Genomic DNA, 72,089 nt, shown 5'->3' on the forward strand with positions numbered 1-72,089 from the left:
CTTGACAACATTATGTGAAAACTAGTACCCATGCATGCATTGTCATAATGTCTTGTCTCGATGCAGGCATATATTTAGGGAGACACCCAACTCCTGAGTACTCTCACCCTATGAAATGCATAAAAAGAACAAACACTCTCAAAGCTACCATGTTATTCTAACTATGGTGCTTTCAATGATGGAGTAGTGGTTATGCACCCGAAGTTCCAATCTTTGCGGAGCCATGTCACGTATACTCATACATGGTGGTTTTAGCCATCCCTCTTGTCATTTCGAACAATATCTGAGCAGTATGTGTCTTATTATTGTTGGCATAGGATACTCATTGCTTAACATATTATGTCTTTGCATCTTACTACATACTGTAATCATCATCTCCCCATCATTGTTATTAGCACCAATAATTGCACCCTCCCCTTCTCAAAAATTCATATATGCTTCCGGACGTCTGCTATGTACCGAACGTCCGTAAAATCCTCTCTGTTGCCCTCATACCAGACGTCCAGTGAGACCGGACTTCCGTTAATTTCTTCCCTGTCCCGTCCCGTCATATGTCCGATGTTTTTGGTCGTCCGCTATCTGGCGCTCTGGTCATTTTTCTTAGGTCCCGGACGTCCATCCCACACCGGTCATCCGGTCAATTCCTGGCCCACGTATATATAGCGGAGTGTGTGATTGAGCAGTTCCTAAATCTAAATCCACTCGTTCCTCATCCCTTATCTACCGCCGCCGCTCACTCTCCTCGCTGGGGGTGCGCGCCGGCCGTGCTCCTCGCCGTCTTTGCGCGGGTGGGGTCGTCCCGGCCGCCGTCGGGGGCTCCGTTCGTCCTCGTATCGTCCCGACCACCATCGGGGCCCCGCTCGTCCCCGTCGCATCTCCTCCTCGTTCGTTCATCCTCCCGAGGTAGAACCTCCTCTTATTCTCCCTCATCCATCGAACTTCTTCGATCTATGACGGTGGATAAGTGATTTGGGTCTTCCTTCTCCTCTAGGTCAAGATGCCAAAGACCAAGCACTCGCGCGCAAGCAGGTCACCATGGGTCATCTCGTCTGTCTCGTCGTGGTGGCTCCGATGATTCATAGGAGCGGGCTCGTCCTCAGAAGCGTGCCGCCCTTCCTCACAGCTCGGCTAGCGACTCCTCATCAGAGGAATCTGATTATGAGGACGAGCTGGAAGATTTGGAGCAGCCCGAGTTCATTGCTATTCGCACCTCCGCACCCAAGCCGGGAACACGTCGGCCTACCTTCTAGCCTCCTCCTCCTCCTCCTCCTCCGGTACAACCTCAAGGTGATGCCTGTCGCATCTCTCTTGAACCTCCACTTCCTCTCGGCCGCAAAATTAAACGGTTCAATGAGGTTCCCATTGCTTCCTATCTTAAGCTTCATCGTGACATTGATCAATTCTCTGTTGTGCGCAACTCACAAGATGCTCGCTTTCACACTAATGTCCAGGCAAACATTTTTACCACCATCATCATTCCTAAGGGTCTATCTCTCCATGTTTGCATTGACTTGGAGCATATTCGTGCTCATCTGGTGAAATATCCGGGGGCTATTGAGCTCATTGAGTCATCTAATCTTGCTGCTCCATTTGCATTTCAACATGATTTTAACCAAGCTTCAATTCATCAATTCTATGCCACATGTTACTTTGGTCCAAATAACACTGTCACTTGGATGACCTCCGACACCGTGCTCACGGCGTCTTATTCTCAGTTTGTTGCTGCCCTTGGGTTTCCTGACACCAGTTTCAAAATCCATAAGGATGACCCCAACCATAGGCCCAAGGGCATTGATGTATGTTTGGATCTTCTCAAACCGATAGAAGACATGACTAATGAGGAGAAACAAAAGGGTCTGAACCAAGTCTCCATTTGACGCTCACCTTTCTACATCATCTATCAGTGTGTCATTCGCACCATTTATCCCAAGATGGGTGACAAGGGGTCTTGCAAGAGATACTGCATTGATCTCATGCATCGCCTCTATCCATCTCCAAAGGGGAAGATAAATGTTCCTCATTTTCTGTGGCATGAGACATGTCTCGCTTGTTTTCAGCACAAGCGAGCCTTTCCTCATGCCCCCTTTCTTCGGGCTTTTATTGAGAGTGTTTGCTCCATTTCCCATTGCCCGCACTCACTTGCATGAGCGGTGGGTCATTCCACCTCACATGGTGGATGATTGGGTCCCCAAGGACTCTTCTGCTCCTACTCATCGCACTGCAGCTAGTGTTCCTCCTCCAAGTGCTCATTCTACTCCTTCCGGTTCTGCATCCTTTGGCCGCATTGCTCACTTTCTTAGGAAGGCTCACTCTGCCATGATGAAGGTGTTTACCTTTCATTGCTCCCAAAATCACGACTTGTCACTCGCATGGTCACTTCCAATAATGCTCTGAAGGCTCGTCTGAGAGACTCCGGAGTTTACGATGTGAGTGACGATGAACGTCTCCCTGACGAACCACCTTCTGACTTTGGTTCTCCCTCAGGTCTTGAGTGGGCTGACTTCTTTGACGAGGCTGGTGGCAGTGGTGCTCATGATGATGATGATGCTCTTTGATGATGTTATGACCCCTTTTTTGGGTATTTGATGCCAAGGGGGAGTAGGCACTTATTTATGTGATGCTATGATATTAGCTTGTATCGAACTCATGTTATGTATGTTATCGACTTATGTTCTATGCTATGAGTGATGAACCTATATGGAGCCTATTATGGTTTTATGTTATCTTGTTATCTTTTTTATGAGATTTGTTTGTGATGGTATAAAATTGAGGGGGAGCTCTCCTCATGCTTATTTTATGTATGCACATGTTTTGGGGGAGCTCCACAACAAATATTTTTGATATTCAAAGTTTTTTATTTTTATTAAGAAGTTGTAACGCCCTCGATGCGGCTATATCTCCCACGTGTCGAAGCACGACTTAGAGGCATAACCGCATTGAAAGCAATGTCGCAAGTGAGGCAATCTTCACACAACCCATGTAATATATAAGGAAAAGAGATACATAGTTGGCTTACAATCGCCACTTCACACAATTACATGAATAAAGCATTACAACATCCAAATACAATCAAGGTCCGGCTATGGAACCAAAATGAAAGAAGAACCCCGAATGCGACAAAGGTCCCCGATCGACCCCAACTGGGCTCCACTACTGATCAACTAGAACGAAACAACACAAAGGACAAGATCTTCATCGAGCTCCTCCTGAGCTTGGTTGCGTCATCCGCACGGACTCGTCGGCACCTGCAAGATGGTTTTGGAAGTATCTGTGAGCCACGGGGACTCAGCAATCTCGCACCCTCGCGATCAAGACTATTTAAGCTTATGGGTAAGGTAAAAGGTAGGAGGTGGAGCTGCAGCAAGCGACTAGCATATATAGTGGCTAACATACGCAAAAGAGAGCGAGAAGAGAAGGCAAAGCACGGTCGATAAAAGTATGATCACGAAGTAATCCTGGACTACCTACGTCAAGCATAACTCCAACAACCGTGTTCACTTCCTGGACTCCGCCGGAAAGAGACCATCACGGTTACAAACGCGGTTGATTCATTTTAATTAAGGTCAACTTCAGGTTTTCTACAACCGGACATTAACAAATTCCCATCTGCCCATAACCGCGGGCACGGCTTTTGAAAGTTCAAATCCCTGCAGGGGTGTCCCAACTTAGCCCATCACAAGCTCTCACGGTCAACGAAGGAATAGACCTCCTCCTGAGACGTTCCGATCAGACTCGGTATCCCAGTACAACAAGACATTTCGATAGGGTAAAACTAAACCAACAACACCGCCCGATGCGCCGACATCCTGATGGGAGCTGCACATATCTCGTTCTTAGGGCAACACCGGATAGGTCAAGCTACGAGTAAAACCAGCCCTCAAGTTTCCCCGAGGTGGCCCCGCAGGCTGCCCATTTCGGACCAACACTTAGAAAAGCACTGGCCCGGGGGGGTTAAAATAAAGATGACCCTCGAGAGAGCGACTCCCAAGGGAAAAGTAGGTGGTGGTGAGGAAAATGGTAAAACCAAGGTTGGGCATTGCTGGAGGAGCTTTACTTAAGGCGAATTGTCAAGGGGTTCCCATTATTACCCAACCGCGTAAGGAACGCAAAATCCGGGAACATAACACCGATATGACGGAAACTAGGGCGGCAAGAGTGGAACAAAACACCAGGCATAAGGCCAAGCCTTCCACCCTTTACCAAGTATATAGATGCATTAATTAAATAAGATATTTAGTGATATCCCAACAAAATATCCATGTTCCAAACATGGAACAAGCTCCAAGAGGGGCTGAGCAAAGCGGTAACATAGCAAAGAGGGGCTGAGCAACTAACAACGGAAATCTTCACCTGCAACTAACAACGCTATAAGAGGGGCTGAGCAAAGCGGTAACATAGCCAAAAAACGGTTTGCTAGGACAAGGTGGGTTAGAGGCTTGGTTCAACAATATAGGAGGCATGATAAGCAAGTGGTAGGTATCGCAGCATAGGCATAGCAAAAGAGCGAGCAACTAAGCAAGCAAAGATAGAAGTGATTTCGAGGGTATGATCATCTTGCCTGAAATCCCGCAAGGAAGAAGAACGAGTCCATGAAGAAGACAAATGGACGTAGACGAACGGGTCCTCACAAAAACGACATTACCGGAACCAACCCGAAGAAGCAAACACCGGAAAGAAGCACACAACATAGTAAACAACCAACATATGAACATGGTATGATATGCGGGATGCGGGATGCGATGCATATGCATGATTGGACAAGGAATGCATAAACCTGGCCTCAACTTGGAAATCCAAGATTTCCACTGGAAAGGTGAGGTGATTTCGGTTGAAATCGATATAAAGATCATCGGAATCGGAGTTACGGTTTGGAAATGGCAAGCGATTCAAATATGACACCGGTCTGCGATTTACAACAAGTAACCATCTAAATGCAATGAGATGAACATGCTACAGCACTCAAACATGGCAACAAAATACATGGCAGGGAAGCATTCAAGATGCTTAACAAAAGACTAGCACTGAGCTACGGCCAATTCATCCACTAACAGGTTCAAACAAGCATGGCAAAAGAGCAAACGGTAAACAGATTTCAGACTTAGTGAAATTAACACTAGCCTAGAATTTCAGATCAGATAGCACTCTTCGGAGCAACAAAACTACATGCTACAGGACCTGAACATGACAAAGAAGAACATGGCATGGAGCTACTCAACAAGCTTAACAAAAGTCCCTTAGTGACCTTGAGCCAAAAGGGATCCAAAAATATACTAACAAGCACACGAACATAGCAAAAACATAATCAGTTTTCAGACTTAGTGAAAACTGACACATGCTGAAACATAACTCAAGTAGGCATGTTTACGAGCTCGATGCACTCACTACAGTGCAAGTCATGGCAATACAAGCATACATCCATTAAGAAGGCACAAAATGCAAGCTAGACATGGCAAGAACAAAGGCATATCATGCACGGATCAACTACAACCACATCGGCAAAATCGCAAACAAGTTGACGATCTGCCCAGATTCACAACGAAGCAAAAGTAGAGCTCGATTGACTCAAGCTAGGGTGCTCCATATATGCAAACAAAGACATGGATGGATAGAGCACTACAAGGTTAACAAAACATCCTTACTGATCATCCTCAAAAGAGGCACGAATCTCTAGGAAACAACATGAACATATGGCATCATGAACTAAACAATCCCAGGACTTAGTGAAATTACTAAGTCCCAGAAAACAGAATTACCGGGTGCCTCACTTTGCAAGCTTGCACTAGTCACCACACACATCACAAAAATACATGGGTTGCACCTCTGGAAAGATAACAAAACCCTTAACAAAACATATGTAGAGCTCATGGTCATATCATGCACACAATAATCATGGCAAAAATGACAAAAGTCTAACATGGAGTAGCAGATCTGACAATTAACTCAAGTAGCCCTCTTCTAACAGCATTTCGGGCATCAAGATGACCTCAAATGAAAATGATGCAATGGAATGACATGATGTACTCTCTGAGACGAACATTTTGATATGCTATATGCCCAAATCAGAGTTACGGATGCGGAGATATGGCATAATGAACATGGGCATATGAAACATGGCAATCTCGGGGACTTAGTAGAATTTTTACCCCGCGAGAAAGTCAACTGGACGAGATGATCCCGGGACAGAGGGATCCGGGCGGCGCGGGGCTGCGTTTGGATGAGATCCCGGTGGATCTCGTCCCGATCCACCGGATCTCACCGGAGCGGACGACGGCGGCCGGAGGGAGGTCGCCGGCGAGCTCGGCGGGCGTCGGATCCGGCGGGGCTCGGGCCTCCCGCGGCCGGATCTCGCGTGGCGGCGGAGGGCGCGGCGAGGGAGGCGGAGCAACGGCGGCGGCGCGCTGTGCAGAGGCCGGCGAGGCGAAGTGGCGGCGATCGGCGGGCGGTGGGGCGGGCGCCGGCGATAGAGACGCGCGGCGGTGGAGATCGGCGCACGGCTGCGGAGGCAGGCGGGCGGCTCGGGCCCGTTGCGGCCCGGGGCGGGCCTCTCGCGGGCCGGGCAGGCCGCGTCGGCGGAGAGAGAGAGGAGGCCGGTGGGGTGACAAGTGGCGGCGTCCGGTTGGTTGGCGGCGGCGGCGGGGTGATGTGGCGCGACGCCACTGGCCGGAGCGAGGTGGAGGGCGGACATGTCCGTCGGTGGAAGAAACGTCCGGGCGTGAGGTGGAAGAGGACTAGGGTTTGTACCGCGAATATTTCGGAGGGGATCACATATATATAGGTAGAGGGAGCTAGGAGAGTCCAAATGAGGTGCAGTTTTCGGCCACGCGATCGTGATCGAACGACCGAGATGGTGGAGGAGGTTTAGGTGGGTTTTGGGCCAAATTGGAGGGGTGTTGGGCTGCAACACACACGAGGCCTTCTCGGTCCCTCGGTTAACCGTTGGAGCATCAAACGAAGTCCAAATGATACGAAACTTGACAGGCGGTCTACCAGTAGTAAACCAAGGCCGCATGACAAGTCTCGGTCCAATCCGGAAATGTTTAATCCCCAGACATGAAAGAAAGGTAGAAATGACCACCGGAGGAGAACGGAACGCTGGAATGCAAAACGGACAACGGGGAAAATGCTCGGATGCATGAGACGAACACGTATGCAAATGAAATGCACATGATGACATGATATGCAATGCATGACACGCAAGCAATGACAAGGCAAACAACAATGAATAAGTGGACGACACCTGGCACATCGGTCACGGGGCGTTACAGAAGTGCATGTATGTTGTCATCAACTACCTAAAAGGGGGAGATCGAAAGTGCAATCATGCCCTTAATCGTATTTTGATGTTGATGACAACATGCATTTTGGGACTAATCATGTTTATCAACTAAATCTCAGGATTATGTCTCAAGGGCCATGTGTGGATCATGACTATGGACAAATATCACTCATGAGCAGAGATACAAGACAAAGACAAAGCTTCGGCTCCTTTTCGATTCGTTCTTGAGTATAGGGATCCCGCACTATGAAGAGGGGATCGTTGGATTTCGTGAAAGAACTTGCTCAAACCCACAAAATATCCTCGCACATCATCTCTGTGCCATCTCAAGTTCTTCCTCTACGTGTGCACAATTTCTGGTATGGTTCTAAGCTGGTAGGTTCAGATATCATCGGACGTCCGACGTTCTACGGACATCCGACACCTCACAGCCAACCGGGCATCTGGCTCTTTTCGGATGTTTGGTGCCTCCTCACAGAAGCTAAATTAGCGGAAATCCAGTCTCACCAGACAACCGGTCTCCGGACGTGTGCTCCTCTCCGGATTTCCGGTTCTGCCTCAACAGAACGTTAATTAGCGGATTTCCGACCACACCAGACGTCCGGGCTCCGGACGGCCGGTGCCTTCCGGACGTCCGCTGGCTGTGTGTCTCATGCCTCGTCTGTGGACTAGTAGGTGTTCCAGCAAGCAAACGACCGGCCGCCCGTCCGGATGTCCGGACCAATCTGAGTCGCCGGTCGTCCGGTGCCCACCGGACGTCCGTCAGCCCCTGTGCACTATGTGGCTCAACGGTCTGTTTTGCACTCACACTATATATAGCCCTTCTCCTGTTGGGGATCGTAGCAGAAATTTAAAATTTTCTACGCATCACCAAGATCAATCTATGGAGTAATCTAGCAACGAGGGGAAGGGGAGTGCATCTACATACCCTTGTAGATCGCTAAGCGAAAGCGTTGCAAGAACGCGGATGAAGGAGTCGTACTCGCAGCGATTCAGATCGCGGTTGATTCCGATCTAGCGCCGAACGGATGGCGCCTCCGCGTTCAACACACGTACAGCCCGGGGACGTCTCCTCCTTCTTGATCCAGCAAGGGGAGAGGAGAAGTTGAGGGAGAACTCCAAGCTCTACGGAGGAGGAGGAGGAAGAGTTGGAGGAGGGAGGGCTGCGCCAGGGAAGAGGTCACGACTGCCCTCCCACCCCTCCACTATATATAGGGGCAAGGGAAGAGGGGGAGGCGCCCTAGGGTTTCCCCTAGGGGCGGCGGCTAGGTAGATTGGATCTCCCTAGGGAAAATCCTAGGGAGACTTGCCCCCCAAGCCAAGCAGGTGGAGGCTCCCCAACCCCCAAGTAATTTGGGGAAGGGTGTGGGGGGCGCACCACCCCTTAGTGGGCTGGTTTGCCCCTTCCCCTTTGGCCCATGAGGCCCTCCCACACTTGTCGAGGCTCCCGAAACACCTTTCGGTCATGCTGGCCATAACCTGATACCCCCGGAACACTTTCGGACTCCAATACCCTTCATCCAATATACCGATCTTCACCTCCGGACCATTCCGGAGCTCCTCATCATGTCCGGGATCTCATCCGGGACTCCGAACAACCTTCGGTAACCACATACTATTTCCCATAACAACTCTAGCGTCACCGAACCTTAAGTGCGTAGACCCTACGGGTTCGGGAACCATGCAGACATGACCGAGACAACTCTCCGGCCAATAACCAACGGCGGGATCTAGATACCCATGCAGACATGACCCATTGACTTTCTAGCATGTATAATAAACAATTATCATGAACAAGGAAATATAAAATAACCAATTTATTATTGCCTCTAGGGCATATTTCCAACAGTCTCCCACTTGCACTAGAGTCAATAATCTAGTTCACATCGCCATGTGATTAACACTCACAGGTCACATCGCCATGTGAGCTACATCCAAGAGTCTACTAGACTCGATGATCTAGTTCACATCACTATGTGATAAACACTCAAACAGTTCTGGGTTTGATCATGTTATGCTTGTGAGAGAGGTTGTAGTCAACGGGTCTTGCCATATTCAGATCCCTATGTATTTCGCAGAACTTTATATCGTAGATGCTGCTACCACGTTCCACTTGAGCTATTCCAAATTGTTGATCCATTATACGTATCCGGTATCTCTACTCAGAGCTATCCGGATAGGTATTAAGCTTGCATCGACGTAACTCTTTACGTCGAACTCTTTATCACCTCCATAACCGAGAAACATTTCCTTATTCCTCTAAGGACAATTTTGACCGCTATCTGGTGATCCAGTCCTAGATCACCTTTGTACCCTCTTGCCAGACATGTGGCAAGGCACACATCAGGTGCGGTACTCAGCATGGCATAACGTATAGAGCCTATGACAAGAGCATAGGGGACGACCTTCGTCCTTCCTCTTTCTTCTGCCGTGGTCAAGCTTTGAGTCTTACTCAACTTCACACCTTACAACTCAGGTAAGAACCCCTTCTTTGACTGATCTATTTTGAACTCCTTCAAAAACATGTCAAGGTGTGCGTTCTTTGAAAGTATCATCAGGCGTTTTGATCTATCTCTATAGATCTTGATGCCCAATATGTAAGCAGCTTTATCCAGGTCTTCCTTTGAAAAATATTCTTCAAACAACCGTTTATGCTTTCCAGAAATTCTACATTATTCCGGATCAACAATATGTCATCCACATATACTTATCAGAAATTTTGTAGTGCTCCCACTCACTTTCTTATAAATACAAGTTTCTAGCAAACATTGTATAAACCTGAAAGCATTGATCACTCCATCAAAGCATATATTCTGACTCCGAGATGCTTGCTCTAGTCCATAGAAGGATCGCTGGAGCCAGCATACCTTTTAGCATCCTTAGGATCGACAAAACCTTTTATTGTATCACATACAACTTTTCTTACGAAAACTGGTAAGAAAACTTGTTTGATATCCATCTGTAAGATTTCATAATCGAAAAATACAGCTAATGCTAACATGATTCCGACGGACTTAAGCATCGCTACGGGTGAGAAATTCTCATCGTAGTCAACTCCTTGAACTTGTGAAAAGATTCTTTCCCACAAGTCGAGCTTCATAGACGGTAACATTACCGCCCACGTCCGTCTTCTTCTTAAAGATCCATTTATCTCAATGGATTGCCGATCATCGGGCAAGTCCACCAAAGTCCATACTTTGTTTTGATATATGGACCCTATCTCGGATTTCATGGCTTCTAACCATTTGTCGAAATACGGGCCCACCATCGCTTCTCCATAGTTCGTAGGTTCATTGTTGTCCAACAACATGATATTTAAGACATGATTACCGTACCACTTAGGAGTAGTACATATCCTTGTCGACCTACGAGGTTCGATAGCAACTTGATTCAAAGCTTCATGATCACTATCATTAACTTCCTATTCAAAAAACGTAGGCGCCACAGAAAACATCTTTCTGTGTTGCATCACTCTCTGGTTGAAGTAAAGGTTCGACAACCTCATCAAGTTCTATCTTCCTCCCACTCAATTCTTTCGAGAGAAACTCCTTCTCGAGAAAGGACCCGTTCTTAGCGACAAACAATTTGCCCTCGGATCTGAGATAGAAGGTATACCCAAATGTCACCTTTGGGTATCCTATGAAGATGTGTTTGTCCGCTTTGGGTTCGAGCTTCTCCGGCTGAAGCCTTAAGCATCGCAGCCCCAAACATTAAGAAACGACAACTTTGGTTTCTTACCAAACCAATGTTCATACGGCGTCATCTCAACGGACTTAGATGGTGTCCTATCTAACGCATATCCTCAAAATGAAAAATGGTAGATCAGTAAGAGACATCATAGATCGCACCATATCTCATAAGGTTCGATTACGACGTCCGAACACACCATTTATCTGTGGTGTTCCAGGTGGCTTCAACTGTGAAACAATTCCACAATGTCTTAAGTGTTTGCCAAACTCATAACTCAGAAATTCTCATCGATCAGATCATAGGAATTTGATCTTCTTGTTATGATGGTTCTTAACTTCACTCTGAAATCGCTTGAACTTTTCAAACGTTTCAGACTTGTGCTTCATTAAGTAAATATACCTATATCTACCCAAATCATCAGTGAAGATGAGAAAATAGCGATATCCACTGCACGCTTCAATTCTCATTGGATCACACGCATCAGCATGCATGATTTCCAACAAGTCATTTTCCCGTTTCATTGTACCTGAAAACGGGGTCTTAGTCATCCTGCCCATGAGGCATGGCTCGCATGTGTCAAGTGATTCAAAATCAAGTGACTCCAAACATCCATCTATATGGAGTTTCTTCATGCATCTTACGCCAATATGACCTGAGCGGCAGTGCCACAAAAAGGTGGTACTATCATTATTAACTCTACATCTTTTGGCATGAACATGTGTATTACCATGACCGAGATTCAATAAACCATTCACATAGGGTGCATGACCATGAAAGGTATTATTCATGTAAACAGAATAACCATTATTCTCTAACTTAAATGAATAACCGTATTGCAATGAACATGATCTAATCATACTCATGCTCAACGTAGACACCTGATAACATTTATCTAGGTTCAATACTAATCCCGAAGGTTGATGGACCGTGCGATGGTGATCTCATCAACTTTGGAAACACTTCCAACACACATCGTTGTTGGAAATATGCCCTAGAGGCAATAATAAATTAGTTATTATTATATTTCCTAGTTCATGATGATCGTTTATTATCCATGCTAGAAGTGTATTGATAGGAAACTCAGATACATGTGTGGATACATAGACAACACCATGTCCCTAGTAAGCCTCTAGTTGACTAGCTCGTTGATCAATAGATGGTTACGGTTTCCTGACGATGGACATTGGACGTCGTTGATAACGGGATCACATCATTAGGAGAATGATGTGATGGACAAGACCCAATCCTAAGCCTAGCACAAGATCATGTAGTTCGTTTGCTAAAGCTTTTCTAATGTCAAGCATCATTTCCTTAGACCATGAGATTGTGCAACTCCCGGATACCGTAGGAGTGCTTTGGGTGTGCCAAACGTCACAACGTAACTGGGTGGCTATAAAGGTACACTACAGGTATCTCCGAAAGTGTCTGTTGGGTTGGCACGAATCGAGACTGGGATTTGTCACTCCGTGTAAACGGAGAGGTATCTCTGGGCCCACTCGGTAGGACATCATCATAATGTGCACAATGTGACCAAGGAGTTGATCATGGGATGATGTGTTACGGAACGAGTAAAGAGACTTGCCGGTAACGAGATTGAACAAGGTATTGGGATACCGACGATCGAATCTCGGGCAAGTACAATACCGCTAGACAAAGGGAATTGAATACGGGATTGATCGAATCCTCGACATCGTGGTTCATCCGATGAGATCATCGTGGAACATGTGGGAACCAACATGGGTATCCAGATCCCGCTGTTGGTTATTGACCGGAGAACGTCTCGGTCATGTCTGCATGGTTCCCGAACCCGTAGGGTCTACACACTTAAGGTTCGATGACGCTAGGGTTATAAAGGAAGTTTGTATGTGGTTACCGAATGTTGTTCGGAGTCCCGGATGAGATACCGGACATCACGAGGAGTTCCGAAATGGTCCGGAGGTAAAGATTTATATATGGGAAGTCCTGTTTTGGTCGCCGGAAAAGTTTCGGGGTTTATTGGTAACGTACCGGGACCACCGGGAGGGTCCCGGGGGTCCACCAAGTGGGGCCACCAGCCCCGGAGGTCTGCATGGGCCAAGTGTGGGAGATGACTAGCCCTAGGTGGGCTGGTGCGCCCCCCCCCCACCAAGGCCCAAGGCGCAAGGGACAGGGAAGGGGGGCAAACCCTAGGGCAGATGGGCCCTAAGGCCCACCCCAGGTGCGCCTCCCCTCTCTCCCCCCTTGGCCGCCCCCCCTTAGATGGGATCTAGGCTGGCCGCCGCCCCTAGGGGTGGAAACCTAGTTGGGGGCGCAGCCCCGCCCCTCCCCCTATATATACTTGAGGTTTGGGCTGCCCAACACAGACGAGTTCCTCTCCTTCTTGGCGCAGCCCAACCCCTCTCCCTCCTCGTCTCTTGCGATGCTTGGCGAAGCCCTGCTGGAGTACCACGCTCCTCCACCACCACCACGCCGTTGTGTTGCTGCTGGATGGAGTCTTTCTCAACCTCTCCCTCTCTCCTTACTGGATCAAGGCATGGGAGACGTCACCGGGTTCTACGTGTGTTGAACGCGGAGGTGCCGTCCGTTCGGCACTAGGATCTCCGGTGATTTGGATCACGATGAGTACGACTCCTTCAACCCCGTTCTCTTGAACGCTTCCGCATAGCGATCTACAAGGGTATGTAGATGCACTCTCCTTCCCCTCGTTGCTGGTTTCTCCATAGATAGATCTTGGTGACATGTAGGAAAATTTTGAATTTCTGCTACGTTCCCCAACAGTGGCATCATGAGCTAGGTCTATTGCGTACATTCTATGCACGAGTAGAACACAAAGTAGTTGTGGGCATTGATTTTGTTCATTATGCTTACCGTTACTAGTCCAATCTTGATTCAGCGGCATTGTGGGATGAAGCGGCCCGGACCGACCTTACACGTACTCTTACGTGAGACTGGTTCCACCGACTGACATGCACTAGTTGCATAAGGTGGCTAGCGGGTGTCTGTCTCTCCCACTTTATTCAGATCGGATTTGATGAAAAGGGTCCTTATGAAGGGTAAATAGCAATTAGCATATCACGTTGTGGTTTTTGCGTAGGTAAGAAACGTTCTTGCTAGAAACCCATAGCAGCCACGTAAAACATGCAAACAACAATTAGAGGACGTCTAACTTGTTTTTGCAGGGTATGCTATGTGATGTGATATGGCCAAGAAGAATGTGATGAATGATATGTGATGTATGAGATTGATCATGTTCTTGTAATAGGAATCATGACTTGCATGTCGATGAGTATGACAACCGGCAGGAGCCATAGGAGTTGTCTTTATTTTTTGTATGACCTGCGTGTCATTGAACAACGCCATGTAATTACTTTACTTTATTGCTAACCGGTAGCCATAGTAGTAGAAGTAATAGTTGGCGAGCAACTTCATGGAGACACGATGATGGAGATCATGGTGTCATGCCGGTGACAAGATGATCATGGAGCCCCAAGATGGAGATCAAAGGAGCTATATGATATTGGCCATATCATGTCACTATTATTTGATTGCATGTGATGTTTATCATGTTTATGCATCTTATTTGCTTAGAACAACGGTAGTAAATAAGATGATCCCTCATTAAAATTTCAAGAAAAGTGTTCCCCCTAACTGTGCACCGTTGCGACAGTTTGTTGTTTCGAAGCACCACGTGATGATCGGGTGTGATAGATTCTAACGTTCACATACAACGGGTGTAAGACAGATTTACACACGCGAAACACTTAGGTTGACTTGACGAGCCTAGCATGTACAGACATGGCCTCGTAACACAAGAGACCGAAAGGTCGAGCATGAGTCGTATGGTAGATACGATCAACAACAAGATGTTCACCGATGATGACTAGTCCGTCTCACGTGATGATCGGACACGGCCTAGTTGACTCGGATCATGTAATCACTTAGATGACTAGAGGGATGTCTATCTGAGTGGGAGTTCATAAGATGAACTTAATTATCCTGAACATAGTCAAAAAGATCTTTGCAAATTATGTCGTAAGCTCACGCTTTAGTTCTACTGTTTAGATATGTTCCTAGAGAAAATATAGTTGAAAGTTGACAGTAGCAATTATGCGGATGACTAGAGGGATGTCTATCTGAGTGGGAGTTCATAAGATGAACTTAATTATCCTGAACATAGTCAAAAAGATCTTTGCAAATTATGTCGTAAGCTCGCGCTTTAGTTCTACTGTTTAGATATGTTCCTAGAGAAAATATAGTTGAAAGTTGATGGTAGCAATTATGCGGACAGTAGAAAGCTTATGTCCTTAATGCACCGCTCAGTGTGCTGAACCCCAAACGTCGTTTGTGGATGTTACGAACATCGGACATACACGTTTAGATAACTACATGATAGTTCAGTTAAACGGTTTAGAGTTGAGGCGCCAAAGACGTTTTTCGAAACGTCGCGGAACATATGAGATGTTTCGAGGGCTGAAATTGGGATTTCAGGCTCGTGCCCACGTCAAGAGGTATAAGACCTCCGACGATTTTCTTAGCCTACAAACTAAGGAGAAAAGCTCAATTGTTGAGCTTGTGCTCAGATTGTCTGAGTACAACAATCATTTGAATCGAGTGGGAGTTGATCTTCCAGATGAGATATTGATGTTTCTCCGAAGTCATTACCACCAAGCTGCTAGAGCTTCGTGATGAACTATAATGTATCAGGGACATATATGATGATCCTTGAGATATTCGCGATGTTTGACACCACAAAAGTAGAAATCAAGAAGGAGCATCAATTGTTGATGGTTGGTGAAACCACTAGTTTCAAGAAGGTCAAGGGCAAGAAGGGATACTTCATGAAACGGCAAATCAGCTGCTGCTCTAGTGAAGAAACCCAAGGTTGAACCCAAACCCGAGACTAAGTGCTTCTGTAATAAGGGGAACAGCCACTGGAGCAGAATTACCCTAGATACTTGGTAGATGAGAAGGCTGTCGATAGAAGTATATTGGATATACATTATGTTAATGTGTACTTTACTAGTACTCCTAGTAGCACCAGGGTATTAGATACCGGTTCGGTTGCTAAGTGTTAGTAACTCGAAATAAAAGCTACGGAATAAACGGAGACTAGCTAAAGGTGAGATGACGATATGTGTTGGAAGTATTTCCAAGGTTGATCAAATATCGTACGCTCCCTCTACCATCAAGATTGGTGTTTGCGTTGAGCATAGACATGATTGGATTATGTCTATCGCAATACGGTTATTCATTTAAGGAGAATAATGGTTACTCTGTTTATTTGAGTAATACCTTCAATGGTCTTGCACCTAAAATGAATGGTTTATTGAATCTCGATCGTAGTGATACACATGTTCATGCCAAAAGATATAAGATAGTAATGATAGTACCACCTACTTGTGGCACAGCCACGTAAGTCATATCGGTATAAAACGCATGAAGAAGCTCCATGTTGATGGATCTTTGGACTCACTCGTTTTTTGAAAAGTTTGAGACATGCGAACCATGTCTATTGGTGTATATGCATGAAGAAACTCCATGCAAATGGACCGTTTGGACTCACTTGATTTTGAATCACTTGAGACATGCAAATCATACCACATGGGCAAGATGACTGAAAGCCTCGTTTTCAGTAAAATGGAACTAGAAAGCAACTTGTTGGAAGTAATACATTTTGATGTGTGCAGTCCAATGAGTGCTGGGGCGTGTAGTGGATATCGTTATGTTCTTACTTCACAGATGATTTGAGTAGATGTTGAGTACATTTACTTGATGAATCACGAGTCTGAATTATTGAAAGGTTCAAGTAATTTCAGGGTGAAGTTGAAAGATCGTCGTGACAAGAGGATAAAATATCTATGATATGATCATAGAGATGAATATCTGAATTACGAGTTTGGCACAGAATTAAGACATTGTGGAAATTGTTTCACAACTAATACAGCCTGGAACACCATAGTGTGATGGTGTGTCCGAACATCATAATTGCACCCTATTGGATATGATGCATACCATGATGTCTCTTATCGAATTACCACGATAGTTTATGGGTTAGGCATTAGAGACAACCGCATTCACTTTAAATAGGGCACCACGTAATTCCGATGAGATGACACCGTATGAACTATGGTTTAGAGAAACCTAAGCTATCATTTCTTAAAAGTTTGGGGCTGCGACGCTTATGTGAAAAAAGTTTCAGGCTGATAAGCTCGAACCCAAAGCGGATAAATGCATCTTCATAGGACACCCAAAACAGTTGGGTATACCTCCTATCTCAGATCCGAAAGCAATAAGGGATTGTTTCTAGAATCGGGTCCTTTCTCGAGGAAAAGTTTCTCTCGAAAGAATTGAGTGGGAGGATGGTGGAGACTTGATGAGGTTATTGAACCGTCTCTTCAACTAGTGTGTGGCAGGGCACAGGGAGTTGTTCCTGTGGCACCTAAACCAATTGAAGTGGAAGCTTATGATAGTGATCATGAAACTTCAGATCAAGTCACTACCAAACCTCGTGGGATGACAAGGATGCGTACTACTTCAGAGTGGTACGTAATCCTGTCTTGGAAGTCATGTTGCTAGACAACAATGAACCTACGAGCTATGGAGAAGCGATGGTGGGCCTGGATTCCAAAATGGCTCGAGGCCATATAATCCGAGAGAGGATCCATGTATGAAAACAAAGTGTAGACTTTGGTAGAACGGCTCGATGGTCGTAAGTCTATTGAGTACATATGGATTTTAAAAGGAAGACGGACAATGATGGTAAGTATCACCATTAAGAAAGCTCGACTTGTCGTTAAGATTTTTTTCGACAAGTTCAAGGAGTTGACTATGATGAGACTTTCTCACTCATAGCGATGCTAAGAGTCTGTTGGAATTATATTAGCGATTACTGCATTATTTATGAAATCTTGCAGATAGGATGTCAAAACATTGTTTCCTCGACGATTTTCTTGAGGAAAGGTTGTATGTGATACAACCGGAAGGTTTTGTCAATCCTGAAAGATGCTAATAAGTATGCAAAGCTCCAGCAATCCTTCTAAGGACTGGAGTAAGCATCTCGGAGTTGGAATGTATGCTTTGATGAGATGATCAAAGATTTTGGGTGAATACAAAGTTTATGAGAAACTTGTATTTCCAAAGAAGTGAGTGGGAGCACTATAGAATTTCTGATGAGTATATGTTGTTGACATATTGTTGATCAGAAATGACGTAGAATTTCTAGAAAGCATATAGGGTTATTTGGAAAGTGTTTTTCAATGGAAAGTCTGGATTAAGCTACTTGAACATTGAGCATCAAGATCTATAAGGATAGATCAAAACGCTTAATGGTACTTTCAAATGAGCCCATACCTTGACATGATCTTGAAGGTGTTCAAGATGGATCAGCCAAAGAAGGAGTTCTTGCGTGAGTTGTAAGGTATGAAGTTAAGACTTAAAGCTCGACCACGGCAGAAGAAAGAGAAAGGACGAATGTCGTCCCCTATGCTTTTGTCATAGGCTCTATACGGTATGCCATGCTGAGTACCACACCTGATGTGTGCCTTGCCACATATTTGGCAAGAGGGTACAAAGGTGATCCAGGAGTGGATCACTAGATAGCGGTCAAAATTATCCTTGGAGTAATAAGGACATGTTTCTCAATTATGGAGGTGATAAAGAGTTCGGCGTAAAGGGTTACATCGATGCAAGCTTTAACACCTATCTGAATGACTCTGAGTAGCAAACCGGATACGTATAGTGGAGCTACCATTTGGAATAGCTCCAAGTGGAACGTGGACGCAGCATTTATAATATGACCAAGAGATTTGCAAAGTCCATACGGATCTGATTGTTGCAGACCCGTTGACTAAAACCTCTCTCACAAGCAAAACATGATCAAACCCAGAACTCATTGAGTCTTAATCACATGATGATGTGAACTAGTTTAGTGACACTAGTAAACTCTTTGGATGTTGGTCACATGGCGATGTGACCTGTGAGTGTTAATCACATGGCGATGTGAACTAGATTATTGACTCTAGTGCAAGTGGGAGACTGTTGGAAATATGCCCTAGAGGCAATAATAAATTAGTTATTATTATATTTCCTAGTTCATGATGATCGTTTATTATCCATGCTAGAATTGTATTGATAGGAAACTCAGATACATGTGTGGATACATAGACAACACCATGTCCCTAGTAAGCCTCTAGTTGACTAGCTCGTTGATCAATAGATGGTTACGGTTTCCTGACATGGACATTGGATGTCGTTGATAACGGGAGCACATCATTGGGAGAATGATGTGATGGACAAGACCCAATCCTAAGCCTAGCACAAAGATCGTGTAGTTCGTATGCTAAAGCTTTTCTAATGTCAAGTATCATTTCCTTAGACCATGAGATTGTGCAACTCCCGGATACCGTAGGAATACTTCGGGTGTGCCAAACGTCACAACGTAACTGGGTGGCTATAAAGGTACACTACAGGTATCTCCGAAAGTGTCTGTTGGGTTGGCACGAATCGAGACTGGGATTTGTCACTCCGTGTAAACGGAGAGGTATCTCTGGGCCCACTCGGTAGGACATCATCATAATGTGCACAATGTGATCAAGGAGTTGATCACGGGATGATGTGTTACGGAACGAGTAAAGAGACTTGCCGGTAACGAGATTGAATAAGGTATCGGGATACCGACGATCGAATCTCGGGCAAGTACAATACCGCTAGACAAAGGGAATTGAATACGGGATTGATCGAATCCTCGACATCGTGGTTCATCCGGCGAGATCATCGTGGAACATGTGGGAACCAACATGGGTATCCAGATCCCGCTGTTGGTTATTGACCGGAGAACGTCTCGGTCATGTCTGCATGGTTCCCGAACCCGTAGGGTCTACACACTTAAGGTTTGATGACGCTAGGGTTATAAAGGAAGTTTGTATGTGGTTGCCGAATGTTGTTCGGAGTCCCGGATGAGATCCCGGACGTCACGAGGAGTTCCGGAATGGTCCGGAGGTAAAGATTTATATATGGGAAGTCCTGTTTTGGTCGCCGAAAAAGTTTCGAGGTTTATTGGTAACGTACCGGGACCACCGGGAGGGTCCCGGGGGTCCACCAAGTGGGGCCACTAGCCCCGGAGGTCTGCATGGGCCAAGTGTGGGAGGGGACCAGCCCCAGGTGGGCTGGTGCGCCCCCCACCAAGGCCCAAGGCGCAAGGGAGAGGGAAGGGGGGCAAACCCTAGGGCAGATGGGCCCTAAGGCCCACCCCAGGTGCGCCTCCCCTCTCTCCCCCCTTGGCCGCCCCCCTTAGATGGGATCTAGGCTGTCCGCCACCCCTAGGGGTGGAAACCTAGTTGGGGGCGCAGCCCCTCCCCTCCCCCTATATATATATATACTTGAGGTTTGGGCTGCCCAACACAGACGAGTTCCTCTCCTTCTTGGCGCAGCCCTACCCCTCTCCCTCCTCGTCTCTTGCGATGCTTGGCGAAGCCCTGCTGGAGTACCACGCTCCTCCACCACCACCACACCGTTGTGCTGCTGCTGGATGGAGTCTTCCTCAACCTCTCCCTCTCTCCTTGCTGGATCAAGGCATGGGAGACGTCACCGGGCTGTACGTGTGTTGAACGCGGAGGTGCCGTCCGTTCGGCACTAGGATCTCCGGTGATTTGGATCATGACGAGTACGACTCCTTCAACCCCGTTCTCTTGAATGCTTCCGCATAGCGATCTACAAGGGTATGTAGATGCACTCTCCTTCCCCTCGTTGCTGGTTTCTCCATAGATAGATCTTGGTGACACGTAGGAAAATTTTGAATTTCTGCTACGTTCCCCAACAGTGGCATCATGAGCTAGGTCTATTGCGTACATTCTATGCACGAGTAGAACACAAAGTAGTTGTGGGCATTGATTTTGTTCATTATGCTTACCGTTACTAGTCCAATCTTGATTCAGCGGCATTGCGGGATGAAGCGGCCCGGACCGACCTTACACGTACTCTTACATGAGACTGGTTCCACCGACTGACATGCACTAGTTGCATAAGGTGGCTAGCGGGTGTCTGTCTCTCCCACTTCAGTCGGATCGGATTCGATGAAAAGGGTCCTTATGAAGGGTAAATAGCAATTGGCATATCACGTTGTGGTTTTTGCGTAGGTAAGAAACGTTCTTGCTAGAAACCCATAGCAGCCACGTAAAACATGCAAACAACAATTAGAGGATGTCTAACTTGTTTTTGCAGGGTATGCTATGTGATGTGATATGGCCAAGAAGAATGTGATGAATGATATGTGATGTATGAGATTGATCATGTTCTTGTAATAGGAATCACGACTTGCATGTCGATGAGTATGACAACCGGCAGGAGCCATAGGAGTTGTCTTTATTTTTTGTATGACCTGCGTGTCATTGAACAACGCCATGTAATTACTTTACGTTATTGCTAACCGGTAGCCATAGTAGTAGAAGTAATAGTTGGCGAGCAACTTCATGGAGACACGATGATCGAGATCATGATGATGGAGATCATGGTGTCATGCCGGTGACAAGATGATCATGGAGCCCCAAGATGGAGATCAAAGGAGCTATATGATATTGGCCATATCATGTCACTATTATTTGATTCCATGTGATGTTTATCATGTTTATGCATCTTATTTTCTTAGAACAACGGTAGTAAATAAGATGATCCCTCATTAAAATTTCAAGAAAAGTGTTCCCCCTAACTGTGCACCGTTGCGACAGTTTGTTGTTTCGAAGCACCACGTGATGATCGAGTGTGATAGATTCTAACGTTCAAATACAACGGGTGTAAGACAGATTTACACACGCGAAACACTTAGGTTGACTTGACGAGCCTAGCATGTACAGACATGGCCTCGTAACACAAGAGACCGAAAGGTCGAGCATGAGTCGTATGGTAGATACGATCAACATGAAGATGTTCACCGATGATGACTAGTCCGTCTCACGTGATGATCGGACACGGCCTAGTTGACTCGGATCATGTAATCACTTAGATGACTAGAGGGATGTCTATCTGAGTGGGAGTTCATAAGATGAACTTAATTATCCTGAACATAGTCAAAAAGATCTTTGCAAATTATGTCGTAAGCTCGCGCTTTAGTTCTACTGTTTAGATATGTTCCTAGAGAAAATATAGTTGAAAGTTGATGGTAGCAATTATGCGGACAGTAGAAAGCTTATGTCCTTAATGCACCGCTCAGTGTGCTGAACCCCAAACGTCGTTTGTGGATGTTACGAACATCGGACATACACGTTTAGATAACTACATGATAGTTCAGTTAAACGGTTTAGAGTTGAGGCGCCAAAGACGTTTTTCGAAACGTCGCGGAACATATGAGATGTTTCGAGGGCTGAAATTGGGATTTCAGGCTCGTGCCCACGTCAAGAGGTATAAGACCTCCGACGATTTTCTTAGCCTACAAACTAAGGAGAAAAGCTCAATTGTTGAGCTTGTGCTCAGATTGTCTGAGTACAACAATCATTTGAATCGAGTGGGAGTTGATCTTCCAGATGAGATATTGATGTTTCTCCGAAGTCATTACCACCAAGCTGCTAGAGCTTCGTGATGAACTATAATGTATCAGGGACATATATGATGATCCTTGAGATATTCGCGATGTTTGACACCACAAAAGTAGAAATCAAGAAGGAGCATCAATTGTTGATGGTTGGTGAAACCACTAGTTTCAAGAAGGTCAAGGGCAAGAAGGGATACTTCATGAAACGGCAAATCAGCTGCTGCTCTAGTGAAGAAACCCAAGGTTGAACCCAAACCCGAGACTAAGTGCTTCTGTAATAAGGGGAACAGCCACTGGAGCAGAATTACCCTAGATACTTGGTAGATGAGAAGGCTGTCGATAGAAGTATATTGGATATACATTATGTTAATGTGTACTTTACTAGTACTCCTAGTAGCACCAGGGTATTAGATACCGGTTCGGTTGCTAAGTGTTAGTAACTCGAAATAAAAGCTACGGAATAAACGGAGACTAGCTAAAGGTGAGATGACGATATGTGTTGGAAGTATTTCCAAGGTTGATCAAATATCGTACGCTCCCTCTACCATCAAGATTGGTGTTTGCGTTGAGCATAGACATGATTGGATTATGTCTATCGCAATACGGTTATTCATTTAAGGAGAATAATGGTTACTCTGTTTATTTGAGTAATACCTTCAATGGTCTTGCACCTAAAATGAATGGTTTATTGAATCTCGATCGTAGTGATACACATGTTCATACCAAAAGATATAAGATAGTAATGATAGTACCACCTACTTGTGGCACAGCCACGTAAGTCATATCGGTATAAAACGCATGAAGAAGTTCCATGTTGATGGATCTTTGGACTCACTCATTTTTTGAAAAGTTTGAGACATGCGAACCATGTCTATTGGTGTATATGCATGAAGAAACTCCATGCAAATGGACCGTTTGGACTCACTTGATTTTGAATCACTTGAGACATGCAAATCATACCACATGGGCAAGATGACTGAAAGCCTCGTTTTCAGTAAAATGGAACTAGAAAGCAACTTGTTGGAAGTAATACATTTTGATATGTGCAGTCCAATGAGTGCTGGGGCGTGTAGTGGATATCGTTATGTTCTTACTTCACAGATGATTTGAGTAGATGTTGAGTACATTTACTTGATGAATCACGAGTCTGAATTATTGAAAGGTTCAAGTAATTTCAGGGTGAAGTTGAAAGATCGTCGTGACAAGAGGATAAAATATCTATGATATGATCATAGAGATGAATATCTGAATTACGAGTTTGGCACAGAATTAAGACATTGTGGAAATTGTTTCACAACTAATACAGCCTGGAACACCATAGTGTGATGGTGTGTCCGAACATCATAATTGCACCCTATTGGATATGATGCATACCATGATGTCTCTTATCGAATTACCACGATAGTTTATGGGTTAGGCATTAGAGACAACCGCATTCACTTTAAATAGGGCACCACGTAATTCCAATGAGATGACACCGTATGAACTATGGTTTAGAGAAACCTAAGCTGTCATTTCTTAAAAGTTTGGGGCTGCGACGCTTATGTGAAAAAAGTTTCAGGCTGATAAGCTCGAACCCAAAGCGGATAAATGCATCTTCATAGGACACCCAAAACAGTTGGGTATACCTCCTGTCTCAGATCCGAAAGCAATAAGGGATTGTTTCTAGAATCGGGTCCTTTCTCGAGGAAAAGTTTCTCTCGAAAGAATTGAGTGGGAGGATGGTGGAGACTTGATGAGGTTATTGAACCGTCTCTTGAACTAGTGTGTGGCAGGGCACAGGGAGTTGTTCCTGTGGCACCTAAACCAATTGAAGTGGAAGCTTATGATAGTGATCATGAAACTTTAGATCAAGTCACTACCAAACCTCGTGGGATGACAAGGATGCGTACTACTTCAGAGTGGTACGTAATCCTGTCTTGGAAGTCATGTTGCTAGACAACAATGAACCTACGAGCTATGGAGAAGCGATGGTGGGCCTGGATTCCAAAATGGCTCGAGGCCATATAATCCGAGAGAGGATCCATGTATGAAAACAAAGTGTAGACTTTGGTAGAACGGCTTGATGGTCGTAAGTCTATTGAGTACATATGGATTTTAAAAGGAAGACGGACAATGATGGTAAGTATCACCATTAAGAAAGCTCGACTTGTCGTTAAGATTTTTTTCGACAAGTTCAAGGAGTTGACTATGATGAGACTTTCTCACTCATAGCGATGCTAAGAGTCTGTTGGAATTATATTAGCGATTACTGCATTATTTATGAAATCTTGCAGATAGGATGTCAAAACATTGTTTCCTCGACGATTTTCTTGAGGAAAGGTTGTATGTGATACAACCGGAAGGTTTTGTCAATCCTGAAAGATGCTAATAAGTATGCAAAGCTCCAGCAATCCTTCTAAGGACTGGAGTAAGCATCTCGGAGTTGGAATGTATGCTTTGATGAGATGATCAAAGATTTTGGGTAAATACAAAGTTTATGAGAAACTTGTATTTCCAAAGAAGTGAGTGGGAGCACTATAGAATTTCTGATGAGTATATGTTGTTGACATATTGTTGACCAGAAATGACGTAGAATTTCTGGAAAGCATATAGGGTTATTTGGAAAGTGTTTTTCAATGGAAAGCCTGGATTAAGCTACTTGAACATTGAGCATCAAGATCTATAAGGATAGATCAAAACGCTTAATGGTACTTTCAAATGAGCACATACCTTGACATGATCTTGAAGGTGTTCAAGATGGATCAGCGAAAGAATGAGTTCTTGCCTGAGTTTTAAGGTATGAAGTTAAGACTTAAAGCTCGACCACGGCAGAAGAAAGAGAAAGGACGAATGTCGTCCCCTATGCTTTTGTCATAGGCTCTATACGGTATGCCATGCTGAGTACCACACCTGATGTGTGCCTTGCCACATATTTGGCAAGAGGGTACACAGGTGATCCAGGAGTGGATCACTAGATAGCGGTCAAAATTATCCTTGGAGTAATAAGGACATGTTTCTCAATTATGGAGGTGATAAAGAGTTCGGCGTAAAGGGTTACATCGATGCAAGCTTTACACCTATCCGAATGACTCTGAATAGCAAACCGGAGACGTATAGTGGAGCTACCATTTGGAATAGCTCCAAGTGGAGCGTGGAAGCAGGATTTATAATATGACCTAGAGATTTGCAAAGTCCATACGGATCTGATTGTTGCAGACCCGTTGACTAAAACCTCTCTCACAAGCAAAACATGATCAAACCCCAGAACTCATTGAGTCTTAATCACATGATGATGTTGTTGGGTAACGTTGCAGAAAACAAAATTTTCCTATGGTTTCACCAAGATCCATCTATGAGTTCATCTAGCAACGAGTGATTAGATGCATCTACGTACCTTGTAGATCGTGAGCGGAAGCGTTCAAAGAACGGGGATGATGTAGTCGAACACGACGTGATCCAAATCACCGGAGATCCTAGCACCAAACGGACGGCACCTCCGCGTTCAACACACGTACGGAACAGCCACGTCTCCTCCTTCTTTATCCAGCAAGGGGAGAGGAGAGGTTGAGGGAGATGGCACCAGCAGCAGCACGACGGCGTGGTGTTGATGGAGCTGCAGTACTCCGGCAGGGCTTCGCCAAGCGCTATGGAGGAGGAGGAGGTGTTGGAGAGGGAGAAGGAGGCAACCAAAAGCGTGGATGAAAATCCCTCCTTCCCCCACTATATATAGGAGGGCCAAGGGGGGGCGCCGGCCCTAAGAGATCCAATCTCCTAGGGGGGTGCGGCCAAGGGGGAGGAATCCCTCCTCCCCAAGGCACCTAGGAGGTGCCTTCCCCTCCTAGGACTCTTCCTCCCTTGAAACCCTAGGTGCATGGGCCTCTTGGGGCTGGTGCCCTTGGCCCGTGTAGGCCAAGGCGCACCCCCTACAGCCCATGTGGCCCCCCGGGACAGGTGGCCCCACCCGGTGGACCCCCGGGACCCTTCCGGTGGTCCCGGTACAATACCGATAACCCCGAAACTTGTCCCGATGCCCGAAACAGGACTTCCCATATATAAATCTTTACCTCCGGACCATTCCGGAACTCCTCATGATGTCCGGGATCTCATCCGGGACTCCGAACAACATTCGGGTTATTGCATATACATATCCCTACAACCCTAGCATGACCGAACCTTAAGTGTGTAGACCCTACGGGTTCGGGAGACATGTAGACATGACCGAGATCGCTCTCCGGTCAATAACCAACAGCGGGATCTGGATACCCATGTTGGCTCCCACATGCTCCAGGATGATCTCATCGGATGAACCACGATGTCGAGGATTCAAGCAACCCCGTATACAATTCCCTTTGTCAATCGGTATGTTACTTGCCCAAGATCCGATCGTCGGTATCCCAATACCTCGTTCAACCTCGTTACCGGCAAGTCACTTTACTCGTACCGTAATGCATGATCCCATGACCAGACACTTGGTCACTCTGAGCTCATTATGATGATGCATTACTGAGTGGGCCCAGTGATACCTCTCCGTCATGCGGAGTGACAAATCCCAGTCTTGATCCATGTCAACCCAACAGACACTTTCGGAGATACCCGTAGTATACCTTTATAGTCACCCAGTTACGTTGTGACGTTTGGTATACCCAAAGCACTCCTACGGTATCCGGGAGTTACACGATCTCATGGTCTAAGGAAAAGATACTTGACATTGGAAAACTCTAGCAAACGAACTATACGATCTCATGCTATGTTTAGGATTGGGTCTTGTCCATCACATCATTCTCCTAATGTTGTGATCTCGTTATCAATGACATCCAATGTCCATAGTCAGGAAACCATGACTATCTGTTGATCAACGAGCTAGTCAACTAGAGGCTTACTAGGGACATGTTGGTGTCTATTATTCACACATGTATTACGATTTCCGGATAATAAAATTATAGCATGAATAAAGACAATTATCATGAACAAGGAAATATAATAATAATGCTTTTATTATTGCCTCTAGGGCATATTCCAACAGTCTCCCACTTGCACTAGAGTCAATAATCTAGTTACATTGTGATGAATCGAACACCCATGGAATTCTGGTGCTGATCATGTTTTGCTCTAGGGAGAGGTTTAGTCAACGGATCCGCCACATTCAGGTCCGTATGTACTTTACAAATCTATATGTCTCCATCTTGAACATTTTCACGAATGGAGTTGAAGCGACGCTTGATGTGCCTTGTCTTCTTGTGAAACCTGGGCTCCTTGGCAAGAGCAATAGCTCCAGTGTTGTCACAGAAGAGCTTGATCGGCCCCGACGCATTGGGTATGACTCCTAGGTCGGTGATGAACTCCTTCACCCATATTGCTTCATGTGCTGCCTCCGAGGCTGCCATGTACTCCGCTTCACATGTAGATCCCGCCACGACGCTCTGTTGCAACTGCACCAGCTTACTGCCCCACCATTCAAAATATACACGTATCCGGTCTGTGACTTAGCATCCAGATCTGTGTCGAAGCTAGCGTCGACGTAACCCTTTACGACGAGCTCTTCGTCACCTCCATAAACGAGAAACATTTCCTTAGTCCTTTTCAGGTACTTCAGGATATTCTTGACCGCTGTCCAGTGTTCCTTGCCGGGATTACTTTGGTACCTTCCTACCAAACTTACGGCAAGGTTTACATCAGGTCTGGTACACAGCATGGCATACATAATAGACCCTATGGCCGAGGCATAGGGGATGACACTCATCTCTTCTATATCTTCTGCCGTGGTCGGACATTGAGCTGAGCTCAATTTCACACCTTGTAACATAGGTAAGAACCCCTTCTTAGAATGATCCATATTGAACTTCTTCAATATCTTATCAAGGTATGTGCTTTGTGAAAGACCTATGAGGCGTCTCGATCTATCTCTATAGATCTTGATGCCTAATATATAAGCAGCTTCTCCAAGGTCCTTCATTGAAAAACTTTTATTCAAGTAGGCCTTAATGCTGTCCAAGAGTTCTATATCATTTCCCATCAAAAGTATGTCATCTACATATAATATGAGAAATGCTACAGAGCTCCCACTCACTTTCTTGTAAACGCAGGCTTCTCCATAAGTCTGCGTAAACCCAAACGCTTTGATCATCTCATCAAAGCGAATGTTCCAACTCTGAGATGCTTGCACCAGCCCATAAATCGAGCGTTGGAGCTTGCACACCTTGTCAGCATTCTTAGGATCGACAAAACCTTCCGGCTGCATCATATACAATTCTTCCTTAAGGAAACCATTAAGGAATGCCGTTTTGACGTCCATTTGCCATATTTCATAATCATAGAATGCGGCAATCGCTAACATGATTCGGACGGACTTCAGCTTCGCTACCGGTGAGAAAGTCTCATCGTAGTCAACCCCTTGAACTTGTCGATAACCCTTAGCGACAAGCCGAGCTTTATAGATGGTCACATTACCATCCGCGTCTGTCTTCTTCTTAAAGATCCATTTATTTTCTATGGCTCGCCGCTCAACGGGCAAGTCAGTCAAAGTCCATACTTCGTTTTCATACATGGATCCTATCTCGGATTTCATGACTTCTAGCCATTTTTCGGAATCCGGGCCCGCCATCGCTTCTCCATAGTTCGAAGGTTCACCGTTGTCTAACAACATGATTTCCAAGACAGGGTTGCCATACCACTCTGGTGCGGAACGTGTCCTTGTGGACCTTCGAATTTCAGTAGGAGCTTGATCAGAAGTATCTTGATCATCATCATTAACCTCCTCTCTAGTCGGTGCAGGCACCTCAGGAACATTTTCTTGAGTTGCGCCATTTTCCGGTTCAAGAGGTAATACTTCATCAAGTTCTACTTTCCTTCCACTTACTTCTTTCGAGAGAAACTCTTTCTCTAGAAAGGACCCATTCTTGGCAACAAAGATCTTGCCTTCGGATCTGAGGTAGAAGGTATACCCAGTAGTTTCTTTAGGGTATCCTATGAAGACGCATTTTTCCGACTTGGGTTCGAGCTTTTCAGGTTGAAGTTTCCTGACATAAGCATCGCATCCCCAAACTTTCAGAAACGACAACTTAGGTTTCTTACCAAACCATAATTCAAACGGTGTCGTCTCAACGGATTTCGACGGAGCCCTATTTAAAGTGAATGCGGCAGTCTCTAAAGCATACCCCCAAAAGGATAGCGGTAAATCGGCAAGAGACATCATAGATCGCACCATATCTAATAGAGTGCGATTACGACGTTCGGACACACCATTACGCTGAGGTGTTCCAGGCGGCGTGAGTTGTGAAACTATTCCACATTTTCTTAAGTGTGTGCCAAACTCGTGACTCAAGTATTCTCCTCCTCGATCTGATCGTAGGAACTTGATTTTCCTGTCACGTTGATTCTCAACCTCACTCTGAAATTCCTTGAACTTTTCAAAGGTTTCAGACTTGTGTTTCATTAAGTAGACATACCCATATCTACTCAAGTCATCAGTGAGGGTGAGAACATAACAATAGCCACCGCGAGCCTCAACACTCATTGGACCACACACATCAGTATGTATGATTTCCAATAAGTTGGTTGCACGCTCCATTGTTCCTGAGAACGGAGTCTTGGTCATTTTACCCATGAGGCATGGTTCGCACGTGTCAAATGATTCATAATCAAGAGACTCTAAAAGTCCATCTGCATGGAGCTTCTTCATGCGTTTGACACCTATGTGACCAAGGCGGCAGTGCCACAAGTATGTGGGACTATCATTATCAACCTTACATCTTTTGGTACTCACACTATGAATATGTGTAGCAATACGCTCGAGATTCATTAAGAATAAACCATTTACCATAGGAGCATGACCATAAAACATATCTCTCATATAAATGGAACAACCATTATTCTCAGATTTAAATGAGTAGCCATCTCGAATTAAACGAGATCCCGATACAATGTTCATGCTCAAAGCTGGCACTAAATAACAATTATTGAGGTTTAAAACTAATCCCGTAGGTAAATGTAGAGGCAGCGTGCCAACGGCGATCACATCGACCTTGGAACCATTCCCGACGCGCATTGTCACCTCGTCCTTCGCCAGTCTCCGCTTATTCCGCAGCTCCTGCTTTGAGTTACAAATGTGAGCAACTGCACCGGTATCAAATACCCAGGAGCTACTACGAGTGCTGGTAAGGTGCACATCAATTACATGTATATCACATATACCTTTTGTTTTGCCGGCCTTCTTGTCTGCTAAGTATTTGGGGCAGTTCCGCTTCCAATGACCACTTTCCTTGCAATAAAAGCACTCAGTCTCAGGCTTGGGTCCATTCTTTGGCTTCTTCCCAGCAGCTTGCTTGCCGGGCGCGGCAACTCCCTTGCCGTCCTTCTTGGAGTTCTTTTTACCCTTGCCCTTCTTGAACTTAGTGGTTTTATTGACCATCAACACTTGATGTTCCTTCTTGACTTCTATCTCTGCTGATTTCAGCATAGCAAATACTTCAGGAATGGTTTTCTCCATCCCCTGCATATTGAAGTTCATCACAAAGCTCTTGTAGCTCGGTGGAAGCGACTGGAGGATTCTGTCAATGACCGCATCATCCGGGAGATTAACTCCCAGCTGAGTCAAGCGGTTATGTAACCCAGACATAGTGAGTATGTGCTCACTGACAGAACTATTTTCCTCCATCTTACAGCTGAAGAATTTGTCGGAGACTTCATATCTCTCGACCCGGGCATGAGCTTGGAAAACCATTTTCAGCTCTTCGAACATCTCATATGCTCCATGTCTCTCAAAACGCTTTTGGAGCCCCGGCTCTAGGCTATAAAGCATGCCGCACTGAACGAGGGAGTAGTCATCGGTACGTGCCTGCCAAGCGTTCATAACGTCTTGTTCTGCAGGGAGAACAGGTGCGTCACCCAGCGGTGCTTGTAGGACATAATCTTTCTTGGCAGCTATGAGGATGATCCTCAGGTTCCGGACCCAGTCCGTATAGTTGCTGCCATCGTCTTTCAGCTTGGTTTTCTCTAGGAACGCGTTGAAGTTGAGGACTACGTTGGCCATTTGATCTACAAGACATATTGTAAAGATTTTAGACTAAGTTCATGATAATTAAGTTCATATAATCAAATTATTCAATGAACTCCCACTTAGATAGACATCCCTCTTCTAGTCATCTAAGTATAACATGATCCGAGTCAACTAGGCCGTGTCCGATCATCACGTGAGACGGACTAGTCAACGTCGGTGAACATCTTCATGTTGATCGTATCTTCTATACGACTCATGCTCGACCTTTAGGTCTTCTGTGTTCCGAGGCCATGTCTATACACATGCTAGGCTCGTCAAGTTAACCCTAAGTGTTTTGCGTGTGTAAAACTGTCTTACACCCGTTGTATGTGAACGTAAGGATCTATCACACCCGATCATCACGTGGTGCTTCGAAACGATGAACTTTAGCAACGGTGCACAGTTAGGGGAGAACACTTCTTGAAATTGTTGTGAGGGATCATCTTATTTACTACCGTCGTTCTAAGCAAACAAGATGAAAAACATGATAAACATCACATGCAATCAAATAATAATAGTGACATGACATGGCCAATATCACACAGCTCCTTTGATCTCCATCTTGGGGCTCCATGATCATCTTGTCACCGGCATGACACCATGATCTCCATCATCATGATCTCCATCATTGTGTCTCCATGAAGTTGCTCGCCAACTATTACTTCTACTACTATGGCTAACGCGTTTAGCAATAAAGTAAAGTAATTTACATGGCGTTTCTCAATGACACGCAGGTCATACAAAAATAAAGACAACTCCTATGGCTCCTGCCGGTTGTCATACTCATCGACATGCAAGTCGTGATTCCTATTACAATAGCATGAACATCTCATACATCACATATAGATCATTCATCATTCATCACAACTTTGGCCATATCATATCACAAAGCACTTGCTGCAAAAACAAGTTAGACGTCCTCTAATTGTTGTTGCATGTTTTACGTGGCTGAAGTAGGGTTCTAGCAAGAACGTTTTCTTACCTACGTGAAAGCCACAACGTGATTTGTCAACTTCTATTTACCCTTCATAAGGACCCTTTTCATCGAATCCGCTCCAACTAAAGTAGGAGAGACAGACACCCGCCAGCCACCTTATGCAACTAGTGCATGTTAGTCGGTGGAACCGGTCTCACGTAAGCGTACGTGTAAGGTTGGTCCAGGCCGATTCATCCCACAATACCATTGAAGCAAGATAAGACTAGTAACGGCAAGAAAGTTGACAACATCTACGCCCACCACAAATTGTGTTCTACTCGCGCAAGAAGAACTACGCATAGACCTAGCTCATGATGCCACTGTTGGGTAACGTTGCAGAAAACAAAATTTTCCTACGGTTTCACCAAGATCCATCTATGAGTTCATCTAGCAACGAGTGATTAGATGCATCTACGTACCTTGTAGATCGTGAGTGGAAGCGTTCAAAGAACGGGGATGATGTAGTCGAACACGACGTGATCCAAATCACCGGAGATCCTAGCACCGAACGGACGGCACCTCCGCGTTCAACACACGTACGGAACAGCCACGTCTCCTCCTGCTTGATCCAGCAAGGGGAGAGGAGAGGTTGAGGGAGATGGCACCAGCAGCAGCACGACGGCGTGGTGTTGATGGAGCTGCAGTACTCCGGCAGGGCTTCGCCAAGCGCTATGGAGGAGGAGGAGGTGTTGGAGAGGGAGAAGGAGGCAACCAAAAGCGTGGATGAAAAGCCCTCCTTCCCCCACTATATATAGGAGGGCCAAGGGGGGGCGTCGGCCCTAGGAGATCCAATCTCCTAGGGGGGTGCGGCCAAGGGGGAGGAATCCCTCCTCCCCAAGGCACCTAGGAGGTGCCTTCCCCTCCTAGGACTCTTCCTCCCTTGAAACCCTAGGCGCATGGGCCTCTTGGGGCTGGTGCCCTTGGCCTGTGTAGGCCAAGGCGCACCCCCTACAGCCCATGTGGCCCCCCGGGACAGGTGGCCCCACCCGGTGGACCCCCGGGACCCTTCCGGTGGTCCCGGTACAATACCGATAACCCCGAAACTTGTCCCGATGCCCGAAACAGGACTTCCCATATATAAATCTATACCTCCGGAACATTCTGGAACTCCTCGTGACGTCCGAGATCTCATCCGGGACTCCGAACAACATTCGGGTTACTGCATATACATATCCCTACAACCCTAGCGTGACCGAACCTTAAGTGTGTAGACCCTACTGGTTCGGGAGACATGTAGACATGACCGAGATCGCTCTCCGGTCAATAACCAACAGCGGGACTTGGATACCCATGTTGGCTCCCACATGCTCCACGATGATCTCATCGGATGAACCACGATGTCGAGGATTCAAGCAACCCCGTATACAATTCCCTTTGTCAATCGGTATGTTACTTGCCCGAGATCCAATCGTCGGTATCCCAATACCTCGTTCAACCTCGTTACCGGCAAGTCACTTTACTCGTACCGTAATGCATGATCCCATGACTAGACACTTGGTCACTCTGAGCTCATTATGATGATGCATTACCGAGTGGGCCCAGTGATACCTCTCCGTCATGCGGAGTGACAAATCCCAGTCTTGATCCATGTCAACCCAACAGACACTTTCGGAGATACCCGTAGTATACCTTTATAGTCACCCAGTTACGTTGTGACGTTTGGTATACCCAAAGCACTCCTACGGTATCCGGGAGTTACATGATCTCATGGTCTAAGGAAAAGATACTTGACATTGGAAAACTCTAGCAAACGAACTATACGATCTCATGCTATGTTTAGGATTGGGTCTTGTACATCACATCATTCTCCTAATGATGTGATCTCATTATCAATGACATCCAATGTCCATAGTTAGGAAACCATGACTATATGTTGATCAACGAGCTAGTCAACTGGAGGCTTACTAGGGACATGTTGGTGTCTATTATTCACACATGTATTACGATTTCCGGATAATACAATTATAGCATGAATAAAGACAATTATCATGAACAAGGAAATATAATAATAATGCTTTTATTATTGCCTCTAGGGCATATTCCAACAGATGTGAACTAGTTTAGTGACACTAGTAAACTCTTTGGATGTTGGTCACATGGCGATGTGACCTGTGAGTGTTAATCACATGGCGATGTGAACTAGATTATTGACTCTAGTGCAAGTGGGAGACTGTTGGAAATATGCCCTAGAGGCGATAATAAATTAGTTATTATTATATTTCCTAGTTCATGATGATCGTTTATTATCCATGCTAGAATTGTATTGATAGGAAACTCAGATACATGTGTGGATACATAGACAACACCATGTCCCTAGTAAGCCTCTAGTTGACTAGCTCATTGATCAATAGATGGTTACGGTTTCCTGACCATGGACATTGGATGTCGTTGATAACGGGATCACATCATTGGGAGAATGATGTGATGGACAAGACCCAATCCCAAGCCTAGCACAAAGATCGTGTAGTTCGTATGCTAAAGCTTTTCTAATGTCAAGTATCATTTCCTTAGACCATGAGATTGTGCAACTCCCGGATACCGTAGGAATACTTTGGGTGTGCCAAATGTCACAACGTAACTGGGTGGCTATAAAGGTACACTACAGGTATCTCCGAAAGTGTCTGTTGGGCTGGCACGAATCGAGACTGGGATTTGTCACTCCGTGTAAACGGAGAGGTATCTCTGGGCCCACTCAGTAGGACATCATCATAATGTGCACAATGTGATCAAGGAGTTGATCACGGGATGATGTGTTACGGAACAAGTAAAGAGACTTGCCGGTAACGAGATTGAACAAGGTATAGGGATACCGACGATCGAATCTCGGGCAAGTACAATACCGCTAGACAAAGGGAATTGAATACGGGATTGATCGAATCCTCGACATCGTGGTTCATCCGATGAGATCATCGTGGAACATGTGGGAACCAACATGGGTATCCAGATCCCGCTGTTGGTTATTGACCGGAGAACGTCTCGGTCTTGTCTGCATGGTTCCCGAACCCGTAGGGTCTACACACTTAAGGTTCGATGACGCTAGGGTTATAAAGGAAGTTTGTATGTGGTTACCGAATGTTGTTCGGAGTCCTGGATGAGATCTCAGACGTCACGAGGAGTTCCGGAATGGTCTGGAGGTAAAGATTTATATATGGGAAGTCCTATTTTGGTCGCCGGAAAAGTTTCGGGGTTTATCGGTAACGTACCGGGACCAGTGGGAGGGTCCCGAGGGTCCACCAAGTGGGGCCACCAGCCCCGGAGGTCTGCATGGGCCAAGTGTGGGAGGGGACCAGCCCCAGGTGGGCTGGTGCGCCCCCCCCCCCACCAAGGCCCAAGGCGCAAGGGAGAGGGAAGGGGGGCAAACCCTAGGGCAGATGGGCCCTAAGGCCCACCCCAGGTGCGCCTCCCCTCTCTCTCCCCCTTGGCCGCCCCCCCTTAGATGGGATCTAGGCTGGCCGCCACCCCTAGGGGTGGAAACCTAGTTGGGGGCGCAGCCCCTCCCCTCCCCCTATATATACTTGAGGTTTGTGCTGCCCAACACAGACGAGTTCCTCTCCTTCTTGGCGCAGCCCTACCCCTCTCCCTCCTCGTCTCTTGCGATGCTTGGCGAAGCCCTGCTAGAGTACCACGCTCCTCCACCACCACCACGCCGTTGTGCTGCTGCTGGATGGAGTCTTCCTCAACCTCTCCCTCTCTCCTTGCTGGATCAAGGCATGGGAGATGTCACCGGGCTGTACGTGTGTTGAACGCGGAGGTGCCGTCCGTTCGGCACTAGGATCTCCGGTGATTTGGATCACGACGAGTACGACTCCTTCAACCCCGTTCTCTTGAACGCTTCCGCATAGCGATCTACAAGGGTATGTAGATGCACTCTCCTTCCCCTCGTTGCTGGTTTCTCCATAGATAGATCTTGGAGACACGTAGGAAAATTTTGAATTTCTGCTACGTTCCCCAACAATCGTCACCTCGCCCTCAGCCAGTCTCTGTTTAGTCCGTAGCTTTTGCTTCAAGTCACCAATAATAGTAACTGAACCGGTATCCAATACCCAGGTGCTACCAGGAGTACTAGTGAGGTACACATTAATAACACGTATAAATTTTTTCGAAGTTGCCAGCCTTCTTATCTACCATGCATTTGGGGTAATTCCGCTACCAGTGACCATTCCCTTTACAATAGAAGCACTTAGTCTCGGGTTTGGGTTCAACCTTGGGTTCCTTCACTGGAGCGGCAACTGGTTTGCCATCCATGAAGTTTCCCTTCTAGCCCTTGCCCTTCTTGAAACCAGTGGTCTTGTTAAACACTTGATGCCACTTCTTGATTTCTACCTTTTGTAGTCTTAAGCAACGCGAACAGCTCCGGGATCAACTCCATCCCTTGCATGTCATAGTTCATCACGAAGATCTAGTAGCTTAGTGATAGTGGCTGGAGAACTCTATCAATCACTATCTTATCTGGAAGTTTAACTCCCACTTGATTTAAGTGATTGTAGCACCCAGACATTCTGAGCACATGCTCACTAGCTGAGCTATTCTCCTCCATCTTGTTGGCAAAAGAACTTGTCAGAGGTCTCACACCTCTCAACACGGGCATGAGCCTGAAATCCCAATTTCAGCTCTTGGAACATCTCATATGTTCTATGGCGTTCAAAACGTCATTGGAATCCCGATTCTAAGCCGTAAAGTATGGTGCACTAAATATCAAGTAGTCATCAGGATGTGTCTGTCAGGTGTTCACAACATCCACAGACAACGTTGTAGGGGTTTGCACATCGAGCGGTGCATCAAAGACGCAAGCCTTCTGTGTAGCAGTGAGGACACTCCTTGGACTACGGACCCAGTCCGCATCATTGCTTACAATATCTTTCAACTTAATCTTTCTCTAGGAACATATTGAAACAGGGAGCTACAACGTGAGCTATTTATCTACAACATATTTGCAAAGACAATTTAGACTATGTTCATGATAATTAAGTTCATCTAATCAAATTATTTAGTGAACTCCCACTCAGATAGACATCCCTCTAGTCATCTAAGTGAAACATGATCCGAGTCAACTAGGCCGTGTCCGATCATCACGTGAGACGGACTAGTCAACATCGGTGAACATCTTCATGTTGATCGTATCTTCTATACGACTCATGCTTGACCTTTCGGTCTTCCGTGTTCCGAGACCATGTCTGTACATGCTAGGCTCGTCAAGTCAACCTAAGTGTATTGCGTGTGTAAATCTGGCTTACACCCATTGTATTCGAACGTTAGAATCTATCACACTCGATCATCACGTGGTGCTTCGAAACAACGAACCTTCGCAATGGTGCACAGTTAGGGGGAACACTTTCTTGAAATTATTATGAGGGATCATCTTATTTAAGCTACCGTCATTCTAAGCAAATAAGATGTAAAACATGATAAACATCACATGCAATCAAATAGTGACATGATATGGCCAATATCATTTTGCTCCTTTTGATCTCCATCTTCGGGGCTCCATGATCATCGTTGTCACCGACATGACACCATGATCTCCATCATCATGATCTCCATCATCGTGTCTTCTTGAAGTTGTCTCGTCATCTATTACTTCTACTACTATGGCTAACACTTTAGCAATAAAGTAAAGTAATTACATGACGTTTATGTTGACACGCAGGTCATAAATAAATTAAGACAACTCCTATGGCTCCTGCCGGTTGTCATACTCATCGACATGCAAGTCATGATTCCTATTACAAGAACATGATCAATCTCATACATCACATATATCATTCATCACATCCTTTTGGCCATATCACATCACAAGGCATATGCTGCAAAAACAAGTTAGACGTCCTCTAATTGTTGTTGCAAGTTTTTACGTGGCTGCTATAGGTTTCTAGCAAGAACGTTTCTTACCTACGCGAAAACCACAACGTGATATGCCAATTTCTATTTACCCTTCATAAGGACCCTTTTCATCGAATCCGATCCGACTAAAGTGGGAGAGACAGACACCCGCTAGCCACCTTATGCAACTAGTGCATGTCAGTCGGTGGAACCAGTCTCACATAAGAGTACGTGTAAGGTCGGTCCGGGCCGCTTCATCCCACGATGCCGCCGAATCAAGAAAAGACTAGTAACGGCAAGTAAATTGACAAAATCGACGCCCACAACTGCTTTGTGTTCTACTCGTGCATAGAAACTACGCATAGACCTAGCTCATGATGCCACTGTTGGGGATCGTAGCAGAAATTTAAAATTTTCTACGCATCACCAAGATCAATCTATGGAGTAATCTAGCAACGAGGGGAAGGGGAGTGCATCTACATACCCTTGTAGATCGCTAAGCGGAAGCATTGCAAGAATGCGGATAAAGGAGTCGTACTCGCAGCGATTCAGATCGCGGTTGATTCCGATCTAGCGCCGAACGGACGGCGCCTCCGCGTTCAACACACGTACAGCCCGGGGACGTCTCCTCCTTGATCCAGCAAGGGAAGAGGAGAAGTTGAGGGAGAACTCCAGCATCACGACGGCGTGGTGGTGGAGCTTGTGGTATTCCTGCAGGGCTTCGCTAAGCTCTACGGAGGAGGAGGAAGAGTTGGAGGAGGGAGGGCTGCGCCAGGGAAGAGGTCACGGCTGCCCTCCCACCCCTCCACTATATATAGGGGCAAGGGGAGAGGGGGAGGCGCCCTAGGGTTTCCCCTAGGGGGCGGCGGCTAGGCAGATTGGATCTCCCTAGGGAAAATCCTAGGGAGACTTGCCCCCCAACCCAAGCAGGTGGAGGCTTGCCTCCCAAGCCAGGTGGAGGCTCCCCAACCCCCAAGTAATGTGGGAAAGGGTGTGGGGGGCGCACCACCCCTTAGTGGGCTGGTTTGCCCCTTCCCCTTTGGCCCATGAGGCCCTCCCACACTTGTCGGGGCTCCCGAAACACCTTTCGGTCATGCTGGCCATAGCCTGATACCCCCGGAACACTTCCGGACTCCAATACCCTTCGTCCAATATACCGATCTTCACCTCCGGACCATTCCGGAGCTCCTCGTCATGTCCGGGATCTCATCCGGGACTCCGAACAACCTTCGGTAACCACATACTATTTCCCATAACAACTCTAGCGTCACCGAACCTTAAGTGTGTAGACCCTATGGGTTCCGGAACCATGCAGACATGACTGAGACAACTCTCCGGCCAATAACCAACATCAGGATCTGGATACCCATGTTGGCTCCCACATGTTCCATGATGATCTCATCGGATGAACCACGATGTCGAGGATTCAATCAATCCCGTATACAATTCCCTTTGTCCAGCGGTATTGTACTTGCCCGAGATTCGATCGTCGGTATCCCGATACCTTGTTCAATCTCGTTACCGGCAAGTCTCTTTACTCGTTTCGTAACACATCATCCCGTGATCAACTCCTTGGTCACATTGTGCACATTATGATGATGTCCTACCAAGTGGGCCCAGAGATACCTCTCCGTTTACACGGAGTGACAAATCCCAGTCTCGATTCGTGCCAACCCAACAGACACTTTCGGAGATACCTGTAGTGTACCTTTATAGCCACCCAGTTACGTTGTGACGTTTGGCACACCCAAAGCACTCCTACGGTATCCGGGAGTTGCACAATCTCATGGTCTAAGGAAATGATACTTGACATTAGAAAAGCTTTAGCAAACGAACTACACGATCTTGTGCTAGGCTTAGGATTGGGTCTTGTCCATCACATCATTCTCCTAATGATGTGATCCCGTTATCAACGACATCCAATGTCCATGGTCAGGAAACCGTAACCATCTATTGATCAACGAGCGAGTCAACTAGAGGCTTACTAGGGACATGGTGTTGCCTATGTATCCACACATGTATCTGAGTTTCCTATCAATACAATTCTAGCATGGATAATAAACGATTATCATGAACAGGAAATATAATAATAACCAATTTATTATTGCCTCTAGGGCATATTTCCAACATCTCCCTCATGGGAGAGGGGCGACCATTCACTTTGAGCTTCTTAAGAACACATCACACTCCCTCTCTTGATTCCCTACACCAAATCCTAGATCCCCAAGGGATTTGGGAACATTTGAGAGAAGTTCTCCAATCAAGTGATAGATCCACTCCTTCCCCTTCTTCTCACCAAAGGAATTCGTGATTTGAGCAAGTTCTCTAGCATTTCCCAACGTTCTTGTTACTTTTGGAGGTTGGAGACTCCTAGGCGGTAGGAGTCTTTTGGAGAGGAATCGACCATTGTGATTACCCCCAGAAAGTTTGTGAGGGTTTGGAGACCACCCCAAGGTCTACCACTAGTGGTTGAGAAACGCCTCTGTGGTGTTGTCTCAAAGGAAGAATAAGGCGAGCCTTCGTGGCGTTGGTGTGCCTTCGTGGTAACATCCACCTCTCTAATCGTGACGTAGCTTCCCTCCAAGGAAGTGAACATCGGCATACATCCTCGTCTCCCGGAGTTGCTGTTATTCCTAACCCTAACTCTCTACTTGTGGTTACTTGTCTCTTAGCACTTACTTATTTCATATTGTGCTTGCTTACTTCATACTTGTGTTACTTGTTTATCTTGCTTAGCTCTTAGCATCACACTTGCAATTGTTAGGCTCACTTTCATATTCCGCACTATAGCCTAAAATTGCTAAGTAATAATTAAAATTTGTAATTATACCTACTCACCCCCCTCTAGGTCTATCTCGATCCTTTCAGTAGGCACCGACACAGGCTGCTCCTCCTCCTGCATGGCGGCGTCGAAGTGCGTCTACGCCTGCTCCATGGTTAAGTCGGCATGCACAGGTGCAGGGTCCACACGGAGTCATCGTCGGAGCCCGTCGCCATCGTAGGGTCGTCGTTGAAGTGCTCGGGCAAGCTGGCCAGCATGCCGTGCTCGATCCACCTGGCGCGGCGGGTCTGCCAGTCGGCTGGAAGGGCGGCCACCTCGTGCTTTTGCTCCGAGGAGAGGCTTTCCCACACAGTGCTAGAGCTTGCGGTCATGGCGGATGTGGTGCAGGGGAGAAGGATGTGGAGTGGATGTGTTGTGGTGTGGAGTTAGCCAGGTATGTCAGCCTTTAAATAGCGGATTCTAGTGAGGTCAAGCGTCCGGGTGCGTCAATGTGTGGCGTCAGAGTTGGTTCCTCGACCGACGAGCTTTCTTAATGGCGGCATACGGACGGGTGGGCATTGAACGGGGTGGTAGATATCCGTTCCGTCCCATCCAGTAAACATCTCTTCGGCATCGAATAGGCGCGGACAACAGGGGCGCGGCACCGATGGCGTTCTCGACCGACGCGCCGCTTCAATGCCAAAGCCTATGAAAGGTCGTGTCCGCTCTAAGAAGGAGTCAATGCGGAGCGGCCGCTCTACAGCGACATGAACGCGAGTAGATGGCGCCGGGCGAGAAAGCATGCGGCGAGGTAGGAGGATTTTGGGTGGGTCAGGTTAGTCAAGCGCGGGCAAAGCAGTGGTTCAGACGGCCGCAAAGCTCCCCCATTTTGTTTCCGGTTTGTCGGAAAAGTTGCGTCCGAACCACCGAGTGGACCGATACAGGACCGCGCGGTCCGGACGGTTGCGGACAGTTTAAGCGTCTGCGTTGGAGATGCCCTAATGATAGGCAATAGCATTGTTTTATGATTTTTTTAAAATATTTTTTGGGTCTGCCTAGGCACATCTAAATGTGTTGTAGCTATTACACATCTAAGTGACTCGTCAAATTACATGGAAAAAAAACAAAAAAAAATGCTTACATGAACCTTAACGTAATCAATGATATACAATTTAGATATGCAATACTTAAAGCACGTATAGATGTGCTTTAGCAAAACTATTTTCTTATTCACTGGGTGTAGATGAATACGAGCTCAGAATTGACTATTCACGTTCTATGTCAGTTTACCATGTCCTCCACCGTGCCCGTGCTGCCAATAAGCGCCAAGGCGAGGTCGGTCCCGAGCGGCGATAGAGAGGGGGACCTCGATGGTACTCGTACCTACGTGGGTCGTCTCGGTGCGCGCCACCCCCTGCACTCAGATCGGGCGGATCGCGAATTCCGAACTGCCCGTCCCAGGACAAGGAGAATCGATGGGATAAGGATGGCCGGCTACGGCGCCAATTATAAGTGGACTGGGAGATTGACACACACGTTGGCTAGTGGGCAATGGCAGCACGTTGTCATTCGTGCGACTAGCGCTGTACCACACGTTTCCTCCCTCGCCGATCGATGGTACTACACTGGCGCTTGGGTCGACAAGAGTCAAGAGACCTGACTGACATACCGGTATCATTGGTTTCCTCCAGACTAAAAGATGGAAGAAAATCTCCAACCAGTTTATATCGCGTGTAAAATCGAACTGTAGCTGAGGCGTTCGATGACGAAATCCGAGGCAAATCGGTGACGTCGGTTGATCCCAGCAATGCCATGCAATGCAACTGGAGGAGTAGTAGCATCGTGAACCGGACGCACTCGACGGAACGGATCGTGCATGCAACACGCTATACTGCCGGGCAGCTTTTATCTCCTTTGCGCTGGACTCCTCTGGTTGGTTGGTGGGTGGGCGAAGGGTGCTGAGTCAGAGTGACAATAATGCTTTGGCACACGTGGTCCAATGCTAACTGGAGGCAAACCGCTGCTTTGCTTTGCGACTCGTAGTGCTGTGCTGGTGGCTTGGCTGGAGGTGCCAAAAAAGTCAGCAGCAAGGCAACCAAAGGAGGGATAAGCCAAGAAGAGGAGGCCCTAGCCCTCCTTTTTTGTAGTAGTACCACTGCACGCATCCCAATCCCATCGCATGTGGTATATCAAGGATGTTGATTGGAGCTAAGCCTCATGATGGCCCGAAGACAAACCTCGAACTCACAAATCAAACACCATATCTTGATGGAGAAAAGGGGAAATCAGGCTCAATGGGGATGGGAATGCTGAGAGATTGGGATGGGAGGTCCATGGAAATACTTGAGTCAACTTGGTGGGGTTCAGGGTTGAAAACTAATCTCCTCTCTCTTTTTAGTGGGAGAAACCATGCACTTTCATTGCCCCAGGTGGTTTCTATTTCCCTGCAACCTGTTGGCCTATAGTGTTCATTCGCTGGATGAGAGACTTCCACCATGCATTATCCTATGCATAGATAGATGTGTTCTTTTAGTAATAATAATCTACAAATGAAAAGGAGAATGTTAAAATTCTGCCTTCAAACTTCTACTTCTATGAACCGACAATGCACTTTCATGAAACCTCCTTATTAAGAGTGCTAGGAGCTCTGGCAATGCATCAGGAAGAAGATAATTGATCCCGTTTATAGCAGATCAAAAACCTAACCTTTCATGAGGAAAACAAAGCCCAAAACCCACGCAAGCAACGAGACCTCGTCGACCACACGACCCTAGAGCATAATCGCAAAAAACACATACCCCCAACTTCGGCGCCGCCAGACCAACAACCCCCCCCCCCCCCCCCCCTCGCTCTCGCTCGCAAGCCGCAACGCCGCACGACTCCAGTGCCTTATAGCCCTTGCTACACGAGATGACCGCCCCGCAAACCACAAAAGTTGTTCCAAAAATAGATGATCCCTAACCGCAACCCTCGCAGCACCAGGCAGCCAACACCCACAACAGTTTTAGGGGAACACCCACAACAGTTAACAGAACCAAAACTGCTACAGGGACGACACATACATGCACGACAGATGCACGATGGCCAATCCAATCGTATGCATGCGCCTTATGAAATACATGAACGGACTGATACGGGCTGTGGTGCACGTTCGCACGGTGTCGTGTGCATAGAGGCGTTGTAACACAACTGGGTCCTTGGCAGCGGTACAATTCAAATCAAACTATTATCATGCACGGTACACACGCATCGGAGTGATGGGTGATGAGGACATCAGGTAGAGTTTGGAGGGCAATAAATCAAGCAATCAATCAATCAAGAGAAGTTGGCAAATGATTCCATGCTAATGCATAGTACGTGCAACCTCTCACGTCCCCATTGCGAAGAGGTGGAAAGCATGTGTTCACATCAAAAACAGCACCGGAAAGATTTACCGTCAAACGAACCTTGAGGCAGAACCGGCGGGCGAGGGGAGGCACGGCGTGGTGCACGCACACTGCACACGGAGACGGGATGTGGATGAGGCTTGGAGCGTCGCGTCGAGTCATGGGCGGAGAGGCGAGGCGACGTGAGGTGACGGATGGATAACACGCGATCGTGGGAATCTGATTCAGCCCTGTGGCCTAGTCCAGAGAGACTTTGTATCCAATCCAATGATAGTGGCCACCGCGGTGTGCGTGCGTGCGGGTAGCTTTTGGCTTTGGTCCCTCTCGGCCCCGATCGGCTATCTTGTTGCCGCATCCACCTAATTCCATTCCGTGGCGTGCCCCACCATGTTGATCTTGCTTGTACCGCGCGCAGCACACCTTCCACGGTTCCCCTTATCCCCCCCTCCTATCTATCACCTCACATATTCTCTCTCTCTCGTGGCCCTCTCGACTGATGGTGACCACGACGACTTGTTGCTAATCCAAAGCCCCTCACTAAACAGACCCCGACGAAATGTACAGACGGAGGCACCCTTGGCCGTGCGAGTCAACTATGTGGCACCTTCCTCGAGTGGTCTGGGATTCAGCTACACGTTCTTGGTAATCTCCACACTGATCCTTAGCGACTGCATCATACACTTGCACCCACCTAGCCCTGATACACTTACAGTCATCCTAATCTCTAAGGAGGCATGGCTGGAACTGCGAAACTAATGTTAATCAAAACAAATTTATTTTATCCTCCGTGGCTTCCACGGTTAGCCATCACAATGAAGTGGCCCTAGGTGGCGACAATGTAGAGATGCTAGGCCATAGCAGCACAAGTGCTTTGCCAAAAAAAAAGCAGCACAAGTGTTGGTGGTTTAGAGATAAATGTTACTGTAACAGGTAAAAGGTGAAAGAGAAGAAGGCGAGATACTACCCTGATGTTAAGACAGATATCATGAAAACTTGATGCTGCAAAAACGCTGCTGATATTTTCTGAAGAATAACAAGATACAATTTTTTTAAAAAAAAATCTACAAACTTCACTACCGAGTTACGTGAAGGCATAGGGGCCTGAATTTATCAGCAGAAAACTTGATGCTGCAATATTTCAGAAGAATATTTTCTGATTCTTTATCATGAAAACTTGATGCTGCAATATAACGAATTTTAAAAAATAAAAACGCTACAAACTTCACTACCCACGAGAAGGATAAGGGGGCAGAAATTGCACTCTTTTGTGCCATCAGTTATGTTGTCTATGGGGCAGCAAGAGATTTGCGAGTTCACATGTTTTGGACACATGTGCGCCTGAGAGTTTTTCTTTTCAGAATTTTTCAACAATAGATTAATCGGGTGCCCCTTCAACCTTTTTACACTTATAGAAACGTAAGTGAAAAGAAACATCAATCATAGTGAGTTAGTGACACAGAGTATGGCCTGAATAATATACTCCTACTCGTTTAGTCTAGTACGAGCGTGTTATGTATTGCCCCAAAATATGAACGCCAACATCTGCTCGAGATTACTGTGAATTACAGCAAACGATTTGGTTTCACTTCATCTGCCACACATACCAGCAGGCTGGTTTAATAATGCACTAACCAAAGTTCCATTGGTTCCTCCCCAAAGTTTGATGCATATCCATCGAACTCCAGGAACCCAACATCATGCAAAAGGTGACACCGTAGATTTCATATCCAGCTTAAGCGGGACAAATAACCAAGTATTCCAAAATTCTTAAGCAACTTGGGACTAGATTTTGCCCTGATACTGGAAGTGCAATTTATAGTCATGCACTAGGTTAGCAAGAGTGGTTCGGCATGGGCCCTCTGCAAAGCCAAACAAGGAAAGGATTATCTTGGGTGTCGGATTAGTATTTACTCCCTCTGTTCCCTAATATAAGACCTTCTAGTTTTTTCTTGATTCGTATGTATGTAGACACATTTTAGTACGTATTTTCACTCATTTTAGCATGTATGTAGTCAATATTTTGAAATAGCTAAAAGGTCTTATATTGAGGAACGGAAGGAGTATATAGCAGTAAAGGTTATTCATAAATAGAACAGGAAGAATTTACGAACCACCAAGGTATGTGTGAAGCTGTTGAAAATCGCTTTCCTGGCAGATATCAATTAGAGAATACACCCCAGGTCGCAAGGCCTCGTCAATTTCCCTATCATGGACAAGGGTGCGAGTGCTGAGACAAAAACATAAATAATTAAACAGAAGGTCTTCATTAGGGGAGAACATACCGCGTTATGCCTGTCTGAAATGGACCCAGTCCAGAAAACATGGAAATATAACCAGCAAGAAAGTGCATCGAGTGATGTTCCATGATGGTTTTTTGCTGACGCATCTGTATTATCCACACAAAAGGAGAATCAGTACATGTGATTTGTTCACATAAGAACTATAAAACATGTGGCTGAATGGCATGACATCTATATACTGTGCCATTTACGTTCCTGATTCTGTGAAAGCAAAATACAAAGTCTGTGCTGCAGCAAACGGGTTCCTAAGGCCATCCTACAATGCAAGGTGCTTAGAGAAGTGCTTTGAAAAATAAACCGCTTAAGCACTGTGCTTATTTGTAGAGCGTAGGTGCTTATTTGAGCACCTCTGCTACAGAAATAACCACTGGTGCTTAAAAGAACTGGTTTATTTTGTATAAGCACCTCTTAAAGCACTTTGCATTGTAGATGGCCTAATTATGAAGCTGCTTTTAAAAGGATACGCAGTTAAGCCCAGTGCAAATGTGAACTACAACCAGCAAATAAAACGTCCCAACCATCTGTCCAGGCATGGCATTACTACTAAAGCAAGATATGTATCATTTTAAATCACAGAACAAAAGCATCACAAACCTCTTCATAAATCCTTCTGAAAAAGGAAGCACATTTTAGTGCCTCCTCCTTGTTCCAAGTGAAACATCCTGCCATGCTAACCATCTTGGAATCTGCAGACTCCAAGCAACTAAGTAGTATGTTTACTGAGTCTTCCAGGACAGCCACACATTGTCCAACCTCACTGGCCAGAGGAAAAAAAACAATATAAAGGCTTGTCTTAATAAAGAACATAAAAGCACAAAAAGAAAATAACCCAAATCTTTACCTTTGTTGGTGCCGAAGAACAGTGCATAACAATTTGCAACATGCAGCATACATGTCAACAGAAAATTGCCTGTCAAGTAAGTATTCTTTACTAGCTAGAGGTTGTCCTGCAATTTGCTCACGAATGTTTTCTGATGAACAGGATACACTCCGATCAGCAAGAAGATGTTTGAAGCCCTTGAAAAGCATCACAGGAAGATGCAGGCACTGGGACACATGGCACGCATCGATTTGAAAAGTATGCCTCCCCACAAATGATGTGATAACCTCAACACACATTAGAACAATCGCTCCAGCATCTGGATGCAAATCAGGGCAAAGAGGAGGTAGCTTCTCTATATAGAAAATGAGTGGACTTTGAAGGTGTAAAACAATGTTGAATAAAGCACCAACTAGGCTTGGGACAGTTCTCTGAAAAACACGCTTATTTCCTGCAATATGAGTACAAAATCAGTCCAAAATACTTGCTCCCTGCCATTAAACAAGGTGCAAACTGCTGAATGCTGATGACCAGCCCTGTAGTCTGAAATGATGCCTGCAAAAATATGAACTCCACACCTTTATATAGTACCCCCTCTGTAAAGATATATAAGAGTGTTTAGATCACTACTTTAATGATCTAAAGGCTCTTATATTTCTTTACAGAGTATAAGCTGTTTTGAGAATAAGCAAGAGCTGCACGTTTTATAGTTTTAGGAGCACATATCAGGGCTTCAAACTGTAACCTTTCACGCAACAACCAACATTTTCAACCACCACGCTACACGAGCCAACGCCTTACAGTACTCATCATTGGGAATTATTCAGATCAAAAGATCCAGAGTAGAATCACAGATGTTCTGGTTATGATGTATTATCAAATCATTTACAGCTATTCGTGGAAGCATTAACCAACTACCTGTTACCTAAAGAGAAACCAAAATATGGAAGTCTGGATCAAGCACTCCAAGATAAAATTTTACATATTTATTTAAAATAGAACTTTATTACGTTCAGAACCACCTATGACTGATCAACATTCTTTATCATTGAAGAACAATTTGATGCTTACTCTTCATATATTCAGTAGTGGACAGTGGAATATACATTAATGAGCAATGAAAATTTGAGACTAATGCTATTGTCAGGTACAATCAATCACTATTGTTAAGGCAAGTAATCTAGTTCGAATGCATATCATGACATTACAGATTTAGTAGATTACTGATTTATTTGGAGAAGCTAATTTAATATATCCCAGAAGCAAGTAGACGGAAACACATTCCATTACATGAATAATAGGATTGCATTCCAGAGAATATCAGATAGAAAATTTTGGCTGCTAACCTGGCACAGATCCAAGAACAAGATAAAGGCAGTCAATTCCAGCAGCAACGTCAGAAGAAACTGTCCCACCATCAGATGTTCCAGTCTCCACTTCATATATTGAGTGGCTATATTGATTCACTCCGACCAAGGCTCTCTCGATGACTTGTAAAGTTGCACTTAGATGCATGTTTGATGCAACACTAACAAAATTTCTCATCGACAGTCTAAGTCTTGATATCAATGAATTTAACCTATTCTGCCTATCGATAATATTCTTTGTAACTACATAGCCAGACGTATTCTGCAACTGAAGTGTTTTTGTGCTTGATCCAATCTCATGGGTAGGTAGAGTCGCACTCTTTCCTTGAAGTAAAATGCATTTTCCAATAGCACTCACATGTGCATTTACTATCTGAGCATACAGTTCTTTTGACAACTTGAGTTCAGGAAATGTTCCTAAAACTTCAAGATATCTTAATATTCCATCAATCCATACAAGAGAAAACATATCTGGCCAATCAGACATGTCTGCAATTTTCTGTAGGGCAATGCAAGCTGTCCCAACCATTGGATTTAGCGACAGGTGTTGGAAAGGATTGCATGCCTTCCTACAGACATCGCCTGAAAAGGATATGAGGCCCTTCAACTTAACAATAGCAGCAGATACACTGTAGAGCTCTCTCAAAGTAAATGCTACAAATGGACCTTCACCATTTAACAGATTTTCCAAAAGAGATCTTTTCATACCGGGTGGACCATCTGACTGTAATTTGTTATCCTTTAGCTGATGCATAGTCCAAACATCCATGACTACTTCAATATTCAGAAAACCATTCTCACAAAGCAGCTCTTGTGGTAGATGACAAGAGATCAAATCAACAGACCCAAAATCCTTGTTCTCCATAAACAAGACATGCAGACAGATATCTACAAAGGTCTCAAATTTAGCAATAGATCTGCTGAAATTGGAGGCATAGTGAAGCATCAGTTTTCTTTCCTCTGAGCTTGCAGTTGGATAGTCTTTGATTGTGCTTTCAAATGCTGAAACAAGACCCCACAAGAATCCACCTATGCAAGACATGGTGCATAATAGTTTATCCCAGCACACATTGTCATAAGAGTTCTCTATTTTTATAACACACTTGCAATCCTTTGTGGTTACAGGTATGCCAGCTGTAGTCTTCTCTAACTGTTCAGCCATAGTTTTGACATGCTCCAAAGCTAAATTTTCTAGAGTATCAAATGCCTGACCATCATGTTCAGAAGTGTCGCTTTCACTAGCAGTATGCTTCAGGGAAGATCCAATTTGTTTCTTGGGACCCAGCAAGCAAAATTTCGAATTCATGTTCGCTAGTGTAGAAAATATTTCTGATGTCTTGTCTACCAAGGAGAACAAGGTATTTTTCTTCTGATCAGTGTGCTCACCAAATATTTCGTGTGACAATCCAATAATCTCCTGGACAGATCTCAAAAGCCAAATCAGAGAATATGAGTTACCTAGAAGTTCAGAAGACGTGGAGTATTGCTTTGAATCTGGGTACTCTTTGCCAAATTTCAAAACAAGATTTTGCATTGCCCTTCGACAACATATAAACAGACGGATTAGCTCAATTGGATTACATGATTCATAATGGCGACTTAGCAATGTCAACAGCAGAAGTCTGAAAGGAAAGAAAGAATTTGTCAGCAAGCTAATCAGAGCACAGACTTGCAGGTAAGAAATGAGCATGTTTGGTCTATATTCCCCGAAATTGCGGATAACCCAGATTACCCAAGAAGGCTGTAGCGTTAACTAGGTGGCACATTAGTTGATAGTTGACAGACACACGTCATCATATGATAAGTCATCAAATCCACAGAAAGATTAAACGTAGACTAGAAATAACCATTAAAATTAAAGTGACAAATTCTTAAGTTGTACAGATTAGCAACTACACTGACTAGTTTTTGTGGTGACATGAAAGATAAATTATCAGCATCACCAGGATCCATAAAAATAATGGACCTTTTATCCTCACGAGATTTGGCATTCCCACACCTTCCTACCCTCCAGTTAATCTCACAAGACTAAAAAACGAGGAAAAGCCGAGGAGATAAGTAGAATTAATGACCATAAAGTGGGAAAATGCCTAGGGGCAAGTATTTGTGAACACTTTTTTAGATCAAAAGTTCAAACTGGGAGCATACAGAGATACTCTAGTGCAATGGCAGAAAGGATAGCCGTCATCATCCATACAAATAAATGGATAAATGTAAAAATAGTGCACTTGCCTTTCAAGATGGAGAATGTAAGTTATAAGTTGCAAGAATGACTTGGAGTTGGAATGAAATCCGGGAACTGTGCTACAAAAATTTAGTAAATTCTCACAGATCCGGTATTTATCTACACCGTGTGCATGTGTAGAATCAGGATATGTACGGACCAACTTCTCATTATTCAGTTTATTTAATATCTCCATCAAATCAGGCGAGATGTTCAATAAGGCATTATCTTCATCAGCTCTGGTGATAAAAGAAGATGTTGATTTCTTGAGAGCACCGCAAAAACATGATACCAAATTCTTTAATAGCACCTGTGAAATAGTACATTCGTTCCAAATTAGACCAAATAGGAAAGAACAAACGGAAGAAACTACTCAAACTTAAAACTGCAAAACAAACAGATCATCGTCATCGAAACAGAATTAATACTATCAGCATACACGGTAAATTCTTTAACAAAGTTTTCTTTGGATGGAAGGAGTAGGACAACAAAACCTTTTGGTCATAAATGATAGTATCACAAAGAAGCTCCACCGAAATAGTATGCAAGGTTATTTCTCTGCATGAATCCTGACAGTCACTACTCTCCTCATCTCTGCATGACCTCTTTTGAACAAAAGAAAACTTTATCAGGTTCGAAAAGAAGTTCTTTAGGTCCTTCTTCGATGCATGAGAACTCCAAATATCAATGTTTTCACACAGAAGCCGCCAAGTTGCTATGTGAAAAGAATCTTCATCTAAAGAGCATATACTCATATCCCAGGAAGAAGTCCTGTCAGTTCCTCCTGAAGATAATGTTCTCACATAGTTCATCATAAAACTGGTTAGTCGAGCAGCCTCAAGACAGCAAGGATCCTTTAATAACTCAGTTTTTCCCCTATCCTCAGTATCAAACTGCTGTGTGCCGTCTTCAAGCAAAAAGTCAAATGCATTAATCTGCCTGTTAAGATCTTCGAGTCTTTGCAGAGCCATCACATGAAGGGTGTAAAAAAGCGTAGTAAAACCAGAATGGTTTCTTGGAAGGGACTGTGATAAAATTTCGATAACTTCCCAAAGGGAGCCAGCACTTTCAACAATCCAAGCAAAGTAGCCTTCAGCGATAATATTGGATGTATTGGTCCATTCCTTTCCGCAGCATACAATGAATGAATTCCCCACTAATTCTGTTGCTTCTATTGCTAAATTTGGAGGCATGAGGCCAACAGATTGCAGATACAGACTCCTACATGATGTATATATGCGAAAGAAGAAGGCAAAAAACCAAGACAAACTTGGAATCTTTTGCCAGTTGGCACATTGCTTGTTAGATAGGTTCTTTCCTACAACTGAAGAAATGAACTCACTTGGATTAATTGATTCATTTCTCATCAACTGACTCAAGTTGGGACGTATTGTGTTGACCAACCTTTCAACAGATTTTGCAACCAGTGTAGTATTTGAAGCGGTCACAGTTATTGAGTCAAGCACGCTTGTGTATAGTTCAGATAAGTACCTTCCAAAAAGTTCAGCTCTCTGATGAAAAACTGACTTCCTGGACATCAAGCGGGGCTCTCCCTGTGTTTCCAAATCTACAAACTCGTCGCAACTTTTCATCCATTTCAATGTTTCTGTAAGATCTACTGTCAGCTCCTCTATGCATCGACTAGACTGTCCTTCTGGCATTGAGTTAATTGAAGTACAGATAGCATCCCTCAATGTTTGGGAGCTCAGCAATGTTGCCAGTGATTCAAAACATTTATGTGAGGATAAAGAAGCCACAGAAAACGGTCCTGGTACTGCATCAGGACCAGCAACAGCTCTGAATGTTCTCACAGTATTGCACAGCGTACAAATGGAGTGCGCAACCTACAATTTGGAAAAGAGAGAGAAGCATCAGATTCAAAATAAAAATCTATTCAGTACTACTCCGCCCCACAATATAAGACGTTTTTGCGAGCTATCTTAGCCTGCAAAAACATCTTATATTATGTGACGGAGGGAGTAGTTCGTAAAATATACATCCCATTGCAGAAATATAACCATTGGCATAGGCAACGGAAGAACACAAAAGCAGAAAGTAAGAAGCATATAAAAAATAAAGAAAAAAGATAACAATTGTTTTTTAGAGGGCATTGCTAAAAGTGATCGCTGAAAAAGAACATAACTGACCTGACGAAGCTCACTAAATGTACGAATCACTTGGGACGAAAGGCTTGAAATCTTTGAGGTTAGTATTAAGCATGGTTTGATGTCCTTGGAAGATGCATTGATAGCAGACAAAGCAAAAATCATTGACCATAATTTTACAAGGTCACTCCCCATGACCTTGTATTCAATTTCTAGAAAATGACCAACTGCAACAACAATCTCCACAAACATTAAAGGCAGCATCTTCTTAACGTTTGTATCTTCTAAATGCAGAGCTGACACCCAGAAGTCGTACATTTTTTCAGCCATCAAGATTAAGACCCTGTAAATTTCTTGCAAGAACTGGAGATAAGATCCTTCCGATGTGTCCTCTGTAGGGACATAAATTTTCTCTTCAGTAACTGTTGCTAGCATCTCATTGATGGACTTCAGCATGCAATGAACTTCTACTAGCTTTGTGACTCCTAAATCAGAGAAGTCCTTTTGCGAATATGATTTGCATTCTAACACCAAAGGTTCCATAAATTGCATGAACACTTCAAAAATGGATTCTCCTTGTTGCTGGGGTTCTTCAGAACCCTCACTGGTTTTTTGTGGGCTTTTGAAGGATGTACCCCTTGGTGCTAAAGATGTTCTTTGATTTCTAGCCCTGGTAACAAACAATTGAAGCAAGTAACCGAACCCAGCAAGCAATACAGCCTTGCTTTCTGCTTTTATTCCCTTGAATCGCTCAAACAGATGCCTATGGTAGCTTCCTTTGACATCCTTGACAATACCTTTATTCAAATTCTTGAGCCCAAAATATCCACTAAGATGTTGTGGATGAAACAGTCCATTTGACAAAATTTCTTCAGCAATCTTCAACGTGGATCCTGCGTGCTTGTGCTTGATAGAATTTGCTTGTGAATTAAGTAAAACCAACAATTCCAACAGCGGATCAAGAATCTTGTCAACAAAAGGACGGAAAATATTCTTAGGATTTGCATGGAATCTGAGAAAGCTTGAAAATTGCTCAAGCAGACAATTTCCAAGATTCTGAAGAATGGTACAACCCTTTTTCTCATTAGTTGAAACCTTCTGGACAAGATTAATAGCCTCGGTGACACAAGAGGTCCACAAATCCACAGGTGCGTTGAAGAAAGCTCTTGTATTGGAGGAGAAAAGAAAGGACACGCAGTCGAAAACTCGTTCAAAGAGCAAAAAGGATTCATGGTCATCACATGGAGCGCCGATTTGAACTCTGCTCAAACCATCCTTTGCAATGCAACCAAGTGGTTGAAGTAGCTTCAGAGAAATTGAGACTGACGGCTTCTTTTCAATGCAAAATCTCAGAATTTCCCAGCATCTATAATCTAAAACAGGATCAAAAGGCTCTGGAACTTTCTTAGACGGAAGTAGGATAGATTGCACCCAGTTTCCAATAAATGAAACCATTCGCAATAGCTGGATATTGTCCGCTCTATGGCCATGGGTTGAACGATTTGACTCGGCCTTTATAAAATTGAATGCCAGTTCAACCTTTCTGCATGATTTAGCATACAAAAGTTAGAATCACAAACAGCAAGAGCATAATAAGGTTCATCCAGGAATTATTCCCCAACTAAGAAACACTGGACTATGTGTTGCAATATCCAAGTATCACCAAACAGATGCTACTGAGAATCGGAGGTCATAAAAAGATACTGTATAATCATAAGCATATTTTCGCCTCCACAGAACAATTAAGCTAAAATCTGACCTTAATTAATGCAACTGTTTTTACAGAGTAATTATTATTGTTGTTATTATCCTAAGTCAACAATGATCCAACCAGTGCAGGTGTAAACTTCTGGCCACATGCCCACATCATCTCCCTTTGAATCACACAACTACAACGAAACTACATTTCCAAATATACTAGCTGGCTGAATCAGACGAATCTCCTCATGTAGCTACCTAGAGCAGCGCATCCCCAAATCCACGTAGCCGCAGCCAGACTAGAAGCACGCGAATTACTACAGAAAATTTGCTTCGATCCTACTCGGAGATTGGGCACACAGGGGTGCTAAGCTGCATCGAACCGCAAGCGGGGGGCAGCGAGGGGATGACCTTTGGAGGGAGAGCTCCTTGCCCTGGAGGGAGAGGACGAGGTCGAGGTTTTCCGCGAAGCGGGGCCGGGCGAGCGCGGGCTCGCTCGGGCCCTCTCCTGCGGGGGGCGGCGACTGGCTCCGCGGGCGCTTCCTCGACGCGCCGCGGGGGCTGGAGGCGGCCGCCGAGTCCGTGGCCATGGCCATGGGAGCGCGAAGGGAGGGAGGGAGGGAGGCTAGGGTTCTGGGTTTTGCTTTTGCGGGAGCGTTTCGTTTTGGTACACCTGTGCTGCGGTTCGCACATGGCGTCGAAGGCGTGGCACGAATCTTGAAGCGGAAACTCATAGAAAGGCAGCAAAAAAAATGAAGGAAAAAAAGAAAATAAAAGTGGAAAAAATATATCAGAGCCAGGTTTCGATCCTGGGACCTGTGGGTTATGGGCCCACCACGCTTCCGCTGCGCCACTCTGATTCTTTTTGTGTTGGTATTGAAACTTACCTTCTTATACATATCCTGCCCTTCTCCTGCCATGCAGACTCAAGTCTCTGCTTCCTGCTTCAGAGCTAGATGCTTGAACAGAGCTGATCCACGCCATAGTTTCAGTTTTAGTGAAAGGGTACCGCCGGATTGCGATGGTCCAATAAGCTCTTGAATTTGGTTCATTCTCCCCTGCAGGACATCTTCCACAGCTCCATGTGTTGAAGATCCGACAGGTGCCATACCAGGCACTCATTCTCCCCTAGGTGCCATACTAGGTTGAAGAAAGTATGTCCAGTTGCTGTACTAGTACCATTGCTAAATATATAAGTTCTCATGAAATCTGCACCAGCAAGACATTTTTAATATCAATTCATCCATCACTATAGATTTCTGTTGCTTAGAACATTTGAACTGCACATTTTTATCATCAGCTCATGATTTCTGAAAAACAACACAAATTGTGCAGTATAACTCAATAACAACTGACCATGTAAACAACATATGTCAGCACTGTAATGAATCTCTGAACACAACCTCGTAATTACACATCTCTGATTCTCTGAACATGTGCACAATGACACATAGAATTCAGAAAAGCAGGCTAACACATCTCTGATTCTCTGAACATGTGCCAAGGATCAACTTCTACTTGATGGATCAGCACTAATGACTCATGATTGTTGATGGCTCATCCAAGCACAATCACATCAAGAGAGTTTATGCTAGCATTTACACAGATGGCTCATCAAAGCACAGTCACATCTATAGTAGAGAGTTTCATTACACTCGTTGCGCTGCGTTCCACACGGCCAGTGGGATTTTGAGTAGATTCTTCTGGGGCATGGCCGGCGGGATGAACTTGATCCTTGGTGTCTTCCTTTTCGGAAACGACAGAGCATCGACCTTCTCAACGGCGTCGGCGGCGGAACGAGGAGCTGCGAACCATGGGTGCTTCAGCGCGGCGGCTGCCGTCAGTCGCTCGTCGGGGTTGCACGTGAGGAGCCCTTGCAACACCTGGAATCCTTCGTCGGACAGCTTCTCTTCAGGGAACAAATCCCGCAGCCGGTGCTTGTTGTGCCCCGCCTGTAGCAGCTGCGGCGCCTTCTTAGCCAGCGGCAGCGACGTGAAGCCTGGCCACGTCCTCTCGTCCGGCACCCCGAGCACCCGGAAGATGCTCCACAGCTGCTTTACGTCATTCTTTGTCTCGTCTTCCTCCTCGTCTTCGGGGTCGACCGTGAACAGCGTCGTGCCGGTGAGCAGCTCGGCAAAGACGCAGTCGATGGACCACGTGTCCACGAGCGCGTCGTAGTCCTGCTTGCCCAGGATCATCTCCGGCGCCATGTAGGGCGCCGTGCCGACCTGGTTGTACGGCGGCCAGTCGCACATGGACATGGCCAGCCCGAGGTCGCAAATCTTGAGGAGCTCCCCGTTCTTCCCGACGAGGATATTGGCTGGCTTGATGTCACGGTGGACGATGTGGCGCTCGTGCTCGTGCATCTTTTCGGCGCCGGTCAGGAGCTTCCGCATGAAGTCGCGCACCGTGGATTCCGGGAGCGGCGGGTCGCCGCGCCTGTCCCACAATAAAGACAGGAGGCTCGACGCCGCGACGTACTCCATGACGAGGCCGGCGGTGTCGCCGGTGGCCGGGTCGCACACCATGCCCTCGAAGCCGACGACGTAAGGGTTTCCGTTGCAGGCCTCGAGGAATCGTGCCTCCCGCTCAAGATCTTGGACGTCGGGGGGCTCCTCGGTGTCGTCCGGCGAGGAGAGGAACTTGACGGCCACGTCCTTTTTGGTGACGCGGTGGCGCATCCTGTGGACGACGCCGAAGCCACCCTCGCCTAGGCAGGCCACCTTCTCGTAGTCGTCGGTGCTCCCGATGGAGGCGCGGCTCCTCTTGCAGCACGTCGGCGATTGTTGATGTTGAGCCGTCGCGTGGCCGTGGTCGGCGTCGAGGACGGCAGCAGGTCGCTTGCGGGCGGCCATGGCGCTAGCTCGACGAACGAACTGCTTTGGTTGGTGGAGAGGGCGGCGGCAGAGATTGATGATGGAGAAGGGGGAGGGAGGAACTTCCGTATGGATCTACACGCTGCGTTGGCTATTTGTTTCCACAGGTTGCCTCACCGACTCGCCATGGAATTCAGCTCAGTCCGAATTACGGTGGCAGACAGCTTCTTTGCCTTGCTGCCTGCGTTTTCGTTTGACCGACGGCGGATTCAGGTTCGTTCGTTTCCGAGTCGAATTCAGGTTCTTCATTTCCCTTCCCGCCTTCGTTCCGGATTCGGTTTCAATATATGCTGACGAGACGATCCACACGGAAAGCTCGCCCCTTCCCGCCTCCAATCCATGGATCGTCTCCTCCATCTCGATCCCCTCTCCGCACCAACCAAGCCGTCGATCGAGCGCCGTCTGCAAGAGGCGTGATGCCGTCCTCGACACCGGCCACGCGGCGACCAGAAACGACCGGCTGCCGCAAGAGGATGCGCGTCCGGATCCGGATGAGAAGCACCGAGGACTGCGAGGAGACGCGCGGCATCGGCAATGGCGGCTCCGGCATCGTCGTCAAGGTGTGCCACCGCGCCACCTCCGCGATCAAGTTCCTCCGCCTCACCGAGGACCCCGCCGACGCCACTAGGGAGCTCCGGCGCGAGGCCGGCTGACAGGACTTACCGGAGTTAACCACAGTTGTGAAGCAAGCATCAGCGGAGCACGTAGCCGTGCCGGAAATCAAACCAGTCAGTGTACCGCTTCGACAAGCTGTCGATTTCGTCAGTGTCACTGTCCAATTCTTCAGAAATGTTTAGGTTCAGATAGTTCAGGTACCGACAATTGCCCGTTCCTGAAGACGATCCTTGCCCACTAGGATCATTTTGAGGGAACCAAGATGGGATTGTCTGATTGAAGAATTCTGGAAACGTGAACTTGATGAAGTTGGCATCTTCCTGGTGACATGTTAACTATGTTACGAATTAGGAGGACGAGGTACTGCTCGAATTAGGAGCGACCTTGTTTTGCCATGAGGATCTGGAGCAGGAACAGCTAATGGACTGAAGTGTTTCTTTGACTGATGTGAAAAACTTCATGTATTTGTGTTGTGTTCAGAAGCTCAAGTTCGTATGCACCTCCACCAATTTTCTTCGGAACCAGAAATGGTCAATAGAATTTAGTAGCCAGTTTGAGTCCTAGACGGATGTCAAAAGCTGTCATGGTTGCAATTTTTAAGTAAACCATATGTCTCACTTCATAGTTGATGTCATTTCTCTTTTTATTTGCATACTTTTCATTCTGGCTTGAGCTTTGTTTTTCTCGAATACGCACATCATAGTTTATAGAGAGAGGGGAGGGGAGTATAAAGAACCCAAACCACCGTCATGTTACTCCGTCCGGTCCTTTTTAGTCCACGTATAAGTTTTGTCCGAAGTCAAAATATCTCTATTTTAACCAAACTTATAGAAAAAAAATTAACATTCACAATACCAAACCATATGTCTCACTTCGTAGTTGATGTCATTTCTCTTTTTATTTGCATACTTTTTCATTCTGGCTTGAGCTTTTTTTTCTTTCTCCCATACGCACATCATACTTTATAGAGAGAGGGGAGGGGGGGGGGGTATAAAGAACCCAAACCACCGTCGATGTTACTTTGTCCGGTTCTTTTTAGTCTGCATATAAGTTTTGTCCGGAGTCAAAATATCTCTATTTTGACCAAACTTATAGAAAAAATGTCAACATTCACTATGCCAAATCAATGTTGTTAGATTCATTGTGAAATGTAGTATCATAGTGTATATATTTGATATTGTAGATGTTGATATTTTTTTAATATAAATTTGGTCAAACTTTGCAAAGCTTGACATGACAATAATCTAATACGTGGAATAAAAAGGACAGGAGGAAGTACAAGGTAAAACTACCACACCGACAACAACCTGGCAATCTGCCGCTAATCTACGTAGGATGTATCACTCTCGCCTCGCCCACCCTAGCAACATTTTGAAAAAGTTATCGAGGTCTCCTTTGATAAAATGGGCTTGTTGCCATGCTCTTCCTTCGGTCGCTAATCTCATGGCCACTGCCTTAAAAGAAGAAGATGCGCGGTCAAAGACGATCGCATTCATATGCTTCAAAAGCTTCCAAAGTACTAGGGTGAAAAATGCCGGAAGCTCATTTAGCTTGTACGGCGGTTGTTGTTTCCACCCACAAGGCCCTCAGAGTGTTTTGTGTCGTTGGTGTCCATTCTTGTTTGCCGAGAGCCGAGCACAACGCCCTCCATATGGTCCTGGCGAACACACATGTCAACGGGATGTGGTTGATAGTTCCCTCCTCTTGCTCGCAGAAGGGGTAGGCGTCCTGATGTGGTAAGCCTCGTCTAGCGAGGCTATCTGAGGTCCAACATTGGTTCCTCATTGCAAGCCACATGAACATCTGACATTGTAGTGGGGCCTGTGATCTCCATGTGGAATCCGCGGTTGACACCACCTCTCTTTCTACGAACTTGGTAGCGTAAACGGATCTTACCGAGAATTGTCCATCCCCCTCCCAAGACCAAACAATGGTGTCTTTGACTCCTTCCAACTCAACTGCTCCCACCCATTAACAAACTGCTATTTAGTCCATAAGCACTGCCAAACCCAAGTCCGGGCTAACATCCTCCACCCATGTTCCTTGTGTCAGTGCCGCGTGTGCTGTTCGAGTGGCCTTGGCTCGATATGAGATGCAAGCGTAGAGCGCCGGGGCTAGCTCCTCAATTTGTGTCCCATCCAACCATCGATCCTCCCAAAACAGTGTTTCCTTCCCATTCCCAACAGTTGCCATGGTCACAGCGCTGAACAGCGCCAAGGAATCCTTTGGGGTGGCGATGGCGAACTCTCTCTAAGGTCTTTTGTGATCCACCCTTTGCAACCAAGCCCAATGGGTCTACATTGCTATGTTTAGCCATTTAAGGCTCGGAATGCCTAGGCCTCCTGCCCATTTTAGCATGCACACGTCGTCCCAAGCGACGGAGCAGTTTCCACCATTGGCTTCGGTCTTGCCACACCACAGAAAACCCGTTATTATCTTGTTCATGGCCGCGATGGTCTTCATGGGGAGATCGAATGCAAGCATTGCGTGGAGAGGAACCGAGCAGACGACCACTCTTAGGCAAGGTGGCCGTGGCACCGCGATCTGACTCAAACAGGCCCCTGCACATGCCGACCCAGGATAACTTCCCGGCATGCGCCAGACTCATGACACAATGCTCCAAACATGACTTTATTAATATAACGGACTTTACAACACGATTACAAGAGTATGTGGTGTAAATCTCTACGATAGAGCTGCCTGGCAGCGGAAGACTACATTGGCGGCTTGGATGGGCTTCACAGCTCACAGTACTGGCTGAGGCGACCATTTAGCTTATTCATCTTCTTCAAAATCTAGCCACATACAATGACAGGTAAGTACTTTGAATGAACTTGTAAGACATCTGAATATATAGCAATCAAACAAACCAGTAACAAAGCAATAACAAAGTTTAAGCAACAACAACAATACTATTCAAGCAAGAATACAAATAAACTTATCGTGTGCAGTCTGAACAATATTGTGCCTTTCCCAAACTTGTCCATTACTAAATTAAAGTCAACTCAATCCAGGTGGTCATAACTCAACTCATATGGCCTTATCTATTGTCGTAACCAATACCATCTTCTATTACTCCTTTCCATACACTAGCCTTATATTAAAGTTATCATAATCCAACATGGCCTAATAATTCATCTTAAATCACAACTTAAATACTTTTCTCAACTACCAAAACCATACTATTGCCAAACCCATGTTGTTACCCTTTCATTCGTAACCCCCCACCGCCAAAAGCCACCAGGAATCATGCACCCTTGCCACGGAGGGCCGCCCGCGGCACCCCTCGAGCCAAGCAAGAGGGGAGGATAGGCCCTGCAGCCGCCAGTATCACGCGGGCTTCGCTCGACGATGACCGCTGACGACATTGGGGAGGAAGGAAAATGCTAGTGGGGGACGAGGCTAGGGTTGCACCCATGCTGCTTGCAGAAGCAGCGTAGGCCCGAAGCATTTTTTTGTCAACTAGATGATGCCCCACAGCCATAATTTTATGAAAAAGGCATAAATAGTTGCTAAAAATAATTAAATATAATAAAAATATAAGCTCTTGAAAATCAATAAAAAATGTGTCTAAAATAGGGGGAAAAACTTTTGAATCATAGTTAAAATGCCATTTTGAACAAACTATGAAGTATGACTAACATGCATGTATAATATGGGAGCATTACATGCATAGACTAATGCAAAAAATAATTGTAATTTATAGGTTAAATGCATGGCTTGCTTATGTGGCCGACTTAAAATGCATGGCTTAGTGTGAGAGAAGACATAAATGCATGACTTAGTGTGAACGTTGAAGTGAACACTTTGCATGTTGAAAGAATTGGGATAGACTTTTTAAGAATATAGAATATGCAAAATTATCGTATTGTACACACCTCTGGAGTCTATCCACATGATTGGTCCCTCTCAAAACACACACGTTGTTCACTGTTTAGGTCATGAGTTGGCTGGCTTCAAGATAATTATTTAATCAAGTTCGCATATGATCATAGAATAAAAATTAATTCAAAGATTAAAAAATAAAAGTTCAAAAGGTGATTTTAACACTTCTTTATTATGTCAAGAAATGGTTTCAGAAAGAAACAATGTGCGTGACATTGGCAAAATATGATTTCAAGAATTTATTTCAAAAGGAAAGAATGTTCAATAATAATGATTTTAACTTGTCACTACAACTACCGTGGCTCTTGCCTGAATTGGCACGGTAGCGTTGCCAAGAAAGAATGTGTCACGGATCAAGATCACTCCACCGGAAATACCAAAGAAGAATCTGTGGCGGACCAAGACCACCCCCGGTGACACCAAAAAAAGAGGAAGAATGCACAGGGCCAAGAGTATCCCACCGCCGACACCAAAAAAGAAGAAAAATGTGTGGCGGACGAAGTTCAAGCTGCCAAATGTGTTGTCGGTCAAGTTCATCCCACCAGAGACACCACAAAGGAAGAATGCACTCGGAGCTCCACTCGCTATTCGACACACCCAAAAAGCTTTTCCGGCGGATTGTGCAGTGTACTCATATATACAAATTATAAAGTCATTTCTAATATCTAGAGTACTAGCTATGGTCACAGGTCAAGTATCCATCACAGTACGCCCAACACAGGAACATCTAGTAGCCTGGCATCCCTTTTCTGGCAGCAAGTTCATGAGACAGTAGGATCTGTACAAAGAATAACATCAACATGAGTGCCAAATAATGACGCCTCTATCGAGGCCAATGTTTTGTATCCATATAACTGAGGGAGCAAAATGCAAGCAGTATTTAATCCACATTCTTTGCAACATGTCACACAACACAAAATTCATGCCCAGAATCCTATGGGTTGGCAAACCTACAAGCACAAACATGGATCTCTTAGCCCAAGATAATCCTAAAATTTACAAGACTACACACAACCTAACATGGATGCTTTGGTAAAGAAAGCATGGATGAACTCTGTTCTCAACAACACTTCTTCTTCAATACAACCCCCTAAACACATTGACGAACCAGATCTGCCGATACCCCTTCATAAAAAAGGGTAGGATGGTCCTTTTATAAAATACATCACCCTGACCGTACACAACGCAGTAAATTGGGCCGGCCCATCAACGATCTATCTCTAAAGTGGTTTTGTAGTGAAAGAGTGAAAAATACTACTACAAAAAATTAGCCTACGGCAGGAATCGACCATAGACCTCCCGCAAATAAACAAACAAGCCAAACCACTACGATGAGCTAGCTTTCTTGGCTAACTAACTGCGCGGAGTTTAAAGAACTATGTGAAGCGACATATTTGAACATTTTTGCTGAAATTTGAACGTGACTTTTTTTAACGCGAATATTTTCCAATATTGTAAAGAAAATTATGAAAGTGGAAACAAATTTTCCGAAACGTGGAACACATTTTAGAACTCCAGACAAAATTTAAAAATGTTATTTTATAATTCCGAATTTCTTTTGAAAACACAAACAATTTTGACACTCTAAAGGTTTCTGAGACGCCACCATTTTTTGATATTTTTGAACTTTCTTCAAAAATACGAATAGAAAAATAAATATGTTGAACTTTTTTGAGCTTTGCAATTTTGAAAATGAAAAAAAACAATTCATGGACCTTCTTAAACGCTCCCAAACTGGTAAAAACCGGCCTGGAACTATCTAGAGGTTCCCAAAACCGGCATCTGCAGAGGCAACAAACAGATTAAAATGGGCTGCCCCATGTTCACTCATAACGATTGCATATGTGGGAAATAATAAGCGTCATAGGGTTTTCCCCCAATTGACAGCGTCGCCTAGTTAGGCCAACGCCTAAATAGTTTTTCTCTATTTTTATTTTTATTCTCTTTTCTTGATAATTCATTTTACTTTTCAAACTTTATTGTTATTTTTTAAACTTGTTCTAAAAACTGATTTTTTTGGAATACCCTAAATGTTCTTGTTTTCAAATATTTTTAGAATTTTAAAAATATTCTGGAATTTCAAAAGAAATCACGTTTTTGAATATATTGTTCATAGATTTAAGAAATATTTATGCTTTGAAAAAAGTTGTTAATTTCTTAAAATAGTACATTGTTTCCAATTTTTGTTCAAAATTTTCATCAATTGTTGGAAATTTGTTACCAATTTTGGAAAAGGTGTTCAAAGTTGTCAAAAGTTCATGCGCAATTTATCGGACTTTTTTCACCGAGAAAAAACAATAGAAAATGCAAAATATGTCAGAAGCTCAAACAACTTGGCATGGTGCCTTGAATTGGCCATATAAGCTCACGGAATAAATTTGGGTCATGTGATAGATGCCGAAAACAATGTGGTCTCAAACGGACCCTTCTCGCCTATCCAAACACTTTCCGTTAAATATGGTCTATTTTTGGACATGCATAAAATGACCTAACTTTTGCCAGTAGGCCAGCATACCCATGGTAAGCACCCATGCCAAGTTTGAATGAATTCCGACACCGTATGCAAGTTTGTGTCACGTCCGACCATTTTTTCACTGAGAAAACTATAGAAAATGCAAGAATTGCCAGAAACTCAAACAACTTGGCATGGTACTTTGAATTGGTCATACAAGGCCATGAACAAAACAAACTCTCAAATAGACCATTTTGGCCTACTCGAACTTCCTCCATTGAACATGGTCTATTTTTCTACATGCATGAACTGACCCTAACTTTCGCAAGCAGGTGGGCATGCCTATGGTAGTCATCTATGCCAAGTTTGAATGATTTTGGACACCGTATGCAAGTTGCATCACGCCCGACATTTATCATCGAAAACTTCGAAAAAATGCAAGAATTGTTGAAAACTAAGAAAAAAATTGGCATGACGCCTTGAATTGGTCATACAATACCAAGAAAAAAAAAATAGAGCCATTGTAGAGATGTTGAGAAACATACTGCTACCAAATGGACCCTTCTCACCTACCATGAAACACGGTCAATTTTTTGACATGCATGAAATGACCCCATGTTTTGCAAGCAAGTGAGATTGCCCATGGTAGGCATCCATGGCAGGTTTGAAGGAATTCCGACACCATATGCAAGTTGCGTCACGTCCGACCATTTATTGGCTATTTTCCACAAAACAAACTCTAGAAAATGAAAGAATTGCCTAAAACTCAAAAAACTTGGCATGGTACCTTGAATTGGTCATGCAGAGCCAGTAAAAAAAATCGGGGCCATTTAAGGGATGTTGAATAACGAGCTGCCCCCAAACGGACCCTTCTGGCCTACTCAAACACTCTCCGCTGACACATGGTATTTTATTGGAAATCTCTGGACGGACCCCAACTTTTGCTAGCAAGTCCGCCATCCTGCATCTGCATCGTCGGCAGTCATGCTCTCCCACACAATGACCCAAGGCCCCCTCCCCATGCAGTGGTTTTTGCCTTCCACAAAGATTGTGGCGACATCGTCGTACGCGCGAGGGCGGCGGTGGCAACAAGCAGCCGACATGCTTCATCCCGTTTCCTCCTCCTTCCACCCCGTTGCAGAAGTCTTAATGGTTTCGTCCCTACTTCCTCCACAACATAGACGATCCTACCTCGACGGAAAAGGTAGACGTGTCAGAGTGGTTCCAACGCATGATGCAGGAAGCTCATCATGTTTATCGTGCTCTGGCGCCGAGGTGGACAATGGCCATTGGATATGGAGAGGAGGACAAGGGATACAATGTGCGCAAGTGTGAATGCCACAAAATTACTAGAACATATGACCTTTTGGGAGGGGGTGTGCAAAAAAGTTGTCACATCGAAGTAGTCAACCGCCCACCCCGTGTCAAAACTGATGCAGCGTGGATAGGACTGCGAGCAACACACTTGGCAAACTTTTAGGATCCATATATAAATTTCAAAGTATTCGGACTAATATGACACACACCAAATATTTTTAAGACTTAAGGTGTATTTTACTCTTAAAAATTGTTGTTGTTTACAAAAAAATCGCAATTTCAAAAATAATCTAGTTTACAAAAAAATTCACAAATTTTAAAAAGTACACTTTTCCAAAGTTTATTCACATATTCAAACAATGTTCATGGAGTTTCAAATAACGTTTGCACTTTCAAAATTTGTTTGGAATTTAAAAAATGTTCCTGCTTTCAATTTTTTGTTCACAAATTCAGAAAAATGTTTGACGAAATTCCATAAACCCTTTTGGTTTCAACTTTTTTGTTCGACTTGTTAAAAAAATGTTTGAAAATACCAATTGTTGTTTGTGTTTTCCAAAAATCGCTGGTTTTCAAAATTTTGTTTGTAATTTTCAAAAACTGTTCATGCCTTATCATTCTGAACAATGTTTTAAGGACATGAACATTTTTCAAAAATTCATTTTTTCTGAAAATGTGATTTAATTTTTCCAATATATGAATTAAACTGGAAAAAACGAAAATTTTATGAAATTTTGAACAAAATTAAAAGCATTCAGTTTTGTTGAGAATAAAAAAACTTCAAATAGGAAAAAAAACAAAGAAAAAAGAAAAAGAAGCAGGAAAACAAATGGTTCGCTACACTAAACGGGTTGCTGTGATCATTCTGCTAGCGTTTCTTTATTGGAGAACGCTATTAGGTGGATTGGCTAGCTATCAGCGCTTATCATACTGAGGTGCTTGGTTCGAATCCTTTTGCTGGTCATTTTCTTGTGGTTGTTTATTTTCACAGTTTTCACGCAATAATGGGCCGGCCCACTCGGGAGGCTCTCCCTCTGCGGACGCACATCAGTCAAACAGAACGCGCCTCGTACTGGGGCATCGAGCGTATGTATAGGTAAGGTGTCAAAAGACTACCTTGCCCCTGTATACGTTTTAGGAGGGGGCTGTACTGAAGCGGGTTTGCTGGCCACCAGCCATTTACCAGAACCTCTTTTATTTCTTATACTGAAATACATGCAGCCCTCTTGCATGGTTTGAAAAAAGTTTTAACGGTCAAATTAAGGACTTCAAGGGGCTGTATTAGAGAGCTCATTATGGGTAAGTTTAATGTGAGGAGACGCGTCATGAACATATAAGATAGCACATGTTCATGCAGAGTGTGTCAAGTTTCTGGGAAGCCATGCCTTCATGAATTGGCCTTCATCTGCTCAATCAGGGGAGCTGAGATCCAAGCACATGTGGATAATTTTTACAGCATTGAGAAGTTTAGGGCAACATATGCTGGGTCAGCACCATCCATGACAGATTCACAAATAAGACACAATTGAGTGAAAGTGGACTTGGGTTGCAAAGTACACTCACCTTCTCCAAGGACTCTAGACGGACCTAAGAAGCAGAGAATTAGGAGATTTTTCTTGAACCTGGTAGAAAGGTGGTCAGGTGCAAAATATGTAAAGGAGTGGGCCATACAAAGAAAACATGCAATGAGCCCGAATCCGAACAGGAACTCTTATGATCTTATCTGATGTTGGTGAAGACCCAACATCAAACTAATGTTTTCCCTCGTGTTAATTTGTTTTACATATCATTGCTTCTTACTCGGTACTATGTTTTATCTTATGGATCGTTGCACAAGAACTTGTCAACTGTATTTTGTGCTGAGAACTTGTATTTTGTGAACTTGTGTGTGAAGAATTATGGAGCTTTTATTGTCAACTTCAAGTTGCATGTTTGAACATTGAAATATTTGGTGAACCAGATGCTCAACACAACATGGAACTTTTATTGCCAATCTGATGCTTTATATTGTGTGAACTCATAGATTTCTAGTTGTTCCAACCTAAAGTCATGCTCAATTTTTTGGTAAAATGTGTAGATGTCATGCTCAAGTTTTTGGTAAAAACTGATCCTTTCTGTACATGTCAACATCATGGTCATCATGCTCAATATTTTGGTAACAGACTTAGCTACCTGAAATAGAAAAACACCGCATTGCAGCAAATTGTGCAAGCTGCAGCATATACATTGCAGACATGGAACAGGACTGGGCGGAGCAACCTGCAGTTCACAGTGACTAGAACAGGCGAACGGGGAGGCACAACTGCAGCTCCTCCCCGTGACGACTCGAACATTGGGAGGCAGCGAAGGCAGTTGGAGCCCGTGGGCTGTCATGAGCATGAGTCCAAGTCAGCAGGCAGGGGAGAAACTGTGCAGTTCATCGCTGCGGACCGTAGGATGCGGGGAGCTAACTGAGGAAATAGCACAAGTAGTGGCGGCAAGTCGCCGGGATAGAAGAAGTCAGGCAGAGGCGGTTGGAGGCTGGGTGCAGACTGTGTGGGGGAGAAGCGGATTGGGGTTTTCTGCTAGGGATTTGAGATAGCTAGATGTGTGGTAAGAGGCTGGGGCAAATTTGATCTCTACAGGTAAGGATCCTATCTACAGGCATACGAAGCGAAATACGAGAGGCTATTCACCGGTACTAGTGTGGAATCGGGCATAACAACATATTTCAAAGTATAGGGGAAGTTGCGGTGGCATTTTTTATAATCGTTTTTCTGCAGTGGCATTTTTTTATCTCTAGAAATTCAGAGAGGAATAAATCAAATTAACCCCCAAGATAATTTTTAGATGGGACTAGGTTAAAATAGGAGATGTGTACCTCTTGCAATAACTTCTCCAAGATCTGATACACTTACCGTCAACTCTCCAATCCTTCGCTGTTTTTTAAGCGTGTGAAAAACCCCAACCTATGGAGTCAGCATAACACATTTGTTAGTGCTAGCATTTTAGTAATAAGATTAGGATCAATCAAGAACTGAACTTACAGAAATATGAACTTCAATAAGGTCATTATAATTGTCTGAAAGGCCCTTGCATGTGTTCATCAACCTATTCTCCAACTGACAATTGCAGAAAAAACACAGAATCAAGAGCATGAAGTTACCCAATGTCACGCAGATGTAACTTATTGTCACTTCATTAGAAACCTACAAATATCTAATGCACTCACCTCAACAGTATTAGAAATGGGCTCTCCATTGAAACACTCAACAATATCACCTCTTTCGATTCCAAATTTATCAGCAGGAGATCCTTTCAAGACCTAAGGTTCAATTGGCAATAATTAACCACTATACACATGAGAAATTAAGTACATTCAGGAAGGCACTGTATATACCTCTTGAACAACAAGACCATCATCAATGTGGCACATGCGCCATATCTTGTCAACATGAGCAGGCTCTAGAAGCTTGATGGCCTCAAACGTCATTCCAAGTTGGGGCCGGGGGATGCGCCTATACCAAACCAAATAATCATTAAAATCTTTATAACATGGTATACACAAGCAAGTTATACTTTCTGAATGAGCCATCTTCAGCGGAATCCAACTTCTTTCTAGCATGTTGCAAAAGAACCCAATAGTAAGCAATATGTCAATTCGAATAGAGTTCAACGGGAATGATACATTAGTAAGAGTTGAAAAAGACTCAAAAAGGATCTTCCATGATGTTATGTTAAAAAAATTAACATATTTCGATATAAATTGGACGCCTATCACAATTGATCTCTATTAAATTCAGTTTGCACTTGAGCTGTAAACGATCACTACTAGGGAAAACCCTAGTAGTAGCGCGGGGTAATTGCTAGCAGTAGCGCGGGGGGCTGCGCTACTGCTAGGGCGCTACAGATAACTTTTAGCAGTAGCGCTGGTGGTACCCGCGCTACTGCTACTTCTAGTAGTAATAGCGTGGTTGCCACCCGCGCTACTACTACTTAGTTGTAGCGCGGGTCAGAGCCCCGCGCTACTACTAACTAATTCAGAATTAAAAAAATTAATTGTAGCCATGGCGGCTGCTTTTGCTCGGCGTCATCGTCCTCTCCATTCATGGCTGCTACTGGTCCTGGAGGGGATGAAGTTGTTCGTGGTGATGGTGCTTCCCCACCCAACTTGTGCCCGCAGCTCTCGTCTACTGCTGCTACAAAAGAAGAGAAATTTATTAGAAAGAGGAAGAGAGAGATAGAGAGCAGTAGGAGGAGGAACTCACCGGTGGCCGCCGGAGTTGGTGCCGACGCCTGAAACCCTAGATGAATCTCGGTGACCTGCTGCTGCTTGTCGTGGGACCCTTGACCCGGTGAGGAGGTGCAAGTGGTTGCATCCATGGCGGATCTGGCCGCCGCCATGTGGATGACGCTCTGCTGGTTTCTCTCTCCTTCCAACATCGGAGAAGAAGGAGGATGGAGGGGTAGGGGAGGGGTCTGCGAGAGGAGGTCGCCAGATTTGGAGTGGCGCCGAGGTGCGAGGCCGGCAGTGGTGGTGGGCGAGGAAGGGAATGGCGAGTGGGAGGAGAAGGGGAATCAGAAGAGTGTGGGTTTGGATTTGGGCCTCCGCACGCTATGTGTACATATGTCTTCGTGGGTTGATAGTAGTAGCGCGGTTTTATAGCCCTCGCTACTACTATGGCATGTCCCGGGTGGGCACAGTAGAGACCACTTAGTAGTAGCGAGGGTTATAAACCCGCGCTACTACTATCAACTTAGTAGTAGCGTGGGTTTATACCCCTCGCTACTACTATGGCATGTTCAGGGGGGCACAACAGAGACAACGTGGTAGTAGCGAGGGTTATAAACCCCCGCTACTACTATCAACTTAGTAGTAGCGAGGGCTATAAACCCGCACTACTAGTAAGTAGCAGCAGCGAGGGGTATAAACCCACGCTACTAGTAAGCGTCTGTCTATAAGCTTTTCCCTAGTAGTGGATAGTAAAGACATGTAGAGTATAATGGTAAGGTAATCATCTTCTTTCCAACAAGTGGTTGGCATAATGAATTGTTTTGAAGTCTCAACATGCCCAGCTAGACCATCATTGATAAATTATTACTTGTAGCTATTTGTTCAAACATAACAATATATACATGAATTATTGCACCTATTTACTCAAACATAGTTTATGATTACTAGTAAGCTTGCACGTGCAACGCACGTTTTTACTAATGCTCGTTTTGAAGATCGAAAATAGTTTCATGCCAACGGGATACATCTATTCCTAACTAAAAACACAACAGTTTTAATTACATAAGTTTGCACGTGCAACACACAATAAAAGCTCAGCAAGAAATTTTCTCCGCCCCTTCTAAATATACGTGAACCAAATAAGCTACTAATCTTCTTTTAAATTAGACCAATGCTCCCTTGATCAATTGAAATTTCATAAATTTGGTACATTGAATAACTACTGAGGGAACATAAAAAGACTTATTACATATCTTTTCTAAATATAAAATGTATATCTTGATCAAAGTCTTCTATGTTGTAATTCAGCTTCATGTGCATATAATTCCTAATGCTAGCAATAATGGACATTAAGATATGGTCAATCCAAACATCAAGAAATGACAAAGTGGAGTAGAGCTACCACAACCAAAAGTGATGATGGCATCTTAATTCGAAATATGAAATTAAAATGTCATGTAAATTTAAATTAGCATAGCTCACACGCAGCAAAATTTAAGGTGTCTGTGCAAAATATTTGGATGGCAACAAATGTAACACAAAATGATAGATTCCGCAAAATCTGCTCCCTGTAGCTTCGTAGAGGATGGGGACGGCGAGGATTCACGTGTTAGATGTTGGATCCGTGCTCGGGTGGCCGGACCATTGCTGGGGTGGCCGGACCATTGCCGGAGGGGCGAGCGGGATAGGGGAACCTGTACATGTTTCTATACATTCAGTTCAGTCTGGTTATAGCAAGTGCAGTTCATTCTGTTCAGAGTTAAACATGGAAGGCATGTGCATTTGGAACAAGACC

At 45.0% G+C, this 72,089-nt stretch overlaps 3 protein-coding genes across 3 annotated transcripts; all 3 read right to left on the reverse strand.

Moving 5' to 3' along the window:
- Positions 1–30,324: 30,324 nt before the first annotated feature.
- LOC147976465 (uncharacterized) lies at positions 30,325–43,879 on the reverse strand. Its single transcript, XM_087518808.1, has 2 exons — positions 30,639–43,879; positions 30,325–30,534 (listed from the first exon to the last, which is right to left on the reverse strand). Exons 1-2 carry the CDS (start codon positions 31,474–31,476, stop codon positions 30,521–30,523), a joined length of 852 nt encoding a protein of 283 aa, XP_087374934.1. The 5' UTR covers positions 31,477–43,879; the 3' UTR covers positions 30,325–30,520.
- A 1,850-nt stretch (positions 43,880–45,729) lies between these two features.
- Positions 45,730–55,587, reverse strand: LOC125552568 (Urb2/Npa2 family protein). Its single transcript, XM_048716170.2, has 10 exons — positions 55,351–55,587; positions 53,284–54,784; positions 51,631–52,980; positions 51,145–51,446; positions 48,892–50,534; positions 47,567–47,996; positions 47,320–47,482; positions 46,708–46,811; positions 46,537–46,628; positions 45,730–46,284 (listed from the first exon to the last, which is right to left on the reverse strand). The coding sequence occupies exons 1-10, from the start codon at positions 55,533–55,535 to the stop codon at positions 46,208–46,210; spliced, it is 5,847 nt and encodes a 1,948-aa protein (XP_048572127.2). The 5' UTR covers positions 55,536–55,587; the 3' UTR covers positions 45,730–46,207.
- Positions 55,588–56,530: 943 nt separating this feature from the next.
- Positions 56,531–57,794, reverse strand: LOC125554854 (putative cyclin-dependent kinase F-2). Its single transcript, XM_087519791.1, has 2 exons — positions 56,608–57,794; positions 56,531–56,552 (listed from the first exon to the last, which is right to left on the reverse strand). Exons 1-2 carry the CDS (start codon positions 57,792–57,794, stop codon positions 56,531–56,533), a joined length of 1,209 nt encoding a protein of 402 aa, XP_087375917.1.
- Between the last annotated feature and the right edge of the window lie 14,295 nt (positions 57,795–72,089).

The sequence above is a fragment of the Triticum urartu genome, chromosome 4A (assembly GCF_056163025.1).
Source record: "Triticum urartu cultivar PI428250 chromosome 4A, HENAU_Tu73, whole genome shotgun sequence".
Classification (NCBI taxonomy): domain Eukaryota; kingdom Viridiplantae; phylum Streptophyta; class Magnoliopsida; order Poales; family Poaceae; genus Triticum; species Triticum urartu.

Bases quoted from the DNA above. Each gene is read 5' to 3' on its own strand.
- LOC147976465 (XM_087518808.1), bottom strand. From the start codon at position 31,476: ATGGCCAACGTAGTCCTCAACTTCAACGCGTTCCTAGAGAAAACCAAG.
- LOC125552568 (XM_048716170.2), bottom strand. From the start codon at position 55,535: ATGGCCATGGCCACGGACTCGGCGGCCGCCTCCAGCCCCCGCGGCGCG. The intron at 51,447-51,630 runs GTTTTGTTGTCC...ACTATTTCACAG, and splicing joins CTATCATTTATGACCAAAAG to GTGCTATTAAAGAATTTGGT. The intron at 46,629-46,707 runs GTATGTTCTCCC...TGTCCATGATAG, and splicing joins TTTCAGACAGGCATAACGCG to GGAAATTGACGAGGCCTTGC.
- LOC125554854 (XM_087519791.1), bottom strand. From the start codon at position 57,794: ATGGCCGCCCGCAAGCGACCTGCTGCCGTCCTCGACGCCGACCACGGC. The intron at 56,553-56,607 runs CGCAGCGCAACG...CTGTGCTTTGAT, and splicing joins ATCCCACTGGCCGTGTGGAA to GAGCCATCTGTGTAAATGCT.